Below are 72,089 nucleotides of genomic sequence, written 5' to 3'. Positions count from 1 at the left end.
AGTCGAGCAGGGACACTGTGTGGAATAGGTGGATAAATAACTGATTGCCATCTCTGTCCCAGTCATATTACATTTGCATAGTGAACTGGTGTATCATAAAGGTTTCACTAAGGGCATGGAGGGTCAGAGCTGGTTGTAGGGTCCCATTATTGGAGTGACAAGTGAGTATTTTGGAACCCTATTTAAAAAACAGACAACCATCCAGGGGCTCGTTAGACCCTTTGGAAAGCTTAGATTTTGAGTTTAAAAAAAGTAAAATGTGGCTACTGTCTCAGTATTTTGCTAACTAATAGTTTATTTAAAGGATGAGGACTGTAGATATGGTACATATTTTGGTCTTTCTGACAATTTGGGGCCCCCTGAAGATTGTTTGGGGCTGCAGTTGTCCCCTTTGCCCCCCAGTATCCCCAGACCTGTGGAAGATTTAGTATAAGCTCCTGGGGACAGGGACCTTATCTTCTAAAGTACTGTACACCCTTCTAGCACATTAGCCAGACAGCCTTCTAGCTCTCTCTTTATATTACCCTATATTCACTGAGGTTCAGTGCGTGGTCATCTAAAGATCTTCTCTCCTTAGTCTACCCTCACCCTGGACTTACGATGTTGGTGGCAGTGGCTCCAGTCTCTTTACCTGCTTACATCCTGGCCCTGGCGAGTGGAGGCAGGGCCGGTCCTAGGGGTGGGCAAGCAGGGCGGTCATCCTGGCTGCTGACTTTAAGGTGGCACCATTGTGCTGTTATGTTGGGCGTTTTTCTGAGCAATATGTTTCAGCTGTTCTGGATATTTATCTACGCTGACCCTCTACTTTGCCCAGAAAATACAATGTATCCATTGACTGGACTGGGGATACTGGAGCCCACTTCCACATCAAACACATCAGTTGTGCTGTACACTGCTCACTTCCATACTGACAGCTGGGAGACAACAGCCAGTTCACATGCAGCTGGCTGAGTGAAAGCCATGACTGCATGAGGGGTGCTTAGTGCACCATCTGGAATCACTTGTAGGGAGGAGAGAAGGGTTGTTTCCCAGTGGATGTGTGTTCACAACACTAAAGGACCCCCTTGTTGGCAGTTTCAGCAAAAAGACCAAAAGCTGATGGGCCATGGAGACTGAACATCCTGCTGACCCCCGAGATGTGATCTAAGGGGGAATTTGGGGAAGTTTGGACTGATGGTACCTGTTCTGTGAAGATACAAGTCTTCAATCCAGGATGGTCAATCCTGTACCTTTCACAAGCATTAATTTCTCTAAAAGGAAAGAACACAGGAAGCACCAACACAAGCCAGACAGACTGCAACCTCAATCCAGTGTACTAATAATACTTAGCACTGTATATTACTGTAATGTTACTTACAACATTAACTAATAAACCCTAACACCCCTGCGAGGTAGGGAAGTGCTATTGTCCCCATTGTACAGATGGGGAAACAGAGGCACAGAGAGGAAAAGTGACTTGCCCAAGGCCACCCAGCAAGGCCTTGGCAGAGCCAAGATAAGAATGTAGGTGTTCTTGGCTCCCAGCCCCATGCTTATTTCTCTAGACTATGCTGCCTCTCTGGAGATTAGGAACCCAGGAATCCCTTCTAAAAGTAATGTGTGGAATTGTTGACCATTCACAATTTTTATTGGCAGATAATTATTCCACAATTTAAGCCCCATACTGTGCAGTGCACCTCACACCTTTCCGAGTTCCACAGCACTCCCAGAACCCACTCCCCCAGCATTGGGGCTGCTGTTTAGGAGTATCACAGGGTGCTCTGTGCTTTTATTAAAAGGATGTTTAGACTGGCTTTAATTGGCATTGGTTCTGGAGTGCGTTGGTTGGTTCTATAGGGCCTTAAAATACAGAGCTGGAGAGGAAGACAGGGGAACTGGTGAAAGGGGAATCTGCTTCCCCTCCTGAAGTGGCCAACAGCTCTCTTAGTTTTCTGGCTCTGTAGAATTCCAGTGATAGCTACCAGTAGGAAATGCTTGTCTCCAGTTTGTTGGTTGGTAAATCATAGCCTCAGAGATGTTTTCTTCAGTGCAGCATTGCAGCAAGCAGTCAGCCCAAGGCTAAAGATGTGCCTCTCATCACTTCCTCCAACCTTTTGCCACTGTCCCGGAATCAGGCAGGCTGCAGCCACTGTGCTCTCCCACTGAGGGGACTGGGTTATGATCACTGTGCTGCCAAGCAGCCAAACCCAGAGTCCGAGTCTCTTCTAAAACTGGGATTAAATTAAGAGCGCCGGAGGGAGGATGGAGCGATGGGAACAGGGTGAAGCAAATGGAAAGATCTACCCAAATGAGCATCTGGGAAGGAAATATCCCCCTGGTCACTGAAGCAGGTTCCTTTTTACAAGGCTTCTTTCTCCCTCTGGGAACATCTGCTAAGCTTCATCTCCGTCAGCTGGATATAGCGTATGACATTGGTATCTGCAGGAAAAGAGGACACATGCACCCACTGTGATTACAACTTCCAGTGAGAAACTTACAAAAAGCTACATACGCTTCTGTTGCTGTTCGTCATGACTCCTTTTTATAAATACTGCACCTGAAGTTACCAGGCCAGTAGGAACTGCGCCCCCAAGAAAGGCCCTCTGGTCCAGTACCCTGTCACCTGTATGGAACAGAAATATGCTCTTTGCTCACTATCCCCGCTCTTAAAATCTTTGTCCAGACCTCGATGAACTCTTGCTCTGACTATTGTAACCTTCTCCTCTCCCACCTGCCTTCTCCCAGTCCATTCTATCCAATACCCTAAAGTCATCATCTCCTATTGCTTTCTGATAGAGTTCTTTCTATGGGCTTCCTGTCTCCCAATCCATCATATTCAGGTTCCTCATCTTCATTTACACAGCTCTATACATTCTTGCCCCACCTACATCTCTTCTCTTACTTCTTTCAACTCCCATGTTCAATTTATCTCCAGCTCCTGGTTGTCCACTTTCTGCCAGGCTGCCACTACGCCTAGAAAGTATCCCTCTTTTGGCTGACCAAGTTACCTCTCTCTTCTCCTTCAAACCCACTTCTGGAAATCCTTCCTAGCTTCTCCCCTGAAATAGTCCCCACACTTGCACTATTGTTCTTTCTGCTGCCGTGTCTGTTTTGGACAGTAAGTTCTTGGGGGCAAGGAATGTGTCCTGTTCTCCATTTGCAGAGTGCTGTGTGAGGCTACAGTGCGGTATAGGTGAGAAATTGAAAGCCTATTTCCTGGATAATTGTGCACTGCTACAGCATGTATAATGTGTGTGGTTTCTAATCCCTGACCCCAGCTGTGAGAGGATCTGCTTGCTCGGAAGCATGAGGACTGCTATCCTGTGCGATTACTTATCTCTAGATGGCTTCAATGCACACACTATTCCGGTTCATATGTATCTAATCCTTCCTTGAATCCCCTTGAAGTACTTGCCTCAGTGATGCCCTACAGCCCTGTAGCCAGATAGCCTTTGCTTAGTACAGTGGTCCTCAAACTTTTTACCTTGTGCCCCAGCCCCCCGTTAGCCCTGTCCGCACCTCCCAGAGCCAGGAGCAGGGGTAAGTGGGCTGAGGCTGGGGCAACAGCTAGGGGCAGGGATGGGGCCAGGAGCGGAGCATCGGCCAGGAACCGAGGCCAGCAGGCATGGAGCTGGCAGCCAGGGCGACCAGCGCGCAGCTCTGGGCACAGAGTCAGCAGCCAGGGCCAGCAGCAGGTGCTGGGGCCAGGAGCGGAGCTGAGTAGCGCTTCCTGCTTGCCCCCCGTGGAGGCTGGCCTGGGTCCCAGCTACGCCCCCTAAATGTTCCTCTGGCTTAGTGGAAGGAGAGGGAGGATGTTTTCACCTACACAGCAACCAAGGACAAAGTTGGCTGAGAAATAAGAATGCAAAAAGAGACAATTTTCATTGATATTGTCATTCAGAAATGGCTCCTTGCTGCCAGTCTCCCTTATAAGGCCAACCAAGGCCAGTTTAAGTAAATTCGAGGGCCTGTGAAATCAGTCAATTAGGCTACTGTGTGCCAGACCCAAGATTCAGTGTGCAACTTCCTCTCCCCTCAGCTCCTCATGACCTGCCCAGACCTGCTCTACTACACCAGCTGGGGGTGGAACGTGCAAAGGGAGAAAAGAGGAACAGGTAACATGTCCAACACTGGTGGGTGGGTTTGTTGTGTGCACTGAGGAAATTGTGGATGGCAGGTTTCCTGTAAAAATGGGGAGGGGAAAATGGTGATATGCCCCAGCCAGGCCTGTTGAGATAAGCAAGACACATCCAGATACCCCAAGGAGCTCCTATTGAGTATGAGGCAGCACCTGAGCACCACTGGGAGGTTCTCAAGCTCTCCCAGGTAGGATGCGTTCCCCCTTTCAAAAGTCATCTTCAGCTGCAAGGTCTGGCAGCTTTGATCAAGTGGTCATGGAGACTAAACTATTTCCTCACCCTATGCAGGTCAGGTCTAAGGTACATTCAGAGGGCAGCATGAGGAAGCTGTCTGCATTATATCTGTTCTGTGGATAAAGCACTTCCATGTCCTGGGCTGCTAATTCAGAATATTTCACACTCTCTTTAGGTCCTGAACTAAAACCCTGGAACCTAAAAGCCCTAGACACTGGGAAATTCCGATGAGGGTCTGGATCTGAATGTTGCAGATTTGACTCATCTTTCTAAAAAACAAAAGCAGTGTGCAACGTATGTGACCCCAAATAGACTGGGGAGGACAATACCAGCTCAAAACCCTCTTTGTCCCCTGCACCCTCATTCAAATATCCATATCCTATGCTACTCCAGGAGCTGATGGTTTACAACCTGTTTGAGCCTCCCTATTGCACACATCTTGCACCTTGAATGTCTGCCCAGTGAAGGTGATAAGTGATAATTGAATAAGCATGCTAGGAAACCACACCTGCCCAGGCTCGTAGGGACCAGCTGAATGCCTGACTGAGGGGAAGAGGCAGTGTTCAGTGCATGATTGGGCAATGAGAGGCCACATCTCCCTCCAGCTTGATGGGTAAGGGAGCCAGTGACTCATGGCACAAATTCACCCACATGGAAAATTTCTCAAATGCTTTCTCCTATACCTCAGGAGCCAGGGGCAGAACAGGATGTAGCAAGGTATGTGGCAGGAGACATTCTTACTGAAGGTTACCTAGAACTCTCCCAGGCAAGTCATGACATCGTCTCTCAAGCTCACACTTTTGTCAGAGAAAAATATACACAGCAGTTGGTTACAGAGCAAACAGAACCCTCTCTCTCTCTCTCTGCCTTTCCTTTGTTACTAACTAATAATTCTCTGCACATTTTACCTCCTCGTTTTGGAACACTTCAGTGCATTGTATAAACACTAATGAATTAAGCCTCGTGAGGGTGGGAATGATCACTTTACAGGTGGCAAAACCTTAGACGCAGAGAACTCAAGTGCCTTGGCCAAAGTCTTACAGCAAGTTATTAGCAGAGCTGGATATAGAACCCAGACTTCTTGATTCTCAGGACTGTGCTCATGCTAGTATATAAAGATACCCTCTAACGGAAAGTCTATTGCTTTCCTTGTGGTTTTGGATTAGTGACTAGATAGAGCCTAGTGGTTAATGGTCTGTGGTATCATGACTGTGACCTGTTTTGATTCCCAGTCCTCCTAGATCACACAGATAGAAGTACACAGAAGGCAGACTCTGTGGCTAGAGTGCTACTCTACTCTGTTGGAAAACTGGGTTTTATTCCCAATCTTTGTATTTCCCTGCTATGAAATAAATAGAAGGGGCTGGGCCTCCCACTCCCCTTCTTCTCACCCCGGCATCCTCATGGAATTGTTTGGTGCACGCGCACACACAAGGTAGGGAACACTGCCATAAATGATGAAACAGAACAGCCAGTTAAAGTGGTTTCCATTTTAATTCCAGTTTATGGTAATCATAACCTAGATCAGGTTTATTAACTATAGGAGTTTTATCTTGACAGAATCCTTCAGATGTGTATGAAGTTTTCTATGATCTCTGTGTCCAGATTTTGCATTTCTGATGTTGAAATTTCACAGTAATAAATACCAGTCTGCATGGCCTGAGGTAAATTTGGGTCTAACGTGAGTAACAGCCAACTCGTCATGAGGCGTGATTGTGAATAGTGGAGCTGACAAGACACAAGGCAACATATATTTGGCCTCACTCAGCTCTCAAGGAGAATACAGGGAGTGACACTGGTGATTCACTCTTCCCTCTGAGTCAGTCCTGCACCAGTGCACGAGCATGGTGCTAGGGGGGCACTGAGCTTCAAATGAGATATAAAACCAAGGTCCTGGCCACTTGTGGTCATTGAAGATCCATTGGTACTTTTCACATGAGGATGGTTGCTAAGCCCAATATCCTGGACAAGTTCCAATTCAAGTATCACACTCTGCCTCCCAAAATACCCTGTGCTGCTCCAATGGTACGCTCCATTTCCCCACCTATAGCGGTTGTCAGAAGGGCTGGGTAGCTGGCCAAGATTCAGCCCTTCCCAGGCAGACTCAGGAAACTAGTGAGAATCAGTAGGGGCAGGGGGGAAGCAGCAGGCTTATTGGATAATTCTGGTTATTGCAGAGTTGCTACCATCTGTAAAGCTTGGCTGATGCCCAGGGAACAAGGAATGCTGGGAATAGTTCCTATGAAGTCTTCCCTTCCTGTAATGCACCCTCACTCCCTAGGCTACAGCACATCGAACAGGCAGCCACCTGGTACTTTTCTTTGTTCCCTTCTAACCTGCATTCAGCAGAGCCACTTTGCTGCATGGAAAACATGCAGCCTCGCACTAGCCTCTGAGCGTGGATTGGAGCTCTCTTCCTTAGATCCTGCCCCAACTCACCAAAGGCATGCTCAGGGGACAAGGGTAGCAGAGCTGTAGTAGCCTGGCTTTAGCTCCAGTAAACATCCTGCTAGCATGGCAGAGGTCCTGAGGCAAGGCACTCTGCAGTGAGCACTGCTCCATAGCCCTACTGCCTGCTACTCATTGCTGTATGGACGGAGGAAATCTGGAGGCCCTGCTTCTTTGCTCCAGTCTGTGGAAGACCAGCAAGCCTGTTAGCTGGGTCCCCAGTCTAGCAATCAATGCTTGGGAGTGTTCAGTGTATCAGTCTCTGCTCCCATGCAGTTGTGCAAGGCGCTGGTGGGGTGAGGAAGGGAATCAGTTTGCTATACCCTTCCCCCCCCAGCTCACCTGTGCAATGCAGGGCACAATTTTTCCCTAAGCCAGGGAATGCAGGCAGCCAAGAGTGAGGATAAGACAAACTAGGCCAACCAATTAATTTCCTTGTTGGTGCACAGTTGTATCTTGCTTCCACACCAAAGGAATCCTCTCTCCACAACCATCACTGTAATGAAAGGATGTTTGTATGTACCACTGCCTACAGTTGGACTGAATCTGAAATACTCAGCTGGGTGGGCCCATTACTGCAACAGCTGAAGAAGAGTCTCTTTTAGCTCAAGTGACAAGAGCCTCTGGTTCTGGAAGCGTTTTGGTTCTGAGGTCTTTCCCCACTTTCTCTACAGAGTCCTGAGTGGCCCCACTGTGCTTGATGACTGGGTACTATATTCTTATCAAGCCGCTATGAATTCACCTGGCTTAAGTTGCAGATTTGCAGGGATTCATGCAGACAGGAAGGTGACCTCTCTTTTCACCACCATCACCCAGGTAAGGACAAGCCTGCAGAACCTAATGTGCCAGACCTTACATAACCCAGAGCATTTAGAAACCTAGGAACCCTAAGAGAATCCAAACGGGCATTTCTTTAGGATCTAACGTTGGTTGCAGTGACACAAACATGAGCCTCATAGAGTAACATTAAGCCTGTGATGATAGTAATAGCTTTGCTAATGAACTCTGAAGCAATGGATGGGCTCTTGATGACAGGGAGCACCACCCGAGGCATCCCACATGGGGCCACTCTCCGCCCTCCCACAAAACCTCCTGTTAGTGGAAATAGCCCTCCCAATCCTTCAAATCACAGCACTAAGTATGAAGTTACACACAGGAATTCAGTAAGCGTGTGTGTGTATAGAGGCAGGTGAGGGAAGAGGCAGAAGGGCCATGTGATCAGCAACTTCCATGAAAGATTGCTTTGAGCCCAAAGAAAAGGGAACAACCAACAGGCTGAACTGAAATCTTAAATGTGGAACAATACATAGCCTCTTGGTATGTCACTTTACCCACCACCAAAATGCAGCCACCTCTAGGGTGGAATGGCTCAGCTGTCTAATACTGTACAGTGACACTATATTACAGTTTAAGAGAGGATCTGAAGCACATTGTATACAACTGGAACAGGTGGGGAAATTCCAAGGGGTTAGCATATAAGTGCTCTACTTGGAATTTGGTCAAGACTTGGGGGTTAATGCCCTCAGACTAATGAAAGAGTCATCAAGATCTTCTATGAGCACAAGTGGCCAGGACCTCAACTTTATGTCTCTTCTGAAAAGCAGCCACCTCTTATTTTTGATGTAAGTGAAGGATTGTTCCACTCCTGTGCCCCTCTCCTCAATTGTAATGGTCCTCATGTGTTCGGAAAAATTCTGCAGCCTGTTTGTGTTCATATATTCTCTCACATACTTAAAAATGTTTCTGTGACAAAGGGAGGAAGTCTCTCCTGCCCCCACAGCTGGAAAGTCACCTCTAATCTCATTGTCCTTTTCCCCTGCTGTGTATCCTGCCAATTAAACTGGGTCTTATTTTGCTACAAATAATCTGGCTAGACCCTCTGGTCTCTTTCCGGCTTAGCTCTTGTTCTGTCCAAGTCCACAAACTTACATCTTCATTTGTTCCCCATCACCAGCTTAGACCTCATTCTCTGGTCCTACTCCTTCCCCCAAATAGCTTGGCCCATGGTCTGTCTTCCACCTCCCTCTGCCTGGCCTTTGCCTCCCACCAGGTAACGTGACTGAGTTACAGTATTCATATACTGCCTGCAAATAGACCCACCTCAAAAGAGTTGGGGCTGTGAGGGTGTGGAGGGGTGAATGCACACACCCCATCCCAGTAGTTCAAGTTCAGGGCTTGAGTGTGTCAGAAGGGACCAAAAGTAGGTGTCTTATTAATTAAAACTGGCAAGTCCACTGCCCCACTCCACACAGACACGCTTTCCGTGCTTCCCTGCAGCACCTAGCAGGTGACAGTGAGGGGATGTTCATCCACTCTTGCACATACTGCAGGATTGTTCCTGATTGCTGCACCCTCTGAAGCTCTGGGGCGTGAGCTGTAGTCGAGCAGGGACACTGTGTGGAATAGGTGGATAAATAACTGATTGCCATCTCTGTCCCAGTCATATTACATTTGCATAGTGAACTGGTGTATCATAAAGGTTTCACTAAGGGCATGGAGGGTCAGAGCTGGTTGTAGGGTCCCATTATTGGAGTGACAAGTGAGTATTTTGGAACCCTATTTAAAAAACAGACAACCATCCAGGGGCTCGTTAGACCCTTTGGAAAGCTTAGATTTTGAGTTTAAAAAAAGTAAAATGTGGCTACTGTCTCAGTATTTTGCTAACTAATAGTTTATTTAAAGGATGAGGACTGTAGATATGGTACATATTTTGGTCTTTCTGACAATTTGGGGCCCCCTGAAGATTGTTTGGGGCTGCAGTTGTCCCCTTTGCCCCCCAGTATCCCCAGACCTGTGGAAGATTTAGTATAAGCTCCTGGGGACAGGGACCTTATCTTCTAAAGTACTGTACACCCTTCTAGCACATTAGCCAGACAGCCTTCTAGCTCTCTCTTTATATTACCCTATATTCACTGAGGTTCAGTGCGTGGTCATCTAAAGATCTTCTCTCCTTAGTCTACCCTCACCCTGGACTTACGATGTTGGTGGCAGTGGCTCCAGTCTCTTTACCTGCTTACATCCTGGCCCTGGCGAGTGGAGGCAGGGCCGGTCCTAGGGGTGGGCAAGCAGGGCGGTCATCCTGGCTGCTGACTTTAAGGTGGCACCATTGTGCTGTTATGTTGGGCGTTTTTCTGAGCAATATGTTTCAGCTGTTCTGGATATTTATCTACGCTGACCCTCTACTTTGCCCAGAAAATACAATGTATCCATTGACTGGACTGGGGATACTGGAGCCCACTTCCACATCAAACACATCAGTTGTGCTGTACACTGCTCACTTCCATACTGACAGCTGGGAGACAACAGCCAGTTCACATGCAGCTGGCTGAGTGAAAGCCATGACTGCATGAGGGGTGCTTAGTGCACCATCTGGAATCACTTGTAGGGAGGAGAGAAGGGTTGTTTCCCAGTGGATGTGTGTTCACAACACTAAAGGACCCCCTTGTTGGCAGTTTCAGCAAAAAGACCAAAAGCTGATGGGCCATGGAGACTGAACATCCTGCTGACCCCCGAGATGTGATCTAAGGGGGAATTTGGGGAAGTTTGGACTGATGGTACCTGTTCTGTGAAGATACAAGTCTTCAATCCAGGATGGTCAATCCTGTACCTTTCACAAGCATTAATTTCTCTAAAAGGAAAGAACACAGGAAGCACCAACACAAGCCAGACAGACTGCAACCTCAATCCAGTGTACTAATAATACTTAGCACTGTATATTACTGTAATGTTACTTACAACATTAACTAATAAACCCTAACACCCCTGCGAGGTAGGGAAGTGCTATTGTCCCCATTGTACAGATGGGGAAACAGAGGCACAGAGAGGAAAAGTGACTTGCCCAAGGCCACCCAGCAAGGCCTTGGCAGAGCCAAGATAAGAATGTAGGTGTTCTTGGCTCCCAGCCCCATGCTTATTTCTCTAGACTATGCTGCCTCTCTGGAGATTAGGAACCCAGGAATCCCTTCTAAAAGTAATGTGTGGAATTGTTGACCATTCACAATTTTTATTGGCAGATAATTATTCCACAATTTAAGCCCCATACTGTGCAGTGCACCTCACACCTTTCCGAGTTCCACAGCACTCCCAGAACCCACTCCCCCAGCATTGGGGCTGCTGTTTAGGAGTATCACAGGGTGCTCTGTGCTTTTATTAAAAGGATGTTTAGACTGGCTTTAATTGGCATTGGTTCTGGAGTGCGTTGGTTGGTTCTATAGGGCCTTAAAATACAGAGCTGGAGAGGAAGACAGGGGAACTGGTGAAAGGGGAATCTGCTTCCCCTCCTGAAGTGGCCAACAGCTCTCTTAGTTTTCTGGCTCTGTAGAATTCCAGTGATAGCTACCAGTAGGAAATGCTTGTCTCCAGTTTGTTGGTTGGTAAATCATAGCCTCAGAGATGTTTTCTTCAGTGCAGCATTGCAGCAAGCAGTCAGCCCAAGGCTAAAGATGTGCCTCTCATCACTTCCTCCAACCTTTTGCCACTGTCCCGGAATCAGGCAGGCTGCAGCCACTGTGCTCTCCCACTGAGGGGACTGGGTTATGATCACTGTGCTGCCAAGCAGCCAAACCCAGAGTCCGAGTCTCTTCTAAAACTGGGATTAAATTAAGAGCGCCGGAGGGAGGATGGAGCGATGGGAACAGGGTGAAGCAAATGGAAAGATCTACCCAAATGAGCATCTGGGAAGGAAATATCCCCCTGGTCACTGAAGCAGGTTCCTTTTTACAAGGCTTCTTTCTCCCTCTGGGAACATCTGCTAAGCTTCATCTCCGTCAGCTGGATATAGCGTATGACATTGGTATCTGCAGGAAAAGAGGACACATGCACCCACTGTGATTACAACTTCCAGTGAGAAACTTACAAAAAGCTACATACGCTTCTGTTGCTGTTCGTCATGACTCCTTTTTATAAATACTGCACCTGAAGTTACCAGGCCAGTAGGAACTGCGCCCCCAAGAAAGGCCCTCTGGTCCAGTACCCTGTCACCTGTATGGAACAGAAATATGCTCTTTGCTCACTATCCCCGCTCTTAAAATCTTTGTCCAGACCTCGATGAACTCTTGCTCTGACTATTGTAACCTTCTCCTCTCCCACCTGCCTTCTCCCAGTCCATTCTATCCAATACCCTAAAGTCATCATCTCCTATTGCTTTCTGATAGAGTTCTTTCTATGGGCTTCCTGTCTCCCAATCCATCATATTCAGGTTCCTCATCTTCATTTACACAGCTCTATACATTCTTGCCCCACCTACATCTCTTCTCTTACTTCTTTCAACTCCCATGTTCAATTTATCTCCAGCTCCTGGTTGTCCACTTTCTGCCAGGCTGCCACTACGCCTAGAAAGTATCCCTCTTTTGGCTGACCAAGTTACCTCTCTCTTCTCCTTCAAACCCACTTCTGGAAATCCTTCCTAGCTTCTCCCCTGAAATAGTCCCCACACTTGCACTATTGTTCTTTCTGCTGCCGTGTCTGTTTTGGACAGTAAGTTCTTGGGGGCAAGGAATGTGTCCTGTTCTCCATTTGCAGAGTGCTGTGTGAGGCTACAGTGCGGTATAGGTGAGAAATTGAAAGCCTATTTCCTGGATAATTGTGCACTGCTACAGCATGTATAATGTGTGTGGTTTCTAATCCCTGACCCCAGCTGTGAGAGGATCTGCTTGCTCGGAAGCATGAGGACTGCTATCCTGTGCGATTACTTATCTCTAGATGGCTTCAATGCACACACTATTCCGGTTCATATGTATCTAATCCTTCCTTGAATCCCCTTGAAGTACTTGCCTCAGTGATGCCCTACAGCCCTGTAGCCAGATAGCCTTTGCTTAGTACAGTGGTCCTCAAACTTTTTACCTTGTGCCCCAGCCCCCCGTTAGCCCTGTCCGCACCTCCCAGAGCCAGGAGCAGGGGTAAGTGGGCTGAGGCTGGGGCAACAGCTAGGGGCAGGGATGGGGCCAGGAGCGGAGCATCGGCCAGGAACCGAGGCCAGCAGGCATGGAGCTGGCAGCCAGGGCGACCAGCGCGCAGCTCTGGGCACAGAGTCAGCAGCCAGGGCCAGCAGCAGGTGCTGGGGCCAGGAGCGGAGCTGAGTAGCGCTTCCTGCTTGCCCCCCGTGGAGGCTGGCCTGGGTCCCAGCTACGCCCCCTAAATGTTCCTCTGGCTTAGTGGAAGGAGAGGGAGGATGTTTTCACCTACACAGCAACCAAGGACAAAGTTGGCTGAGAAATAAGAATGCAAAAAGAGACAATTTTCATTGATATTGTCATTCAGAAATGGCTCCTTGCTGCCAGTCTCCCTTATAAGGCCAACCAAGGCCAGTTTAAGTAAATTCGAGGGCCTGTGAAATCAGTCAATTAGGCTACTGTGTGCCAGACCCAAGATTCAGTGTGCAACTTCCTCTCCCCTCAGCTCCTCATGACCTGCCCAGACCTGCTCTACTATACCAGCTGGGGGTGGAACGTGCAAAGGGAGAAAAGAGGAACAGGTAACATGTCCAACACTGGTGGGTGGGTTTGTTGTGTGCACTGAGGAAATTGTGGATGGCAGGTTTCCTGTAAAAATGGGGAGGGGAAAATGGTGATATGCCCCAGCCAGGCCTGTTGAGATAAGCAAGACACATCCAGATACCCCAAGGAGCTCCTATTGAGTATGAGGCAGCACCTGAGCACCACTGGGAGGTTCTCAAGCTCTCCCAGGTAGGATGCGTTCCCCCTTTCAAAAGTCATCTTCAGCTGCAAGGTCTGGCAGCTTTGATCAAGTGGTCATGGAGACTAAACTATTTCCTCACCCTATGCAGGTCAGGTCTAAGGTACATTCAGAGGGCAGCATGAGGAAGCTGTCTGCATTACATCTGTTCTGTGGATAAAGCACTTCCATGTCCTGGGCTGCTAATTCAGAATATTTCACACTCTCTTTAGGTCCTGAACTAAAACCCTGGAACCTAAAAGCCCTAGACACTGGGAAATTCCGATGAGGGTCTGGATCTGAATGTTGCAGATTTGACTCATCTTTCTAAAAAACAAAAGCAGTGTGCAACGTATGTGACCCCAAATAGACTGGGGAGGACAATACCAGCTCAAAACCCTCTTTGTCCCCTGCACCCTCATTCAAATATCCATATCCTATGCTACTCCAGGAGCTGATGGTTTACAACCTGTTTGAGCCTCCCTATTGCACACATCTTGCACCTTGAATGTCTGCCCAGTGAAGGTGATAAGTGATAATTGAATAAGCATGCTAGGAAACCACACCTGCCCAGGCTCGTAGGGACCAGCTGAATGCCTGACTGAGGGGAAGAGGCAGTGTTCAGTGCATGATTGGGCAATGAGAGGCCACATCTCCCTCCAGCTTGATGGGTAAGGGAGCCAGTGACTCATGGCACAAATTCACCCACATGGAAAATTTCTCAAATGCTTTCTCCTATACCTCAGGAGCCAGGGGCAGAACAGGATGTAGCAAGGTATGTGGCAGGAGACATTCTTACTGAAGGTTACCTAGAACTCTCCCAGGCAAGTCATGACATCGTCTCTCAAGCTCACACTTTTGTCAGAGAAAAATATACACAGCAGTTGGTTACAGAGCAAACAGAACCCTCTCTCTCTCTCTCTGCCTTTCCTTTGTTACTAACTAATAATTCTCTGCACATTTTACCTCCTCGTTTTGGAACACTTCAGTGCATTGTATAAACACTAATGAATTAAGCCTCGTGAGGGTGGGAATGATCACTTTACAGGTGGCAAAACCTTAGACGCAGAGAACTCAAGTGCCTTGGCCAAAGTCTTACAGCAAGTTATTAGCAGAGCTGGATATAGAACCCAGACTTCTTGATTCTCAGGACTGTGCTCATGCTAGTATATAAAGATACCCTCTAACGGAAAGTCTATTGCTTTCCTTGTGGTTTTGGATTAGTGACTAGATAGAGCCTAGTGGTTAATGGTCTGTGGTATCATGACTGTGACCTGTTTTGATTCCCAGTCCTCCTAGATCACACAGATAGAAGTACACAGAAGGCAGACTCTGTGGCTAGAGTGCTACTCTACTCTGTTGGAAAACTGGGTTTTATTCCCAATCTTTGTATTTCCCTGCTATGAAATAAATAGAAGGGGCTGGGTCCATGTAGCCTAATTGTTGGCATTCTGTGTGACCAGAAGGTCAACTCAAGTTCCTTCTTTACTCCCAATTTCTATATGCTGTGACTAGAAAGAGCGATGGATAGGAAAAGGTGGAACAACATATATGGTGAGGCCAAGGCTTCTCTGAAAACAAAGAGGCTCGTAAGTAAAACCGATATTTGGTTGCTTCAAAGTTCAAACCACTTTCAACTCTGCTATGTGCTTTTATCAGCTTCTGATCACAGAGTTTATGGAAAGCTGCAGATTACTTTAATTATGTAAAAATTGACTCCCCTTTCCAAATTGTCTCCTCTAATGAGGGGAGTTACACAATTCTATTTTATTCCTTTCAGCTCTGTTTGTGATTGAGGGGGGAGGGTAGAGAAAAGGCCAATCCCAGCTCTGCTAACTTTGATGGGGAATAAATAGCCTTAAGGGATTTGCTGTACTGACAAGCCTTTAGAACAGGGAAGCCCTGTGTGAGTGAATTCCTGCTTGCCATTTAAAAATTCCTTCTGTCAGACAGAGTAGTTTTCCAGTGATTGATCTCTAACTCACCCCTTATTAGAGAGAGATATTGCACAAAACAAGATCATACTAATACTCAAAGTGCTTTACAACCACTAATGAACTGACCCTTCAGAGGTAAGGAAGAGTGCTTATCTCCATTTCACAGGGGGGGAAACTCGGACAACAGACGTTAAGTGACTTATCCAAGATCATACAGTGAGACTGTGGCAGAGCCAGGATTAGCACTGAAGTCATCTGACTCCCATTACTGTGCTTTAACAACCCTATCCTCCTTCCTTTCTACGTACACTCTGAATTACTTCCCTTTCCCCTACTACATCCCCCAACTTTCAATAAACAGCCATAAATAAAACAGAAAAATGACCTGAAATGTCATAGCAATTGTAAATAATACTAGAGAGGGATCCAGGCTGCAGAGTGCAGGTCCAGAGCTGTCCTTCCCCTGAATTAAAGGCAGTTTGGGCCACCCCCTAAGTATCATTGTAGCCTGCTGTGGTGCTTGAGGCCATTGCTGTTGAATACTTAGGTATTTATCTTATAAAGAGATGAGCGCAACCAGACCATGTAATATTGCAGGGAATAAACAGCAGAAAAGCATGCAGTAAAACTAGGGGAAAACCGATTCAGATAATATAAGGACAGACTGGAAACTTTGACTGAAATTTGAAACTACTTTGAACCTTAAAAAGAGCAGGATAGCTTTTTATTTGACCCCCACCCCCTCTCTTTTTTTTTTTTTTTTTTTTGGATGAGTCTTTGCATTTCCTGGCTCTGGCTGGAACTGAAAGCAGGAGGTGAAAACTATAGATTAGATGGGGTAAACTGTGCCTTTAAGCACATTAACCGAGCAAGGGGAGCGTGCACAGCTGTACTGACCAAAGGCTTGAGGCATTCTGTCCATACATGGCAGATGGAAACAGAATGCCTCATGAAAGATTCCAGCACTCACTACACCTATTATTATTATTATTATTTTATTTTTTAAGTGTACACTCATGCTTGCCTTTTCCTCCATGTCCTGACTCCAGCTGGACACAACTCCTTTGGGGCATCAAGCACCGGCAGCTGTGTGAGCCAGCCTCCCTGCTCCACCTTCTGCTCAGGGAGCACTAGCTGCAGCATTCTGCCAGGACTCAGGGCCCAGACCAACTCCCTTTCCACCCTCGTACTGGAGAAATCACTCTGGGCTTATGTTTGTGTATGGCATCTATTTCCATTACGTTTTCCTTGGATCCTTATAACTTTTCCCTTATTTTCACAGAACTGCTTTTAAAAAAATACACTTCAGTGGGTTTAATCTCTATGCCTACGTGGAGACATGACATAAACTCTTCAAATATATATGTCAAAGGGCAGTCAAAGCTGGCACCAGGAAGTCATGAATAATAGAGCCCGAAGGACAAAGCTGCCCTGTGTTACTAAAGCCAACAGTCCTGGGCATGTGCTCAAGAGCCCATTACTTTTGTTTGGAAAATGTAAACACAATAGTTACACTACTGCCCACTGATTTGGAGTCTGTTTCTACAAGGGCCAAGAAATCTTACAGGCCGGTTTAAATATGCAACCATCGTGCTGGCAGAAAATGAAAGGTTGTTGTTACTGGGCAAATAGGTGGTGGGTTCCGGAACAGGGACCTAATTGATTCCATGGTAAAAGTTAAAGAACATGGACTGGTGATTGGGGGAGAGGAAGGTGCCTGTCTAGTGGGGCACAGAGAGAGACCTGCCTCCACTGAGATGATGGAAGGTATGGATGTAAGCAACTCCAAATGGTCTCCTAATTTTCCTTTGGAGAAGATGCAGGTGTGTTCTCCTGATGGTCATTTTCAGAGATACAGGAATCCCTGGGACTGAGGCAGGGAAGGCAGTGTGGAGATACACACATCTCCACACAGTTCCCTTCTTCTTCTTCTTCTTCAGTAAAAAGAGGTTGGAAATCTCCTTTACAATGGTAGCATCCCTGCAATACCACCATCTTCCAGGCTCTTCTGAAAAGCTAATACCTTCAGACAATGTCCCTGCAAAGCTGCTGTGCTACTAATGAATTCTTGAAAGGAAATAGAACTAGACACAGTAGGACATATTCATTCCTGGTGAAATTAATGCAGTTAAACCAGAGATGGATTTGGTTCCATGAAAGGAAGAGTAAAGGCTGTCAGTGTGAAAATCTTGTGGCTACCAGTACCTGTTGGCTGTCGAGACCTTGCTTCTTTCAAGTAGTCCAGTGCCTTGTTGAAGTCACCGAGGTGGTAGAATGCTACGCCTGATCGATAGAGAGCCTTGAAGTTCTCTCCTTCCTTCTTAAGCACTTTGAGGCAATACTCCTTGACTCGCTCATAATTCACCAGCTCAGCCTGGAGCAGACATGCTGCAGGACATGAGAACAGGGAGAGAGAAATGAACAGGGGCTGTTAGACTTTTATTCCTTCACCTCCCCACAGTCAGTGGGAGGAAGATAAAGGTTGAGCTAGAGGTATGGCTCCAAAAGGTATGCAGTCAAATAGTTTAAACACCAAATCCAGCTTCTCAAACTGAATACAAAAGTTTTATTTTTGGAATTTCAGTGAGGATAGGTTGTTTGTTTTTGCAAGGGGAGCAGGGGTTTAAACCCCTCCCCCTACAGAGTTGGAACCCCAAGTCCAATAGCTTTTATGCCAGTGGCTGAGAAACATGAAGCGAGGCTGACTATAAACAGAAAGGAACACAGTCTCCAAGCACAAAAAGGACAAAAAATGATTACCCCGCCTCATAAAAGTAAAAAAAATAAACTAGATTGAATTGTTTTACAGTTTCAATAATCCAAGGTTATCAAACATACAAGAAAGAACTCTATTTTATAAATATGATGTTTGACAGTGACCTTTAACTGCCTCTTATCCAGTGGATTAGAAGTCAGGCAGTAAAGCTAACGGCACGGAAATCTTTGAACTGATCCCTGTGGTGGCACCTTTCAACTGAAGATCTGAAAGCCCAAACAGTGGAGCTGATCCTGCAGCCTTTCATCGTGCCAAAAGTCCCACTGATTGCTTACTGAATAAATAAGGATTGTATGATTGGGCCCGTTAGCCAATTAAGCTTCATATTAATAAATATAAACTCCTACCAGGCATGGGAATGTTTAATACCCATCTTAACCAATGGGCAAAATGAGGCACAGAGATGATACAGGACATGCCAGGATCAGGGTGAATCAGTAGACAGCTGGGAATAGAACCAGGAACAGTCTCTGACTCTAGCCATCAACACCACTTGCCCTAAACTGGAGGCTTGCATTGTTGTGTGCCCTGCTGGCAGGCATCAGGCATGGACAATGAAGACTGGCTGCTCAGCTGGAAGAGATGGCCCCACCTCCTGTTCAACTCGAGATGGGGCTCTAGAGCTCCCTCTCCCCTCCCTGGCTGTGTTGAGCTCACTCTCTCTAGTGGAAGAAGCTTCAGCGCTCTTCTTTTCCCCAGCCAGCACAGGAGGATGAAAGAGGCTCCAGAGCTCCACCTTCCTGTGTTGTCCCTGGTGTCCCCTGTAGTGTGGGTAAGGGAAAGGAACGAGCACTGTTCAGCAAACAGAATTTCCATCCCATGGGAAATTCCAGTATTTCAACATTTGGGTTCCTCCTGAAACAGGATGAAAAACTGAACAGTTTAAAACTTCCTCAGGACAAAAAAAAATCCCCATAAATCTCTTAATGAAAAAATGCCAATATTTTAAAATGTTGATTTTTAATCAAACATTTTGTTGTGAATCTTCCCCACCAAAAATTTGGAAAACTAAGTCAAAACCAACATTTTTCCTGTGAACAATTGAGAGTTTTCAATTTCACTGAAACCTTATTGATCAAAAAACGTCCATCAGCATGACTCTATGAGGGAACTCCAGGGCTCACCCTTCCTGAACCATTCCGCTGTTGTCTGCCAATCTTGGGGGGAGGAGTCCGAAGGCTACCACTTCCCCAGCCACTGCTACTGCTTCTGTCCTTGGGGGAGTGAGAAAGGGAGCTCTGGGTCTCCCCCTTTCCTTCGGAGACTGCATTCATAGGTTTTAAATGTCCGCTCTGGCTGTCATTGATTCTACATGCAGAAAAAACCTGGCAGGAACATTGACCACCTGTGTATGTTAGTTTTGATTTAAACACCATATTCTGGTAGAGCCTCATGGCTCTAAGCAGAAACTCCTAATCATGTGTTCCTCACAGACAGTTGCTGTCAGTAGAGAAGAACATAGTGTATTTCAAAGCACCTACTCACTGACTATTTGAGTAGTAAATTCATTTCAAGCTCCATTAGAAACACAGCAAGAAAATCAATGTTGGACAAATAGGAAAGGACAAAACTGGATCCAGAAATGCCTTTGAGCTTTGAGAAATAAATGTGCCTTTTTTTTCTTTATTTTTTAAAGCTTCTTATAAAAATGGTTGTGTGAATTTAGTGCTGGCTTCACAGCCCTGGAGACTGGAGTCCTCTATTTATCCACTGAACAGATACAGCACTGGGAGTAGCTTCCCACATGCTGCCCATCCAACATGCCCTATCCTGTTCTGGAGGGACCAGCTCTTGGAGTGGAAGGGGAGTGGGGGTTTAGTCTCCCCGATTCTTTCACTCCTTGATCTCTCCAGTTATAGTAATAGAAGTGTTTCTGTAAAAATGACACACTTACTCGGAATATTTGAGATAATCTATAGCCAAACTTGCTCCATTGATGACTTTTTTTAAACTGGCAGTTCCACAAACTCAACCTGTGTTCTGAAAATCCAGCTGGGCTCCTTCTTGTGACATTAGCAATAAAGATTCTGCAAACATAATTTAGTTGCTGCTGGTTTTGCTGATGCACGAGACATAGTGGAGTTGGTTCTGTGGGGCTAACATAATGGACACTCGTTTGTCTCAGCAACGTGAGCAGATTTGACTGGGAAGTGCAGGAAATAGCTATGGTGAGTGAGAAGGGGCCATTCTGACAGTCACTTTTCTAACTATATTTCTCAAGGGAGTGTCCCTTACAAATAGTTAGCAGCACGTATTCTTATACTCACTTTGCTTCATTGAGAACTATCTCCTTTCTCCATAGTATAAGAGATTAGAGATGACTGTGGATATGATTACTTTATAATGTCAATCTTGAAGCTGTTAATAATACATCTTTTTAAAACTTTCTTCCTATGTCGGTCAGGGAAGAATTGTTTTTAAAAAGTTGTTATTCCTAAATAGACTTGTCTGTCTATGGCTGGCAGTGTTTGTTTACGGTATCAAACATTTCATCACCCTGGCTCTCTGTGGAATAGGTCTCCAATGAGGCCTTTCAGGTACAGGCTGTTCTGGAGGAGACCAAATGAGACTGTGGTTTATACAGACCTTCCTTCCTCTCCCTTGATATCAAACTGGTGCTGCCCTACACAACAACCTTTACAATAAGTCTTAAATGCTTGGAAGAATGTGCCATTCTTGAAGAAGCACTTTTCTTTCCAACTTGGCATGTAGGAATCTTTTCCAGTGGCAGTGATGTCTAACGGTTAGCATATTCTGCCTGAGTTCTAGTCTCAGCTCTGCTAGTGACTATGTGAACTTGGGAAACATAACCTCTTTGCTTCTGTTTTACTCATCTATAAAATTACACTCCTCACAGCAGAGATGCTGGAGCTATTGTTATAGTGGGAGTGCCAAAAGCCACTATGTTATTGTCTATAGGCACCGACTCTGTGGGTGCTCTGGGGCTGAAGCACCCACAGGAAAAAAATGGGGGCTGCTGAGCACCCACCGGCAGCCCCCCCATCAGTGCCACCACCTCCCCACAGTGCCTCCCACCCGCCGATCAGCGCCTCCCTCTCCCTCCCAACGCTGTTTCGTGGCATGCAGGAGGCTGGGGGGGAGGAGCGAGGATACAGTGCACTCAGGGGAGGGGATGGAACGGGGCAGGGGTGGAGCAGGGGCAGGAAGAAGCAGGGCGGGGGTGTGGCACTGAGGGAAGGGGTGGCGTGGGGCAGGGACTGGGGCAGAGCCAGGGGTTGAACACCCCTGGCACAATGAAAAGTTGGCACCTGTGGTCTATAAAGTGCTTTGAGATCATGCAGTGAAATGTACTACAGGAGGGCGAGGTATTCTCACTAGCAAAAGCTCTGAGGGAGGTCCCTGCCCACCTAACTTTGCAACTGAATGTTACTGTCTAAGTAGAGATGTGTGGAACGTGGCCACTTTGGTTCAATTGTCTAATTCTGCACAGTGTAGGATTAAACACCCCAAATCTACAGCTTGCACCATTGTTGGCCCCTGTTGGCAATGGTAGGAAGTTTAAAGGAAACATGGCTAGAGTAGTTAAGGCCCTGGAGTCTCATTTTGAGGAACCCCAAAAATTCAAAGCAAAGCGCATCTGAAACTGCCCTGTTTCATGTTTTTCAACAGAAATCTCCCCAGCAGCCAGTTTACTAAAACAACCCTGCTTAACCTAAAATTTTGTGAATTTTGGGGTAAATCTGGGTTGAGTTAGGGGTTTGTAATGAAATCTAAAATAAGGGTATTTGGGTTTTGGTAAAGATGTTTAAGGTCTTGACTATGCTGGGATTTTTGCCACTGGTGTAGCTGCACCAGAGAAAACCTCTAGTATAGACACAATTTATACCAATGTCTAAAATTGCACTGCAGACCAGGCCTAAGATCTATCCAAATTACTATGGAAACCAGATTCGTATATCCCTATCCCTCTGGACCAGTGCACCTGGCATGTTCCTCAGGTGTCGTGCATTGAGTTTGTTATGATCAGAGATTCCACTCGCTGCTCTCCCAATAGGATTAAAAAATGCTTTGCCAGAGAGAATGTCTTGAGTTACACATTTATATTTCACACATTTCAGGGGTGTTTGGGTCTGTGGTTTCAGAACAGTCCATTATTATAGGCAGGGCTGGTAACACACCGCCTATTATTAATGTTGCCAGGCACTTCCATTATAAGATTTTTGTTTTCAGTTGCTTATAACTTTGCCAAACTTTAACAGTTTCAGATGAATTTTTCCATACTGGGTGTTCGCCTCAGGCTGATTTTTTCTCCCCCCAGCCATAATGGTTCATCTATTCCAGAGAACAAGCCCAGGGAAAATAACAGTTTTGCCCTCATTAAAACATTTTGATGACTTTTTTTTTTTTTTTTGAAAAGCACTAGTACCCCCATGCTTTGGGGTAGGATCTGATATTTGTCAAGGGGGAAGGGGTTGTTTCAAGGATGTGCCTTTGCCATCCCTGTGAAAATCCCAAATTTGGACCAATTCTAAACCTTTGAAAATGCATGCTTCATACACACTGAGTACAAACGTCTTAGATTTTAGTTGCTACAGTCCTTGAAAATTCTGTCCATGCTGGACATGCTCCAGCCTGAGGTTAAGCATGACTTTCCCTGCAATTGCTCCTCTGGACTATTGCTCATGCTCGGTCCAGGCACCAGAATTGAGAGCAGGGAGACTGTCTCCTGTGCTCTCAGTGACATCCTCCTGACCCAGGATTTATGGAGTAGGAAGTTACCTGAGTCAAATGGAGATGGGTCAAGAACTGGCTCTTGGTGGCGTGGTGGGGAGTAAGTTGGGACAAGGAACTTGGGGTGAGGGAGATGGGGAGCAGAAACTGGAAAAGAGACTGGCAGGGAGCAGAGGAAAACTGGGACTGAAAGTTATGGTGGATGAATAGCCTGTGCCTGGGTGAGCAAGGAGTCTAGGACTAGGAGCTGGGAAGAGAAATAGGTTGTGGGGGACTGGGAGCCAGTAGGTATTCATGGGGATGGACCAAGACTGGATGAGGCGCTGGGGGAGACAGGGACGGACTGGGACTGAGAACCAGGGGGATGATGTGAAGGATGTGACAGGGGAGGGGAAACGAATCTGAGGAGGAGCTGGGCTGCAGGTAGAGAACTGGGACTGGCTGGGCAAAGAAACTAGGCCACAGAGCCTGGAGAGGGCCATTGAGATTGGATGAGGAGCCCAGGAAGGGAGATGAGGCTTTGGAGCTAGTGGGGATGTAGGTGGGGTTCCTGTGGAAGAACTAGTATGTGACCATGTAATGAAAGTGTATATCACAATGCATATGCACAAGGGGGTTGAGTTAAGCTTGCACAGAAACTTTAATTTTGGTATCTCCTAACTTCCGAGTGTCTAATTTTGTAACCTCAATAGTGTTCTTTTAATGTACGGTTTGTGTCTGTTTTTATATCTATAGAGAGAGGGGGAAAAAAGACAGAGAGACACACACACATGCAGGCCAGCTGAGAATCCAAACTAACCTCAAGTTCAGGGTATTTGGAATCAGGGTTTTGTTCCAGGCCCATCGGTAGTATGCAGAGAGTCCCGTTTACGTGTAAACCTCACTTTTTAACCTCTGCTAAATTCTTTGACAAGAATCCAAACTGGTAGGGAAAAAAAGAGCCACAAGGAATGAAAAGGAACTTGAGAAACCTTTATAATGTGGGGGCAGAACAGAGGCTATATCAGATCCTTCTCTTCCCCTACACATCAAGTGGGCTGTGCCTTTCAAAGATGTTAGCCAGAGTTCCCAACATACCCCCAAAAAGTGAAAATTAGAGGTATTCTTTGTTAGAGAAATGCCACATGCTGTAACCGCTAGATATGAGTGAATCATTAGGATCTGAAGAGTTTCCAGACCAACTCTCTCCCATGAAATATTCCCCTTTCCCCTCCATATCCCAAGCCTGCAAACAAAGGGGATTTTCTGGCTAATTATAGCCATCTTGATAACATCTAGCAATAATCTGATTAGCTGACAACTAGTTCCTGGACTGCCTTAATGGGATGAGCAGGGAAAATTAAAGTGACAGTACAACTTTCTAGTAAGTAGCAGCTCTCATTTACTCCTCCTCTACACCTACCAAGGCTGTGTAAATATGCATGCTTGTTATTACATGTAGGAGACTGTGTAGGAAATTAGAATCCAGATTGTATGACATACTGGCACCGTCTCTGCAGGGGCTGATTAATGCTAAATGAGGTGTGGATATACCAACACTTTGGGGGTCCCAGGTAGCTGCTTCTTCCAAGCATCCATGCATTTCCTTTCAGCCTAGTTCTCTACTCCCAGACAGATTCTGACTGTTCCTCTCAGTTCAACCTTCCCGGACAGACTCTCTTGCCTAGCCTTCTAGGATGGGCTGTTTCTCTGCTGCTCCTGAGTCCTGGATATTCCTGCCATGTGATGCAAAGGGTCTTTGTGCTGTTGTCTGTAAGAGTCTGGTTGGCACAGGTGAGCAATCCTTATTGGTAAGATTCACGTTTTCAGAAACGTCACCCTCTCCCTATCACCACAATTATTAATGGTGCATATGTCTCCCTGCTAGGAATTAGCTGTAAAGTGGTGCGTAACAGGAAGTCCTGCTTCAGGATATAGTTTGAGATACAGGAAATGGAGCTCATCATTTGAATGTGTAAACACTTAACTTACGACAGCTATGAAAGTTTCTTGCCTTTCCCACGCATTCAAATGCTGCACTGGATCTTCCGTATCTCAGACTTTCAAGGGGGCAGCGGCCTGTTTGAATGCCAATTATTCTTTTTTAAAAGTTATCTTTTTAGACAGTAATTTGTTTTTGTGGCGATTTATGCTTCTTTTTCATTAGCCGCAGTGACTAGCATCACAGTTATATGAAGTTGCAGTTTTCCTTTAGAACGAGATTAAAATTTGTATTGCAAAGATAACCCTAGTGGAATTACAATCTAAGTTTTCAACTGGTTCTCATGGCTTCCAGTTGGCTTCGTAGGCTTTGGAGCACAGCAATGAGTATACTGGGCTACAGCTTCCTATAGTTACTGGCCCTCCAAATGAAACCAACAGAGGCCAACCAAAGTAGCCTAACAGAATTTCCACTAGGGCACAGCCAAAGGAATGGTCAAATGATGACAGGCAGATGAGACAGATTTTGTGGCAAAAATCCCTCTCTAAATGTGCAAAAATAAATCCTCGTTCCAACAAAATAAAAATAAAAAGGTGATGGTAGAGAGAGGCCCCAAACTAGAGCCTCTAATTCAGGCCACTTTGAATGGAAAGGGGATTCAAGAGCTCTGTGTTCTAAGTGATTTGCATCCAGTAACACAGTGAGTCAATAGCAGAACCAAGAGCAGAGCCTGGTTCCCTGCAATAACCAGTAGGTCATGTTTCTTCCATAAACATTTTTCTCCCCTGCGACCAGTCTGAGAGACAGGAGTCTCTCTTTTTTCTCTCTCTCTCTTTTGGTCACGGTCGCTATGGTTGTTCTGACAGGTTAAATGCTCTGGAGGTTTCCCTCTTTCTGACTCCACTTACAATTATCCCTGTAATCCCTGACCTAGCTTTATCTTTTAAAGTCAATACTCATCTAGCCCAGCTGCCTGTGTTTTGCCTTCTGAATCTATTCTAGAGTCCCTTTGTTATTGTTTATCTCTGTTGAGCTTTTTCCACCCACGAATCTTTCTCTCCCCAGAGGCCCAGTTCCATGTCACGTCCTCCTTCCCTGTTGCTTTATCCTCCTGTCAGTGCCATTCAAATGCTTCTTTTCCCCACTAGTTCTACCACAGCCAACCATGGGGCTCCAGTCTCTTGTGTCATTTCTGTAGGGCAACAGCAGATAAAGTCTGAAGAGGGATCAGCAAATTCATCAGATGTACCATGACTCTGGAGAGCAGGAAGGAGTTTTAGGCAGAGGGTATGGCCATAGGGCTAGTGCTTAGAGTGCAACAAAAGGCTTGCTGCAGAGGCCAAAGTTCTCCGAATTTCTAGTTTATTTGGGCCAGCAAAACAGATCCTTGGTAGCAAGGTCCTGGACACCTATCTATTGGGCAAATAGTTTCTACAAGTGTGTAGAAGTTATTGGGGATCCTTTCTATTGAAAGGTGCTGCATTGCTGGAATAGCTATATGGCCAAAGTGAGGGCCTGAATGAAAGATGGCCATCTTAAACACACTCAAGACCAGATAGAGGGGATGCTGGTAGGAAGGGAGAAGCACCTGGAGGGAGTGACAGCAGTAGAGTGAAAAGAATCTAAAGCTGGCTTGAAGACTATGACCCTTCTCCTCAGATGAAGTCATCTTCTTCCTGAAGGTCGAGACAGCAGACTGGACTTCTACATAGAGTGCTTCCGCCGACGTGCACGGGCTGAAATTGTGGAAAAGCAGCATCACTTGTCCCATAACCTCAACCGTGTGGAACACAATGCCATCCACAGCCTCAGAAACAACTCTGACATCATAATCAAAAAGGCTGACAAAGGAGGTGCTGTTGTCATCATGAATAGGTCGGAATATGAACAAGAGGCTGCTCGGCAGCTCTCCAACACCACTTTCTACAAGCCATTACCCTCTGATCCCACTGAGAGTTACCAAAAGAAACTACAGCATTTGCTCAAGAAACTCCCTGAAAAAGCACAAGATCAAATCCGCACAGACACACCCCTGGAACCCCGACCTGGGATATTCTATCTGCTACCCAAAATCCATAAACCTGGAAATCCTGGGCGCCCCATCATCTCAGGCATTGGCACCCTGACAGCAGGATTGTCTGGCTATGTAGACTCCCTCCTCAGGCCCTACGCTACCAGCACTCCCAGCTACCTTCGAGACACCACTGACTTCCTGAGGAAACTACAATCCATCGGTGATCTTCCTGATAACACCATCCTGGCCACTATGGGTGTAGAAGCCCTCTACACCAACATTCCACACAAAGATGGACTACAAGCCGTCAAGAACATCCCCGATAATGTCACGGCTAACTTGGTGGCTGAACTTTGTGACTTTGTCCTTACCCATAACTATTTTACATTTGGGGACAATGTATACCTTCAGAGCAGCGGCACTGCTATGGGTACCCGCATGGCCCCACAGTATGCCAACATTTTTATGGCTGACTTAGAACAACGCTTCCTCAGCTCTCGTCCCCTAACACCCCCACTCTACTTGCGCTATATTGATGACATCTTCATCATCTGGACCCATGGAAAAGAAGCCCTTGAGGAATTCCACCATGATTTCAACAATTTCCATCCCACCATCAACCTCAGCCTGGTCCAGTCCACACAAGAGATCCACTTCCTGGACACTACAGTGCTAATAAACGATGGTCACATAAACACCACCCTATATCGGAAACCTACTGACCGCTATTCCTACCTACATGCCTCCAGCTTTCACCCTGACCACACCACACGATCCATCGTCTACAGCCAAGCTCTGCGATACAACCGCATTTGCTCCAACCCCTCAGACAGAGGCAAACACCTACAAGATCTCTATCAAGCATTCTTACAACTACAATACCCACCTGCGGAAGTGAAGAAACAGATTGATAGAGCCAGAAGAGTTCCCAGAAGTCACCTACTACAGGACAGGCCTAACAAAGAAAATAACAGAACGCCACTAGTTGTCACCTTCAGCCCCCAACTAAAACCCCTCCAATGCATTATTAAGGATCTACAACCTATCCTGAAGGATGACCCAACACCCTCACAAATCTTGGGAGACAGGCCAGTCCTTGCCTACAGACAGCCTCCCAACCTGAAGCAAATACTCACCAGCAACCACATACCACACAACAGAACCACTAGCCCAGGAACCTATCCTTGCAACAAAGCCCGTTGCCAACTGTGCCCGCATATCTATTCAGGGGACACCATCACAGGACCTAATAACATCAGCCACACTATATCAGAGGCTCGTTCACCTGCACATCCACCAATGTGATATATGCCATCATGTGCCAGCAATGCCTCTCTGCCATGTACATTGGTCGAACTGGACAGTCTCTACGTAAAAGAATAAATGGACACAAATCAGATGTCAAGAATTATAACATTCATAAACCAGTCGGAGAACACTTCAATCTCTCTGGTCACGCGATTACAGACATGAAAGTTGCTATATTACAACAAAAAAACTTCAAATCCAGACTCCAGCGAGAAACTGTTGAATTGGAATTCATTTGCAAATTTGATACAATTAACTTAGGCTTGAATAGAGGTTGGGAGTGGCTAAGTCATTATGCAAGGTAACCTATTTCCCCTTGTTTTTTCCTACCCCCCCGCCCCCAGACGTTCTTGTTAAACCCTGGATTTGTGCTGGAAATGGCCCACCTTGATTATCATACACACTGTAAGGAGAGTGGTCACTTTAGATAAGCTATTACCAGCAGGAGAGTGGGTTTGTGTGTGTGGGGGGGGAGGGGGGGTGTGAGAAAACCTGGATTTGTGCTGGAAATGGCCCAACTTGATTATCATACACATTGTAAGGAGAGTGATCACTTTAGATAAGCTATTATCAGCAGGAGAGTGGGGTGGGAGGAGGTATTTTTTCATGCTTTGTGTGTATATAAAAAGATCTTCTACACTTTCCATAGTATGCATCCGATGAAGTGAGCTGTAGCTCACAAAAGCTTATGCTCAAATAAATTGGTTAGCCTCTAGGGTGCCACAAGTACTCCTTTTCTTTTTGTCATTGACATAGTAATCCATGCCATTATTGTCTCCACAATGGATTTCTGCCAATGGGTTCAATTTGGAGCTGCCCTTGATGATCACTCAGATGCTAAAAGCTAGTGCATTATCCTGCCTAATAAACCAAGTAAGCTAACGTGGGCACACAACACCTAGGCTCCATGGCCTGCCCTGGCTTTCGTTCACCTCCTGGTACAGCTGAAGGTGTTCATGATTATCTAGAAGGTTCTGTAGAGATTGGGAGCCAGTTATCTTCAAGACCTCCTCTCATCCATGCCTCATCATGGCATTTACTATTGATTGGAACTGGAATGCCATCTAGCCTCAGGTTTGAGCACTGTGTGTTCAGCATCCTTGTCCTGATCAGGAGTGCAGTAATACTTTCACCTGACAATCTGTTACTTTTCTGGAATGTACCTTTGTAATTGCAACCAGTCCCTCCTCCAGTTCAGCTGTAATTTCTCTCCTGTCCTTTGCTACCAGATACAGAGTTACTTCTATATTATTGACATACCTCGATGGATGCCAGCACAGCAATAGATTGCTGACCTGTCCTAAAGAGCATTAGATCCTATCCTCTCCTGACTCCAGGACCTTCAACTTTAGGGACAGTGTATATGAAGGACAGAAAATGTAAAGTCTGTCACTCTGGCTGACTTATTCATTTGCTCTCACCCAGGGTCCAGGACTTGAACTACATTCCACCCTGTTTAAAACGTAACTCGGTGTTAAGCAGGAAACAAACAGGGAGAGGTGGTGCTCTTATTCAAACGCTGAGCCATTCAAATTCTGTACCAGTGATCATTTTAGTACGCTGACTTCCCACATTAAGACCAAGTCTGCACTGCAGACTTCTGTCACCACAGCTATGGTAGTCAGGGATGTGAAGAGGTGTGATTCTTGACCAACATATCTGTACCAGCTGAAGCCCCTAGTATTGATGCAGTTATATTGGTAAAGTTTTTATCTCAAGCAGCAAGTTTATCTGCAGAAGCTAGGAACATAGGAACTGCCGTATTGGATCAGACCACCAGTTCATCCAGTATAATAGCCTGTCTCTGACAGTGACCAGTTATGGCATTCAAAGGAAGGTACAAGAAACCCAATAATTAACCATTATGGAATCACCTGGCCATGGACACCTGCCCTCAGCCTGAGTTTTTGTGCATCCAACATAATCCCAAGCAAGTTAGAGTTTGGCCCTGAAACATGAAAGTTTAATATCTCTTGTACAATTCTGATCCTGTCTAATGTAGCTGTGAAAGTTATTAGTCATAAGTGTCTAATCCTTTTCTAAATCCTATTAGGTTATTTCCCTTAAAGATACCTTGTGACAATGAGTTCCACAGTTTAATCCTTTTTTTTCCCTAAAAACAAAATGTAAGTATAGTAGTAAAAGGAAACACTTTAACATAATGCAAAATTTATTAACCACAGGAACTGGGATGGCTCTCTCCTTGCTTCCAGTTATGCCAGAGCAGTTAGGTATGGGTATGTGGTAATGTATACATAAAAGAATTCTGATATTTCTTCTCTGTGATTCCTGCATGGCTTTGGATATTATGCTGCTCTTGTTTTCTTGGAGCATGTACAAACTCCCAAGGCTTGAGCCCTTAATCGCTGCAAATAATTTAAGAGGATAGTTGCCAGGGATTTGAATTACAGTTGTGTTAAAAAAAATCTGTGTCTGAAGTAGGAGTTGAAGTGTAACTCTCTGGTACACCCTTTGACACAAGAAGCATAACCTGGGACACAGAGCAGGTTCTGATTTAATTTTTTTTTTTTTTGAAGTTCCAAAAGAGTGTGGCCAGAGTATCTTTTCAGGGCTAGGGCCAGGTCAAGGCAATGCAAGGCCCTCCATGGCTTCACTCCTGCAGACCCAGCCCTGTAGTAGTGGAGGGGGAGCTGTCTCCCCTCAGAGTCAGGGGCAGTAGCATGGACCCCCTTCCTCCCTGCAGGAGAAGAAGTGGGGTGCCCCCATCATAAGTAGCTGGAATGGTTATCCCCCTAGAGAGACCAGTGTAGCAGCAAGGGAAGCCTTCCCAGGATGTATTGCTTGGGTAGATAGGCAGGGCCCAGTGCACTCTTCTCCTGTAGTCACATGGTATTGCAGGGCGCCATAGGTCTTAACACCCCATTGAGATGCATGGAGCAGTTCACCTCACAGGGCTGTTGCTTCAGGCTGTTTGTGGACTGCAGCAGAAATCACTGCATTGGGCACACTTCATCTCAGAGGATTGAAAATTGTAGGCTAGATTGTGACTTTGGGTACAGCCCAGAACAAGGGGGGGACCAGTGTAGGAGTAGCCCCAGGAAGCATTGTGACTCTGGGATAAACCTCCATGTGAGTGAAGTGTTTCCTGCTTCTCACTTGCTTCTCAGAGCAGGAGGCCTATACCACTCCAGCTCAGCAACTCTGGTCAGTGAATATGAGGGATGGATCCAAGGCAAGGCTGCACCTATTCTCTGCCCCTCCTGCCTATCTTTGCTGGGAGGCCGGTGAGTAGCCTGCTGCCTGGACCCAACAGCTGAGCATTTCAGACCGGCAAAGACCTTGAGTGAACCAGGGGGCAGGTATGAAGTCGCAGCCCCAACAGGTTACACAGTCTCAGGACTGCAGCAAATGGGTGGAGAACTCCCTCCACTACCTGATTAGGTTACATTGTATAGGATCAAAGTCCTTGCTTTAGGGAGCAAGGGGAACATGGCAAGACAGACACTTAACTTGATTTCACGCAAGCAGGGAGTTATCTGTTGGCTTAGATCACACACAGGTGGCCAAAGTGGAATAGTAAAGCAGGACTGAGAGCTGATGGTTCAGTCAATCCCTCAGAGATGCAATGCACTCTAAGGCCTCAAGAGTTAAACTCTGAGGAAAACATGCGGACTACTTCCTAGCTTGTGAATGAATCATGACCAACTGGTGCCACTCCTGATGGAAAGAGCCACGCCTCACTGAGTGAAGGAATCTTCCCTTCCTCCTTTAAACACACAACAGTCTGACCAACACTGACGAACCCGCCATCGATACTTCAGTCCTAGCCACACAGTGCCCAGTATCAAACCTCCCATGCCTGAGCAAGCTGACAGAGAAGCTAGCAAAAGGCCACAAGCCCCTCTAACTGAAGCTAACAGTCTAAATCCAGCTGAGTCTGGATTCAGGCCAGGACATGGAACTGAAACCACCTTAGTGGCACTGATGAATGATCTCCTGTCAGTGGACAGAGAGAGGACACACCTTCATTCTCATCCTCCAGGACCTCTCTGCAGCATTCAATGCTGTTGACTATCAGATTCTGCTATCTCACCCAAGAGAAGTGGCAGAGATCCAGGGTAATGCGTGAAAAAAGTTTTGAGTCCTTCCTGGTGGGACACACCCAAGAAGCAGTGATGGGAAAAGACATCTCCACCACTAGACCACTCACTTGTGGAGTCCTGCAACGATCACTTCTCTCTCCAGTCCTTTTCATATCGACATGTAAGCACTAGGTGAAATGGTCAGATGACATAGACTCAAGTGCCAACAATATGCAGATGACACACAACTCTACCTATCCTTCACCGCACAGGACCACACCACTACCACCAAGTTGGCCCAGTGCATGGATGATATCTGCTCATAGATGAACAGCTAGCTGAAGCTGAATCTTAGCAAGACAGCAGTGATGCTGGTGGATACAGGAAAGTATTTTGAAGAGCTTGCAACCACATGCAGTTTTCATTGGTTGAAGATACGCACCCATAATTGGTCAACTCAGTCCATAGTCTAGCAGCACTCTGATTTCTCGCTGATGCTAAGCTCTTGCATAGCAGTATCTGCGAGTAATGCTTTCTACCAGCTCTGCTTGATTAGAAGACTCCATCCCATCCTGGTGGATGGGGACCTGGCTTCAATTATTCATGCTTTCGTCACCTTTCGGCCAGACTACGGCAATGAGATACACCTAGGCATGAAACCTTCAGCACTTAGGAAACTCCAACTAGTTCAGAACACTGCCGCACACCTGAGCAACACCGGCTACTGCAAACATATCAAACTTGTCCTCTGCTCCCTACACTGGCTTCCCATAGAATTTCAAATCAAGTTCAAGGTCTTGCTCCTTATCTTCAAAGTGCTCCATGGACTGGCCAAGGCTATCCAAAAGATTGTGTGACGCTCCATAAAGCCTGCGATCGACAATTCTGTTCGTCTGGTACAATGGAACTCTCAACAGTAAGAGTAAAGCTCCTCTATGCAGGAGACAGAGCTTTCTCCAGGGGTGATCTGAGTCTATGGAATGAATTCCACCAGGAACAAAGGACCACCACAAACCTCATCACTTTCCGCTGTAAGTGCAAGGCGCGTTACTTTGGCACTGCCTTCTTTAATATAAACACATAGCAACAGGTATATTTAAAATATAAAGACACACCCTACTGCAAGACATCACTGCACAGGTTTCTCCCTCTGGGGAGAGGAGGCAAGAACAAACAACATGTGACAGTCATGATGCTTAATGCACTACTGGAAGGTGCTCAGATACTAAAGAGATAAGTGTTTATAAAAACCTATACAGAATAGAATAGTGAAGGATGGTTCTTTGATTGCTGACCCAACCGCTTTTCTCAATAGCACTTAGGGAACTAAATCAATGGACATGAATAGTGGAGTTCTGCAGCTTGTAGTTCAGAGGCAAGAGGGGTTGCTGTTGTCAGTGATGCAGAACTTTCCAAGTGAAAGCCTGCTACCAACTGGATGTGGGCAAATGCATCCTGGCATTATGCAATCGGATGGCACAGGAAAGGGGGAAGGGATTTGTGAGCAGTGGTTAATAAAGCATGAGCCTTAGCAGGACAGAGTTGTAACACATCCAACCCTAATATGCCTGGCAAAGGGAAACATAAGCACGTTTGCTGATTTTCAAAGCTGTTTTGTTTTACACAAAAGGTTCCTGCTTCTTCATCTGTGCCTGCAGGGAAGTAAGTCACAGAATGCTGAATCTGTGATGTCACAATGACCTCCATGGCAACAGACTGAGCAGTCACAAAGACAGGATTTTGACTGCACTTTAACATGGAAAAAAGGAAAAGCTGGGTGAGAACTTCCTAATGGGCATCCTCGATCTTCACTGCAAAGAAGAGCCTGGATGCCTATGCAAACAGGTGGAAACAATGAGGAGGAGCCAGCACCAGATCAACAACTAGATCCCTAGTGGTCCACAGATGTTGATATATAACAGATCTCCATCTAGCAGTAGTGAATCGCTTTGGGATGGGAAGTTGGTCTGCACAAACTGAGTTAATCACGATTATTATTTAATCCTAGATGCCACAATAGTCTTCAGGGCCCCATTGTGCTGCATGCTGTACAATTACATACTAAAACATGAGTCCCTAACCTCAGGAATTCACAATCTATGAAGACAAGTGACATACAAGAGGTGAGCGATGTCAGATGTACAATTTGTATAGATATTTGCTTTTTAAAAATTATAAACAGAGGAAATACATGTAAATTGACTGATTTCCTGTCAGCAGTCACAGCAGAGGTGGGTCTTGAGGAGAAATGTGATGAGAGAGAAGGTGGTTTGTATTATGGATCAGTTTGAGGGAGCATTGTGTGAGGAAGGGCACTGTGGAGGAGCAAGAGACAGTGACATTGCTGTGAGGATCTGACAAAGGAGCGGATGTGGCTACCATTGTTGGCAGAGTGGAGGAATAGGGGACAGTATGATAAAAGATATAAGCAAAAGGGAAGAGAGCTGTGAAGGGCCTTCAAGGTGAGAAAAAAGCTTGAACTTGTGAAAGAGAGCCAGTGGAGGAATTCAAAGAGCAGGTATCAGGGCTGGGCTGTGGGTGGCCTGAGTGCTTGGATCAGTTAACAAGTTGCAGTCAAGAGATGACTAGCAGAGTCGGGGTCAAGCCAGGTTTGATGCATGAACGGGGTAAAGACCAGACCTTTAGAAATGCGATGGAAGAAGTGGGACGCTATGGATGTGGCCCAGATGCATGAGGGTGGAGAAGCTGAAGATTTTATATCAAGATTTTAATCAGCCTCAGGGTGATGGTGTTTTAAAAGTTATGGAGAGTGCAGTGGAGAGAATAGAGAGGATTTTGAAGGAAAGATCAGGAGGTCAGCTTTAGCCATACTAAGCTTAAGTTTACTGTGAAACATCCAGGATGAGATGCTTGAGGGACAGGCTGAGAAGCAAGAATGAACAGAAGGAGACAAGTTGAGCAGCTAGGAATAACTCTCACACTATGGAAAGGTTTGAAAACCCTTGTGAGACTCTGGAATAGTCACTTAAGTGAGTTGAAACTAAACACAAATGCATAGGTAGCTGTTTTCCTTCTCTGTGATTGTTCTTCACTTGGGAAGTTATGAAATATCACCAAAGAGAACAAAGAAAACGACTAGCCAAGTAAACTTTTGGTATAGATGGTCTTCATGTTATAGGCTTGCTTCATTATCAAGTTCCTCTCTTTATTAGATTTATTCTTTTCTAAACTCCATGCCACTGTTTAGAATAGTGGTTCCCACACTACGGGGAGTGCAGAAGAACGTTCAGGGAGACTCGGACCAGCCCCCACAGGGGGCAGGAAGGGAGCGCCACCCAGCCCCGCTCTGCTCCCAGCTCCACTCTGGCTCCTGCCCCAGCCCCACCCCCACCTCCAGCCGAGGCCCTGGCTTTGGCTCCTGGCCCAGCTCCCAGCCCCACCCCCAGGGGGACGCGGACAGATTACATTACAGGTGAGGAAGGGTATAACCTAAAAAGTTTGGGGACCACTGGTTTAGAGTATGATAGCTCTGTTCAATGTATTATTAGCACCAGCTGGCATGTTTTAGGGTAGATCAACTCATGTGTGAACAAAGACTATTCGTAGAGGGAGGCTTTACTATATTTGGTGCACATTGTGTCAGGACATTCAGGAGAAGTTTGGCACTCAGAGAGATGTGATCTAAGCACAAGGCTAGGAGTCAGGATTTCCTGAGTTCTAACTGCACTTCAGTACTGCCTTGCTGGGTATCCTTGGGTAAGTCACTGAACCTCCCTGTGCCTCAGTTTCTCATCTCTACATCTGGGGATAATACTTCCTGCCTCACACAGAGCTTATGAGGAATAATTAGCTTGTGAATGTTAAGTGCTCTGAAGACGGGAAGTGCTCAATGTTATTCCAGGGACAGCTCAGCTACTTTACAGAGGGATCTTTCAGCACTATCAAAACCTTAACGTCCACATTTAAAAACAAACAAGAACACAGTGTGTGGTTTAAAACCATTGTAACTTTTTTTATCGTTGGTTATTGCTGATGCTACCTCCTTTCCACATTATTATTCAGTTGCACATAGAAAAAGAAACTGGTAGGGTGGCAAAATTTGACTTCTCCCTTTTAATTATACCTCATCTCACGCATCCTTTGCTCTTCCTCTCCTCCTATTGTTCTCCCTCATTAGGGCTGCATTTTAAGTGCCAGGCTTATTGGACTTGGGTGTAGAATCTTAATACAGTCCAGTCTGGTGTGATTCCAACCCCTGGACCCACCCTACATAGGCTATTTATTAGGATACGAGGAAGTGTAAGAGTATTTGTTGTGACTCACTAGGGAACAATTGCTGGAGGAAATTCCTGAACAGAATTTCAGAGGAGGAGATGGTGACATTGACAGGTAAAGCTATTGTGAATCCCTTTCATTAAATATATCAATGCACATCTCAAAGCAGGTGAGCAATCAATACATCTTGAGCAGAAAAGTTGATCACTGCCCCGTGGTTTTGGTTGGACCTTCTGATTCTTGCCATCCCCTGTTTGACTTTATTTTGAAAGCTTCATGCTGCTGCCTTACCACTTAATCTGCCTGCTCATTCCTCAGTCACCAGCTAGCTGGGTTAACTCCTCCAGAGAGGAATCGGACAGGATGTCCTGTGCATGCAGAGAAAATGCAGCACATTGCAGGCAGTCGGGCTGCTGTACAATGAATAGGTGACACATCAGCATTAATAGGCTTCTCTCAAATATAAAGACAACTGGGGATGGGGGCATCACTTCTGCTTGTAAAAGAATCTCAATTTTCAAATGGATTTTTTGAATCCATTTGAAAAGGAATACACACACTCTACTATGCACAGGTGCCTTCTCCCTTCCTACGCTATCAGTGACAGGTACTCTATTAGAAAGTTAGCAAGGGGCCAGAGAGCAGCTTACCTCTACCCAGATTTGGAGGAACTTTCATCCCATCCTTTTCATGCATATGTAACTCCATCTGCCTGAACAGGGGTCTCCCCCACCAGTCCCCCAAACAAAATGGCAGAAGTATTTTACAGTAGTAGTTCATATTGCCTCTCCTAAGATTGATATTACAGTGTTTGAGACCATCATCTAAATACGTCCAACACGCACACAAGCAGCATCCAATCCCTGCCTGTCTGCACCTGCACTACCTTGGGCTGTGATCATATCATGCCCTATAAATCAGAGGTTCTCAGATTCTCTTATCACGTGAACCAAAAGAGTTAACATCAGACAACTAGCCAAGTCTACTTTGATCATCAGCTAGGACATTGGTGATCTACAGACCACAGTGATAATCAAAACAGGGTTGGGTCTGCTCACCATTCAGAAGGGACTCCTTCCAAAGAAAACCCAGGAAGTGATAGTGGTGTTTGAGCTACTAGCTCCTTGCAATCCAACAGCCAAATTCTGCCACCCCTATTCGTGCTGAATAGTAACTTCCTCTGTGATTAGTTCTGTTTATTTCAGTGGGACTCCTTCCAGAGCAACACACTACTCATGATGAATACAGGTGGCAGAATCCAGTGCTAGGTCATCAACGAGCCAATACCCCAGCGTAGTGCTAGGGGGTTGCTATACTGCCAGAGGTGGCATCTTTTGGATGGGATGAAAAGGGAGGATCAGATGCATTCACAGTTATAAAAGACTACATGGCACTTTTTGCAAGAGTAGGGATGCTACTGGCTAAATTGTATCTTGGATCATTACATTCTGTAATACTTTGCAGTTATATAGTGCCTTCCAGTTGAGGATCCTAAAGTGCTTTACCAACATTTTAATTAAGATATAAACCCTTATAATAAATTTCATTCATGTAATTAATTAAGCCTCCCAATATCTCTGAGAGATGGCAAGTAGTATTATCTTCATTTTACAGATGGGAAACTGAGGTTCAAGGAAGTGAAGTGATTTGTTAAAGATGAAACAGCCAGCTAGTATCAGAGCCAGACATAAACTCCAGATCTCCCGACTCCCAGTACCATGCCTAATCTAAATGGCTATCACTCATCTCAACTGAAGAAGTTCTCTTCTCCCTGCCATGGCTGGATCGCAGTGTTTCTCAAATGTGGCCACCTCAGCCGCATGAGGCCACCGGAGGCTTTTCTTGTGGCCACAGCCTCCTGGACAGTGATGGGGGGAGGGGGTGGGAAGCAGTGGCTCCTCCCCCAGGGCTGCCAGCAGGGGTTGGGCCCAGCCCTCCTCTTGAGCCACAAATGCCAGAGGAGCAGGCAGCTGGTGTGAGTTCCCCACCTTCCCAGGGGTGGCAGGGCTCAGGCTTCTGGCTTCAGCCCTGGGTGACGGGCGCCAGACTCTGGCCACAGGGCTTCAGGCTCCATCCCCCAGCTGGGGGGTTTTGGGCTTCTGCCCCAGGCTCATCCCCCACATCACCCCTCCATCTACAGCTTTATTCTGGCTTGCCAGGGCTGTGTAAGTCTGCTGTGAAAAGTGATATTTGTATGTTTGTTAATATCACTTTTCACTGCCTCCCAGTTAGCTAGTAAATCTGCTGTAAAAAGTGATACATACAAATAATAGTTTTCACAGCAGCTGCCTTACTAACTAGCAAGTCTAAAAAAAAAAATCTGCCAAAAAAGCAAAAGAAACAAAAAATACAAGAATGTGCAAAGCACCTTATTTTGTTTCTATTCTGTTTAAGTCCAGTAAAGAATAGAGAAAACTGTACATTTTTATTATTGAGTCTGCAAAAAAAAATCCTACATAAATAAATTACAATGATTTGGACATGTGTATGTGCACATTTGTTTTTTTTTTTTCCTAAAGTTAATTAAATATTTTCGGAAAAATTGTCAGAGCGGCCACCGGCAAGGCCACCAAAAAACTTCTTGTGAGAACTCCTGGTCTAGGATGTCTGCTACCTTAAGCAAACACTTGTCAGTTTCCCTATCACTGTTTCACACTCACTCCTAACAAACATTAAAATTATGCTACTCTTAGCATTTTGCTGTGTTCAGAAGGACTGTCAGGGTTCCCTCCCCACTCTGAACTCTAGGGTACAGATGTGGGGACCCACATGAAAGATCCCCTAAGCTTATTTCTACCAGCTTAGGTTAAAACTTCCCCAAAGCACAAATTCTTTGCCCTTGGAGGGTACGCTGCCACCACCAAGTGATTTAATCAAGAATCAGAGAAAGGACCACTTGGAGTTCTTGAGGCTTGAGAATAATATCCTAACCAACTGGTTACAAAGTGATCACCAACCCAAACCCTTGGGTCTTAGGACAATAGAGACATGAATCAGGTTCTTAAAAGAAGGATTTTATTTAAAAAAAAAAAAAGGTAAAAGAATCACTTCTGTAAAATCAGGATGGAAAATAACCTTACAGGGTAACAAAAGATTCACAAACACAGAGGAACTCCCTCTAGGCTTAGTTCAAAGTTACAAAAAACAGGAATAAACCTCCCTCTTGCAAAGGGAAAATTCACAAGCTAAAACAAAAGATAATCTAACACGCTTTGCCTGGCTTTACATACTATTTTTGTCATATTAGAGACTGGTTCAGGATTGGTTTATAGGAGAAGGATTTTTCTGACCTGCTGTTTCTCTGCTTCCCAAGAGAACCCACTCAAAACAAAGCCTTCCCGCCCACAAGATTTGAAAGTATGTTCTTTCCCCATTGGTCCTTTTGGTCAGGTGCCAACCAGGTTATTTGAGCTTCTTAACCCCTTACAGATAAGGAGGAATTCTAGGCTACCCTTAGCTGTATGGTTATAACAAGGACTAAGACCCGTTCACCCATTCCGAGCAGAAATAGCCCTTTCCACAATTGAAAACTGTTATACAGTGTTGCTGGCACAGAATGGCTATTGCATTCTATCTCAGAGGTGGTTCAATTTATGGTGTGTGTGTGATCCCTGTTTGTATGTGGTTCATAAAGTACTTAAGAGCCTTCTAGATGAAAGGTATAGTATAAATGGAAGGGACAGTTAGTAATGTATTAATGACATTTGGCGAGTTCAAATTTGCTGCATGCATTCCTCGTACATTTATTTTATTTTATAAAATAACCTTTTACTCAGGAAAGCTCACCTCTAGTGCAGCATCAGGATTTCCCTGAGGTTTCTGTTCTTTACTCTATTTTCATTTGGGCTGATTGAGGCAAAAAAGAGGTCAAGTGACTTGCTCAAGGTCGCAGACAGTCAACGAGTTATAATGAAATGTTTTCTTAAAGCTATGTTTGCCTTGTAATCATATGTTTATTCTACAGGGCTTTACGTTGTTAGATTTTTTTTTTTTTTTTACCCTAGCAATTTCAAGGAACTTAAACTATGCTGCCGCTCTTGTTTTTGGTGAAATTGATCAGCAATATTCAGGGTAAAAGGAGGGTTTTTTGGCAGGCCTCTATAAAACATTGCAACACTAGACTTCACAAATGTGATGAGTCCTTTTAAGGCCATCATACTGTTGTATCTTAAAGACCATAGTATTGCTAGTAGCTTAGTGCAAGAGATATTAGCAGTATTGCCAACTCCACGCATTCAAAAATCATGAGGTTTCCCCCGCCCCAAATCATGAGATTGCCCTAAAAATCTTTGATTTTTAAAACTCCAAATTTATTATTTTTATATTTGTCATCTGGTTTTTGAGCCTTTAAGATTAATGTTTTCCAGCTTCTCTCCCCCCCACCCCCGAAACAATGAGACTTAGAGACTTAAAAAAAAAAAATTGGATTGCATGACTCCAGGTGCTTGGACTTAAGAAAACCTCCAAATACCATAAGACTCACAATAAAACTGAAAGAGTTGGCAGTACTGTATTACGGTGAATACTTACCCTAGCCTATGTGCTTCCCTGACTGGTACAGTCTCCCAAAAAAGTACGATATACAATGCAATGCATCCCTGAAATGGGAGAATGTAGTGGGCACACAAAAAATGACATTGCAAAAGCAAAGAAGGACTTGCAAAATGCTAAGCTTAGTGGAGAGATTGGAAGCACTAAAAAACCTGATAATAAGGAAACTCAGATGATAATCCTGAATTATACCAACAAAACTGTCTCACTCAGAATTGGTGCATACTCCTCTTAAGTGCATACTGCTAGCAAAGCCCAAACACTATGCAGATATTTATTTATTCTAAATTTTTTTAAAAAAATAGAATTCTAGTGCTCAGAAGCAGAATATCCTGTACCACCTCCTTGCTTCCCCCACAAATATACTGATTTCTGCCCTAATGGTATGTGCTATGTTGATGTCTCCTTGCTAGAGCGCTCTGAGTAAATAATTCAGTGGCTTCTGTTGAACCTCAGTTTACATGATTAAGTCCTACTGCTACACCTCTTGCTGTTCTCAACAGAGATTCTTTTAGTAACACATCCTAATCATTATGGCAGTTCTGGACCGGTTCCCCTTTACCTCACTCCTTTTCCTTTCGGACACCAGTTCAAAGAGAATCCTGCTAGAATTTGACTTCTAGAACTCGACTTGTAGCTGCGACACTGCAGTTTTCTGAGAGGAGACTCTCCACTTTAATACGTTGCGTATTTTTTCCAATGTTTACATTTTAAGACATTACATTGGGCAAACATGAAATCATATACTTTGGAGCCAAATTCTACTCTCTGTTACATATGTGCAATCCCACTGAAAACACGAGTATAATAATTGTCCCAAGTGTAAGAGTAGAATTTGTCCTGCTTCGGTGTCTTCACAAGGGAAACACTGCAGATGATTCTAGGTTTAATTATGCTCTTCTCATATGTTTAAACAGTTTAAAGTTAAGTAAAATTTGTTTAAATCTAGGTTAAACCGTAAGCACACGTTCTTCCATTGTCTATTTGCCACTGTTTATGAGATTTAATACAATCAGCAATGGTTTAAAAACAAAACAAAAAAAAACCCAACCCAAACCAGAAACAATAAATAAATGAAGTGGGACTATTATTATGAGCAGAAAAGGGATTGTAAACATTTCCACCAAGAGCAATTTGTATACTCAGCAGAAATATTAACAAAAAGCTAACAACATCCATCCCCTCCAAACCTATTTACCTTCTAGATACATGCCTAATTTATATCTCAGGACTGAGAGAGAAGATATTTCTTGTTAGAATGTTTTAAGACTAGGAACACATTAAACTGTATTAAGCTATTAATAGTATTATGGGTTCTTTATATAACACTGTCAATCTAAACAAGCCTTACAAACATAGAGTAGGATGTTTGATTTGAACAAACATTCACGGACGCAGATTTTTTTTCTTTTCTTTTTTAGAGACAAAATTACACTTAGGTAATTACAGTATTACAGTGACACCTTTTCTTTCCCCATATGCCATTTAAATAATAATTGAAGGAACCATAATATATCCAATTAGAAAATGTGTTCTAAAATGGGCCTAAATTCTGCCGTCAGTTACATTCAAACAACCCCATTAATTTCAGTGTATGTGCAGGGGTGTAAGTGAGAGTAGAAAATTGATCTACTTTATTCCGCATTTTTTTCAGCACTGCACAACACAACAACAAGAAGCAAAGCTAACCAGCTGTGCCTCGACAAGTCAAGTGCAAAGTGAAGGTAATGGCTGACATGCTAATATCCTGGCTGTGGCCAAATTTTTGCCAGAGTAACGAGGAAACATAATTTTGGAAAAGAGTGGAATTTAGGGGGAAAGAGGGGAGAATCTAAAATTGTTTTTTATTTATTCTCTCCCATGTATACACAAACAAGATTTTTTGGTTTTGGAGGTTCCTAGTAAGTATAAAAAAATACTATTTTTGATATTAAAATAGCTTCCGATCTTGCAGTCCTTACCCAGGCAAAGCTCCTGTTGAAGTCAACACAAGTTCTGTCTGAGTAAGGACTGCAGGATCAAACTATAAAGCAGTGTAACCCCTCCATAAGAGTATTCATTCAAAGCAGATGGGAGGAAGCCAAGTCAAATGCATTGATGCATCTACTGGCTAGTGTGGCAACTAGTATCTAGCAACTAGCTAGAACTCTATTAGCTATAAAAGTTAAAAGAAAATGTAGATTTTTGTATATATCTAGTATCATTTGTGGTTATCAAAATGATTTCCAGATGTTTCCTTTCTTACACCAGAGGTTGTAGGACAACCCTCCCCCCCTCTAATATTGTAAATTACAGGCAAGCTATCTAAAAGGATTGAAGGCAATCTCAGGCTGAAAAGAGAATGCTGTATAATCTTAGAGAATTCATGAATTTTACTTTTTATGTATCTGAGCACTCGATACAAACATAATTCTGTTACCTCTCTATTATATTTTTAAACAGCCGTACAAACATTACAGTGCTTGTGTGCACATGTGTTTAGTAGTAGTAAGAATGGAGATGAACCCTAAAAAGAGATGATTTTGATATGTGTTCTCTATATTTGGCAAGGAGGACTAGCAGAATGCTGCACCACTCCCAAATAGAACAGCAGAAATACTTCTCTCAAACATATGAAAATAATATTTCATACACACAAAAAGGAATCACTGAGGGTATAATATATAGGGGCTGTGTGATTCCTGGTTAATAATAAGAAAAGGTGAGGAAGGGAGGGAGAAGGGACAAGACTATAAAGCAGACCCATAGTTCCCCCTAAGAAATACCCAGGACCCTTTGTTTTTAGTTTTTATTCTGTTTAGTATTTCCTGGACACTTCAGTGTTTATTACAAAAATTTTAAAATGGGTGAAAATCACTACAAAAAAATTAACTGTACTGTTTTCTGGGTAAATATAGGGGTTAATATGGGAGATGGGAGGGCAGAAAAAAAGCACCAACTAAAGAAAAGGAAGAGTATTTAATGTAAAAGTAGTGCAAGCAAAGTACATTAACAGTGCCTACACAATATACAGGCACAGGCATGTGTGGGCATCTTCTACAACACTGCCTTACTTTAAACAGCCTCCCATATACACTTAGACTCATTTATTAACAGAAACGCTCTTCCTGATGTAATGTCTTGGATTTTCTTAACAGAATCAGTATTTTCACTTACTGGAGGGGTCCAAAATTCGGGTAAAATGGGTAAAACCCGAACAACAGCATTTGTAAACCCCGAGAATTTTTCAGCAAAAATGGGCAAAACCTGCACAGGAAGAAGGGCCTTAGAGCTCCCTGACCCCCCGAGTCAATACTGCTGCTCTGCTGTAGTGCTCCTGCTGTGAGGGGCATGAAAGACCTGGGGGGTGGGGAGGGGGGAAGAAGATAGAAATCTTGTCATTGCGCCCTTGCTTTGCAAGCGGCGCTGGAAAGTCGGGCACGGGGCACGATCAGCCGCCCCCCGCACAAAGTTATTTCTGGGCTGGGGGCCGGGGTGCGAGGATCCCCGGGGCGAGCCCCCGGACACAGAGCAGAGGGGGAACCCAAGCCCCTGGCGGCGCGCCCCGCCCCCGCTGACCTGCCAGGCTGGTGTAACAATCAATCTCGATGCTCTCCGCGCTCTGGCTCTGCTCCGCGCTGAGCGCGGCGCCCGGGCTGGCGGCGCAGCCGGCGGAGGAGCCGGGCTCCGGCGGCGGCAGCCCCTTCAGCTCCAGCAGCGCCCGGTGGTACTTGCCGATGGCCTCGCGGAATTTCTTGTCCTTGTAGCACTGCGCCCCTTGGCTCTTGAACGCCAGGGCTCGCTGGAGCAGCTCGCCGGGCTCCGCACCAGCCTGGGCTCCCGCGGCGCAGCGCTCTGCAGCGGGGCTCCGCCGCTCCATCCCCGCCGCCCCCGCCGCCGCCGGGCGGGAAATGGGCTTCAAGCCTCGGAGCAGCCGAACGCCCCAGCGCCGCGCTGCGCCGCGCCGCCTCCCGCTCCCATCCTCCCGCTGCCGGGCGCTGCTCCCCCGCCCGCGCCCTGCGGCCCGGCTGCTGCTGCCGCCTCCCCCGCGCTCGGGGAGAGCGAGCCCCGGCTAACCCGGAAGGAGCCCGCACCGCCGAGCCAGGCAGGAGCCCAGCCAAGAAGGACGGGGGTGGGGGGGTCCGGAGCAGCCGGCGGGAGGCTGCAGCGCCGCTCCCCATTTAAAAAAAAAATCAGACAAAAAGCCACCTTGTTGCTTTCTGCAGCCAGGCACTTGTGCTCTTCAAGGCGCAAGCTCCAATTCCCTGGCCCTGGGTGCGAGTGAGAGGAGAGCCGGGGGAGGGGGATCGCTACTTTTATTGGAGGGTCTGTCATAAATACAAAGGGAAGGGTAAACACCTTTAAAATCCCTCCTGGCCAGAGGAAAAACCCTTTCCCCTGTAAAGGGTTAAGAAGCTAGGATAACCTCTGTAGCCCCTGACCAAAATGACCAATGAGGAGACAAGGGAAGGAACCTCGGGGGTTTCTCCAGGCCAAGTGCACGGCACCCACTAGGTCCTCCCGGTATTCCGCCATTTCTCTCCCCTCCAAAGCTGCCTGTGTGCCCCCTCCCCGCCCTTCCTATTTTCCCTCCCCATTTACACTCTCTCCTCGCCGTCCCCAGAGACCCCGTTTTTCCCTCCCCATCTCCACTCCCCCTCACTGCTTCCCTGCTTCCCGCCCCCCCCCCATTCTCTTGTGATTTCTTGCTTTGCACTGCACACACCCGCTCCCCCCACTCCAAGTCTCAGTCTGCTTTGCCCCATCACCAAGTCCACTGTCTCCTATTATGCTTAGACCATTTCAGGACATTTTGGAATTGATTGGATGTGGCATGTCAAAATTATTGCATTAGATAAATAGAGAAATGCCATTGTGCTGAGTGTTAGACCTCCTTTTGCTTGGTCAGATATGATATTTGCATGATGTATCAGGTAGAAATGAGACTGGGTGTGTGTGTGAATGTATTGCTAACCCTAAGCATCCAAAAATCACAGTACTTCCCTTGAAACATCTTCAAGAGGCCTGACTTGCAGAGGCAGGTGTTGAGCACTTTCTGTTGTCTCAGATTAGGCATTCCATATTGATTTTAAAAATACTCTGTGATTTAGAAATCAGAGGTGGAGGGCCTGTTTTTATGTAATTTGGAAACTGGAGATGGATAGTGTGTGTCTTAATCAAAGAAGTTAGAGGTGAAATGTGTGTGTGAAAAACACAAATTAAGGATGGAAAATTCCTATTGGGTCACATTTAGCCATCCAGTGGCAATACTGTCCAATGTCAATTCAAATTACTCGAGCAATCTCCTTTTAGATACATTTGATTGTAGTTTGATTTAACACAATCCAGTGTATGCCACTGAATTTAGAATATTTACTTTGCCTGGGGAAAGGAGAAGATAGTCCTAGCATGTCAACCACACTTTGCAATAGGTGTTGAACACCTCGGACACAGTCTGCACCAGCAAGACAGCTATTTCCAACAATGCTCGAAGGAAGAAAGGCTATGTATGACACACTTTGTCAAACACAGCAGGATTTACTAGTATAGGAAAAGCTAGATGGAAAAGAACATAAGAGTGGCCATACTGGGTCAGACCAAAGGTCCATCTAGACCAGTATCCTGTCTTTCAACAGTGGCCAGTGCCAGGTGCACCAGAGGGAATGAACAGAACAGGCAATTATCAAGAGATCCATCCCCTCTCACCCATTCCCAGCTTCTGGCAAACAGAGGCTAGAGACACCATCCCTGCCCATCCTGGCTAACAGCCATTGATGGACCTATCCTCCATGAACTTATCTACTGGTAGTTCTTTTTTGAACCCTGTTATAGTCTTCACAACATCCTCTGGCAAAGAGTTCCACAGACTGACTGTGCGTTGTGTGAAAAAATACTTCCTTTTGTTTGTTTTAAACCTGCTGCCTATTAATTTCATTGGGTGACCCCTAGTTCTTGTGTTATGAGAAGGAGTAAATAACACTTCCTTCTTTACTTTCTCCACACCAGTCATGATTTTATAAACCTCAATCATATCACTCCTTAGTCATCCTTTTCCAAGCTGAAAAGTCCCAGTCTTATTAATCTCTCCTAATATGGAAGCCATTCCATACCCCTAATCATTTTTGTTGCCCTTTTCTGAACCTTTTCCAATTCCAATATATCTTTTATGAGATGGGGCAACCACATCTGCACACAGTATTTAAGATATGGATTTATATAGGGGCAATATGGTATTTTCTGTCTTATTATCTATCCCTTTCTTAATGATTCCCAACATTCTGTTTGCTTTTTTGACTGCTGCTGCACACTGAGTGGATGTTTTCAGAGAACCATCCACAATGACTCCAAGCTCTCTTTCTTGAGTGGTAACAGCTAATTTAGACCCCATCATTTTATATGTATATTTGGAATTATGTTTTCCAGTGTGCATTACTTTGATTTATCAACACTGAATTTCATCTCCCGTTTTGTTGCCCAGTCACCCAGTTTTGAGAGAGCCTTTTGCAGCTCTTCACAGTCTGCCTGGGACTTAACTATCTTGAGAAGTTCTGAATCATCTGCAAATTTTGCCACCTAAATGTTTACTGCTTTTTCCAGATCATGTATGAATATGTTGAATAGGACTGTTCCCAGTACAGACCCAGGGGGACACCATTATTTACCCCTCTCTATTCTGAAACTTGACCATTTATTTCTCTTCCCTTTGTTTCCTATCTTTTAATCAGTTACCAATCCATGACAGGACCCTCCCTCTTATCCAATGACAGCTTACTTTGCTCAAGAGCCTTTGGTGAGGGACCTTGTCAAAGGCTTTCTGAAAATCTAAGTACACTATATCCACTGGATCCCCCTTGTCCAAATGCTTGTTGACCCCCTCAAAGAATTCTAGTAGATTGGTGAGGCATGATTTCCCTTTACAAGAAACATGTTGACTCTTCCTCAACAAATTATGCTCATCTATGTGTCGGACAATTTTGTTCTCTACTATAGTTTCAACAAATTTGCCAGTAAAGCCAGGAAAGGAGGATAAAGTGGAAGGGAAGACCCTAGAAACGTTTAAAATATATCAATTCAAGACACTAGCATGTCAGCATTCATAACATTATCAATGTTTGTATCCCAGGAGGGTAGATCAGTTATGCTCAACAGTTATTCTGTATCACAACCAAAATAACGACCATACATCCTCTAAGCCCCCCAGTTTGTTGGGTCTTTTATAAGCCACTCTCCCCAGAGGCACTAGCTTGGACATACTACTGCTCTGTCCATAGAGCTATTAATGCTTTCCAGAATTGTGATACCATGTTTCTTGACATTAAAGTAGCCTATAGGCATCAGCTCTTTGCTGATCCTGTGAATCTGAATGATTTAGGTGTTTCTCCTGATAAAAGAGAAATAGTTGAAAATGGAATAGTAACTTGAAAAGTAATTAGCATGTGTGTCCTCCCAGAACCCATTAGTAAACAGATGCATCCCCAGATCACATACCAAAGAAAACAGGGTCTGACATCTTTGACAAGAATCAATATTTTTAATCCCAACCTTGTGCAGAGGCAGAGACATTGTCTTTCTATGTGGTTGTACAGCATCTAGCACAATGGTGTCCCAATTTCTATTGGGGCCTTTGGGTGTTAATGTAAATTCTAAATAAGATGAGCCAGTGGCAAATTTCTAATGAGTAGAACTGGTAGAAATTTCTGGCACAAAAAATGTTATTGTCAAAAATTACCTTTGTTTGAAAACAAAACTTTTCAAGAAAAACTGTCAACTTTTATTTTGACATTTTTCCAACTTTTGCAAAAAAACCCACAGCATTTAAATTGATATCTTAAATTTAAATAATCATTTATTGAAAACCAGTAAATAATTTCAATGGTGATTGTGAAAACCATTCTGATAAAAATTTTAGTGGAAAATATCGTGGAAAATTTCATGAAAAATGGAAAATCTGAAACCCATAAAAAGGAAACCACTTCCAAGTGTCCATTTTTTTAATTGACTTGGTTTCAGGATTTTTGACCAGCTGTACTAATGAGGATTTTTAAGGCAGATTCAATACCACTGACCAGAGGATATTAGAGGATATTTTTACTTTGAAACCTGTGCCTAATGAATGGCCCTAAATGATTCTAACTTGGCCTCATGGAAGACTGAAGAAAGGTATAGATGTCTGAGGTTTGTCTCATAAAGGACCCCGTTTCCTTAAGAAATGTTAATAAAGAGGTGGCTGCTGTCAAGGCTGGTCCAAAAGAAGCTAGTAGCATGGCCACAGATATTGCCATAACCAGGGCTTCTGCAAATTATTGATATACTAAGATCCGTAAAAGATCTGAAGGATGTCTCTTCCACAGCCATGACCCCTACAAGAAAATATGGGTTATTTTAGAATATTGCCTCAGCATGCAATAGAGATTTACATTTTTGAGTTCTACCAGATTGGTCCAAATTCTCCTAATATCATAAATTGCTGATCAGTACAATATGGAGTCACTATATATGGCAAGAGAAGTGTCTGAATGATTTTCCATTCTATGGGCACCTTAAGCTGGATATGGAGTGCAATACCGTACGCCCCAATGTGAAAGCTTCCTAATATGCCTCTGGGCTAGAGACACTAAATCTGCTATTAGATATGTATAGGGCAATTTAGCAAAGGACAATTTGGCTCTTGACTCTCTCCCTCAAGAAATGAGCTAAATATTCTGTTGATTTTTAGTAAAATATTTAGGGAAGATAAAACATGTGAAATGGATAAGGCTCTTTGTTTTCAGTTTTTATGGATTTTTACTGAAAAATTCCTTAGTTTTACAAAAGCTATATTTTGTTTTTCACTGATTTGCACCTGAATTTTGGACTAGTCAAATACTTGAAAATACTGATTATGTTAAGAAAATCCAATACATTATATTAATTAGTTTAAATGTTAATAAGAGGCAGTTTGTTAAAGTAAAGCAATGTAGTGGAATATACACACACATGCATCCACCTGCATATGTGTACTTACTATTAAGGTACAATTTGTTAGATAAACCACAGCAGTAAATTGTTTTTACTTTCAATACTCTTACATTTCTCTATTTGTTGCTTTTTTCTGTCCTCCCACCCCCCAGTATTAACCCTGATATTTACCCAGAAAACTGCGAAGTTAATTTTTTGCATAGATTTTCACCTGTTTTCAAATTTTTGCAATAAACACTGATAAGTTCCCAGGAAACTGGAAATAAAATAAAAACTGAAGACAAAGGGTCTTGGGAAATGTTGGCTGTAGAAACACTATGGCAGAACATTAATGTTAAAGACAGTGTATATGGCTTCTATTGAAAAATGTGAGAGCCTGTCACCTTCTCAAATCAGAAAAGATTTATTTATGGGTGCTGACTTGGTATCCAGATCTGTAGGTGTTTCAGCTGTATGAGGGTCCAGCAGAAATTCCAGGGATCAAAATTAGATTTCTCACAAGCTTATAAGACTAGCCACAGCTGTGATTTTATCCAGTTTATTTCAAAACTTGACAGAAGTCAAAAGCATCACCAAGATATTGGGCTGATACTCTGAGCTAAGAAACAAAGTACCATTCACATCAATTAACATTAATTCCTATCTTTAATGCCACCACAGTGCCCTGGTGCAGTCTAATGTTGGCTGTTGAGTCTGTCTCTTCGTTTGTGAGTAATTTTTCTATCTGTCTCTGTATCAGCCTAGGTGTGCCTTCCTGCTTGTCTGGTTGCCCCTGGGTGTGCCTGTCTTTCCTCCTTCAGATTGAATTTTCCTTAGCACATGACAAAAAGTGTACATTTGCATTGCTCACTTACTAAGCTATGTATGTGGAGCTCTGGATCACATGCACGGTAATGTTATTTTGGGATCTCCTTTTATTGTATCTTAATGTTCTACTCTCACAATTTACCTGAACAAATTAACTTCTTTTTAACAAAGAGTCATAACATTTTGAACTGTTGACAGTTGGGAAGTATGCTGCTAGGTAAAACTCTTGAAATAATTTGAAAGATATTGAAGAAATATTAGTGATGTATCTTCAGTCATCCTTCTGTCTATGATTGTATCTCCCTCTCTTTCTAGACTGTATGATTATTAATATAGTCAGAAATAGCATAGATGTTAAATTTCAGAACATGCTTCAAAAGTATTTGAAAGGGCTTCTGAGGAGGGTTGCGGATATGGGCCTTTGAATGTGTTTGGTGCTGTGATTTCCAGCTGGAGGTGGATTTTTCTGAGTGTATGTACATTTTTTTAAATGGAAATTTTTATGAATGCAGCATATATCCTGTGTTCTCAATCCTGCATTTGTGGTGCACTCAGAATTCATTAAAACAACAAGGAGTCCAGTGGCACCGTAAATACTAACAGGTTTATTTGGGCATAAGCTTTTGTGGGTAAAACTTTGTCCTCACCCACAACCATTTCAGATTTGGGGACAACTTATACCTTCAAGTCAGCGGTACTGCTATGGGTACCCGCATGGCCCCGCAATATGCCAACATTTTTATGGCTGACTTAGAACAACGCTTCCTCAGCTCTCGACCCCTAGCGCCCCTCCTCTACTTGCGCTACATTGATGACATCTTCATCATATGGACCCATGGGAAGGAGGCCCTTGAAGAATTCCACCTGGATTTCAACAGTTTCCACCCCACCATCAACCTCAGCCTAGACCAGTTCACACAAGAGATCCACTTCCTGGACACTACAGTGCAAATAAGTGATGGTCACATAAACACCACCCTATACCGGAAACCTACTGACCGCTATACTTACTTACATGCCTCCAGCTTACATCCAGGACACATCACACGATCCATTGTCTACAGTCAAGCCCTAAGATACAGCCGAATTTGCTCCAATCTGTGAGACACAGACAAACACATACAAGATCTTTATCAAGCATTCTTAAAACTACAGTACTCCCTGGAGAAGTGAGGAAACAGACTGACAGAGTGAGATGGGTACCCAGAAGTCACCTACTACAGGACAGGCCCAACAAGGAAAATAACAGAACACCACTGGCCATCACATACAGCCCCCAGCTAAAACCTCTCCAGCACATCATCAATGATCTACACCTATCCTGGAAAATGATCCCTCACTCTCACAGACCTTGGGAGGCAGGCCAGTCCTCGCTTACAGACAGCCCCCTAAACCTGAAGCAAATACTCACCAGCAACTACACACAACACAACAGAAACACTAACCCAGGAACCAATCCCTGTAACAAACCTCATTGCCTACTCTGTCCCCATATCTACTCCAGTGACACCATCAGAGGACCCAACCACATCAGCCACACCATCAGGGACTCATTCATCTGCACATCTGCTAATATGATATATGCCATCATGTGCCAGCAGTGCCGCTCTGCCATGTACATTGGCCAAACTGGACAGTCTGTACGTAAAAGAATAAATGGACACAAATCGGACATCAGGAATGCCAGTAGGAGAACACTTCAATCTTCCTGGACATTCTATAACAGATTTAGAAGTAGCCATACATACTTGAACAAAAAAACTTCAGAAACAGACTTCAAAGAGAAACTGCAGAACTAAAATTCATTTGCAAATTTAATACCATTAATTTGGGCTTGAATAGGGACTGGGTGTGGCTGGCTCACTACAAAAGCAAATTTGCCTCTCCCGGAATTGACACCTCCTCCTTAGTTATTGGGAGTGAACTACATCCACCCTGATTGTACTGGCCTTGTCAACACTGATTCTCCACTTGTGAGATAACTCCCTTCTCTTCATGTGTCAGTATAATAATGCCTGCATTTTTAATTTTCACTCCATGCATCTGAAGAAGTGGGTTTTACCCACAAAAGCTTATGCCCAAATAAATCTGTTAGTCTTTAAGGTGCCACTGGACTCCTTGTTGTTTTTGTGGATACAGACTAACACGGCTACCCCCTGATACTCAAAATTCATTGATTTCGAGGGGAGTTTTGGGTGCATGTGGAAGCGTATGACTGCGCACTTTATGAATAATCATAGAGGCAAACCAGAAGTCGTGCCTCTCTCCAAGTGGGCCAAGAGTGATTGTAATTGAAGTGATGCCAAGCCCTCTAAACTGGGAGAACGGCATCCCTGCCCAGCTTACGCATAAGGATAGAAGATCCCCAAGTTGCATCTGAATTCCAGCATACTCAGCTGCTGCTGCAGCTACAATCTGTCACCAGTCTATTAAGTCATTCATTACTTATTTCCGAATCTTTCATCTAGGTCTGCACCTCACATTACCTTACCCTCTCCCCACAAAAAGGAAAAGGAAGAGGTGGCATTTGTGATCAAGGCACGAGACAGGCTTGAGGAACTAAAAGCAGAGAAGCCTCTCTGAAATCCCTGGTCTGCATCTTACTTGTGTGTGGTTGTAATTGGGGAAGGAGAGGGAACAAAGGTGAAATCAGAAGCAGGAAAGCATTACCACATTTAATACAAAATCATTTTATTTTTCAAGATAATTTTTTTCAACGGGTGGTTTCTGATAACATGCAAGATTTATTTGACTGCGGACCAATGAGCAAACAAACTTCAGCCTATGATGTGCTTGCAAATTGTTCACTTTGAACATTCATTATTTGTGTTTATGGTTGGTTATTAGGTCATGTATTTGTATGACAGCCATTCCACAAATGTTTGTGTGACCAAAATCTTATTCACAGAAATGTTTGCCAATCAAGAATAATAAGAGATGCATGGACAAACAAAACAGCTGTTCAGAATTCAAATGAATGCTCCCAAATACTGGTTTTACAATATTTGATCAATTTCTTTCTTTCTTTCTCAAAAATGATGGCAAAGTGCTAAACACTGTACTTAACTGTGAAGACTAACGGAGCAACAACAGGCTAACACAGAGGCAGTTGATTAAGCTTACAGGTTTTCTCTTTGGCACTTTTAATTAAAATCAGTGCTTGCTTCAGCAGAAAGAGTCAGTCAAACCGGAGGAGGAATGGAGTGCTGACAGATGAAGTTTGACAAATGCTTGTACTCTCTTCTTTAAGACCTGTTGTTGACACTGTCACCGCAGCCTGCAGATGGACTATCTGTCTAACCAACTCTGTATTCTGGGTAGGATCTTGCACTTTATCCAGACTGAGCATGAAGAGGGGACCGTGATAATTGCTCTGCAGTGTGTGAAAAGAGTAAGTTAAGAAAATCACCCTTCCTACCAGACACATTCAAGACTTGCAAAATCGGCACTTTTGTTTCTTTCAGATCCTGTGTTGTTGTTATCACCACCATCTCTGTGTAAATGGTCGGGAACCTGAATTAGTGGACAAAATTAAAATGATCCCAAGATTGAGCAATCTTTATCAGTAACCACAGGTCTTGCATTGTTGACAGTCAGTACAAAACTAATGCCAGTGAGGTATGTGAAATCAATTTGTATACACTAGTAGTACCCCTTGGCACTTACCTTGTGATTTACATCTTCACAGCATTATAACCAATTAATCCTCATAACTCCACTGTGGAATAGGTAGGTAAGTACCATTATCCCCAGGAACAAGTACCAAATCTATTTTTTTCTCAGTAGTACTGACCTCAGATCTTTTTATTCAGCTGTAATCTTGGTTATTGGTGGGGGTGGGCCCAAGTCATCCAAACAGCTGTGAACTCGGGGAAAGTTTTGTTGCTCAGCCCTATCTCTGTTTATGAAATGAAAAATGAAGCGTGGGAACAAATTTGAGAGCTTGTGCTTCTAACTACTTGATTTGGGCCACAGTCAGGTAGTGAAAGGCACAGCTATTCAGATATGAACACACAGTTGATCTGCAGCTGCAAAATAGGAGCACTGATTTTTACAGAGAAAATCATACCTGCCAATAGAAAAGGAGTACTTGTGGCACCTTAGAGACTAACCAATTTATTTGAGCATAAGCTTTCGTGAGCTACAGCTCACTTCATCGGATGCATACTGTGGAAACTGCAGAAGACATTATATACACAGAGACCATGAAACAATACCTCCTCCCACCCCACTCTCCTGCTGGTAATAGCCCATCCAAAGTGACCACTCTCTTTACAATGTGTATGATAATCAAGGTGGGTCATTTCCAGCACAAATCCAGGTTTTCTCACCCTCCCCCCCTTTTTTTCCAAAAACCACACACACAAACTCACTCTCCTGCTGGTAGTAGCTTATCCAAAGTGACCACTCTCCTTACAATGTGTATGAAAATCAAGGTGGGCCATTTCCAGCACAAATCCAGGTTTTCTCACACACCCCCCAGCCCACACACAAACTCACTCTCCTGCTGGTAATAGCTCATCCAAACTGACCACTCTCCTTACAATGTGTATGATAATCAAGGTGGGCCATTTCCAGCATAAATCCAAGTTTAACCAGAATGTCTGGGGGGGGGGGGGGGGGGAGGAAAAAACAAGGGGAAATAGGCTACCTTGCATAATGACTTAGCCACTCCCAGTCTCTATTTAAGCCTAAATTAATAGTATCCAATTTGCAAATGAATTCCAATTCAGCAGTTTCTCGCTGGAGTCTGGATTTGAAGTTTTTATGTTTTAAGATAGCGACCTTCATGTCTGTAATTGCGTGACCGGAGAGATTGAAGTGTTCTCCGACTGGTTTATGAATGTTATAATTCTTGACATCTGATTTGTGTCCATTTATTCTTTTACGTAGAGACTGTCCAGTTTGACCAGTGTACATGGCAGAGGGGCATTGCTGGCACATGATGGCATATATCACATTGGTGGATGTGCAGGTGAACGAGCCTCTGATAGTGTGGCTGATGTTATTAGGCCCTGTGATGGTGTCCCCTGAATAGATATGTGGGCACAGTTGGCAACGGGCTTTGTTGCAAGGATAGGTTCCTGGGCTAGTGGTTCTGTTGTGTGGTATGTGGTTGTTGGTGAGTATTTGCTTCAGGTTGGGGGGCTGTCTGTAGGCAAGGACTGGCCTGTCTCCCAAGATTTGTGAGAGTGTTGGGTCATCCTTCAGAATAGGTTGTAGATCCTTAATAATGCGTTGGAGGGGTTTTAGTTGGGGGCTGAAGGTGACGGCTAGTGGCGTTCTGTTATTTTCTTTGTTAGGCCTGTCCTGTAGTAGGTGACTTCTGGGAACTCTTCTGGCTCTATCAGTCTGTTTCTTCACTTCCGCAGGTGGGTATTGTAGTTGTAAGAATGCTTGATAGAGATCTTGTAGGTGTTTGTCTCTGTCTGAGGGGTTGGAGCAAATGCGGTTGTATCGCAGAGCTTGGCTGTAGATGATGGATCGTGTGGTGTGGTCAGGGTGAAAGCTGGAGGCATGTAGGTAGGAATAGCGGTCAGTAGGTTTCCGGTATAGGGTGGTGTTTATGTGACCCATGGAAAAGAAGCCCTTGAGGAATTCCACCATGATTTCAACAATTTCCATCCCACCATCAACCTCAGACTGGTCCAGTCCACACAAGAGATCCACTTCCTGGACACTACAGTGCTAATAAACAATGGTCACATAAACACCACCCTATACCGGAAACCCTGACCACACCACATGATCCATCGTCTACAGCCCAGCAGGAGAGTGAGTTTGTGGGGGGGTGGGGGGGGGGAAACCTGGGTTTGTGCTGGAAATGGCCCACCTTGATTTTCATACACATTGTAAGGAGAGTGATCACTTCAGATAAGCTATTACCAGCAGGAGAGTGGGGTGGGTGGAGGTATTGTTTCATGGTCTCTATGTATATAATGTCTTCTGCAGTTTCCACAGTATGCATCCGATGAAGTGAGCTGTAGCTCATGAAAGCTTATGCTCAAATAAATTGGTTAGTCTCTAAGGTGCCACAAGTACTCCTTTTCTTTTTGCGAATACAGACTAACACAGCTGTTACTCTCATACCTGCCAATGAAGATCTCTGAGGCAAGGCAAAAGCCTCTGTGAAGTTACTGGTTCATCACCTCTAGCTTGCTGGCCTCATATGACAGCCAAGAGTTATGTGAGTTCTTTAGCTCATGACATCTGTCTTGCTAGGCTGATGTCAAGGGGCAGGTCTCTGTGAAATCACTAGTTTAGTACTAACTTTAGCATGCTTGGCTGATACCACGATACAGGACTAACAGAGGGTTACTAATGCAACAGCCATATCTTGCTGGGCTGATGTCAAGAGGCAGGCCTCTATTGTGATTTTGTCAGATCTCACAAGCTACTGCAAATGGGTTAGGGATTGGATGAGAGACCTCCTGGGAAAAGACAAGCTATTTCAGGAAGTATTGCTGGTGATTCAGAATATGGCACTCTTTCCTTAAAGCCAGTACTAAACCAACGCTTCAGCAGGATGAGAGGGAGGCTGTGCAGCTAGAGGTGCCATCTCTTGGAAGAGAGATCAGACTGAGACTATGTCTACACTAGAGACCTTACAGCGACAGACCTGTACCACTGTAGCTGTACCACTATAAGATCTCTTGTGTACCCACTCTACGCCAATGGGAGGCAGCTCTCCCATCAACATAATTAAACCACCCCTAATGAGTGGTGGTAGCTATGTCAGCAGGAGAAGTTCTGCTACTGACTTAGAACTGTGCATATTGCCACTTATGCTGGTGAAACTTATGTCCCTCAGGGGGGTGTTTTTTCACACCCCTGAGCAACATGAGTGTTGCCAACATAAGTGGTAGTGTAACATGGCCTCATGTTGTTAACACTTCTGACCATTAAGGAACCCATGCCATCGTTTTGCAATATTAGAGGTGTAAGCCCCAGTGTCCTGGTCATATTTGAATTTAGGTGTAGTCCTCTTGCATTTCCAGTCGGATATGGTATTTATCCTCACTTATCATCCTAAAATACAGTACACCGCTAAACAGATGCCATATTTCACCCTAGAGATGGCTCCATGTAGAGTGAAGTAATTCCTATAGGTAGCTTGAACAAGCAGTAAAGTTTGTAAATGCTTTGAAATCCATTTGATGAAAGGTGTGGTATAAATTTAAGATCTTTATGATCATGCATAGGTATTAGGAGAATTCTAAATGCAAATTTTTTGTTGATAAGAGAAAAAATAATAGGGACAGTGAGCCCTGGAAACAGTACCAGCTCAGAAGGAAGAACACTGCCTACTGTATTGCCAACATACCTCTTCCTGCACCACACTGGGTTTCCTGAGGCCCTCCAATCCAAGGTTTGACCAGACCCAACCTTATGAGGTCTGGTGAGCTCCCTGCTCAAGGTGGTGTGATTGCAAGCTTGCCATCTGAGCATTATCCTTATAGCAAAAGCTTTGGAATGCACAAACAACACTCTCAGCTTTGTTCTTTTGTTGCAAAAATGGTTCTGTTCCCAATTGGAGCAGCTTTTCAGCTCAGGCCTCCCCTCCCAGGGCACTGCAGTAATGTATGTTGGCCAACCCAGCCTGATAAGAATATAATGTTATGTATGCTAGGAGGCTAAGTGAACCTTAGGTAAAGAAACAACATTGCTGCATTCTGCAGAGAGAAAAGAAATTCTAATGCACTTGCCCTTGGTTTGTAAAAGCCTACCTACATTTGAAGGTCCTAATGTTGATAGTGGGATGCTGTACGTAAGTGGAGTGCAAACTGTGGATTATTACTGATATCTAACCAAGCCATTCTGTAGATTGTATTATGGAAAATTAGTTTTGTTCAATGATCCAAACAACACACTGCACTACAATTTTGTTTATAAAATGTATTTCTTTCTCTGTACACTATTAAGCATGGCCTATATTACAGCAATGCCCTGAGGAAAATGTGAATAACAGCCATCATAGCTTTAGTTCTCTGAGTGCAGCATAAAGCTGAAAGTGCAGGAGAATCCATCGTTAGAGCTGCCAAGAGAATTTCTGAGCCCTGGGAAGGAAGGAATTAATTTCTGAGCCCTGGGTCCTATAACTTCACAGCTCAGGAAAGGAAGATTTCCTGTCAACTGGAAGCCTTTGATTACAGTTCTGGCCTTTGAGCCTTATCTGAGGCCTCTCTATTTCCCCCTGCCGCTGCCTCAGGATTTTTTTCCATGATTTCCTCAGACAGCCAGAGCTCCCCAGCCTTCCTTGATGCTCTTATAACATTCATGACTTTCTGCTGGCCTGTTTCAATATTTCCCTGTGCCATCCTTCAGTGAATGTTATGCTCCCCAAAGTCCCTCTTGCAAATTGCATTCACTTCTGACCCTTCTCCAATGCTCTCTAACTCTCTTGTGCCATTAGATACTCACTGATCCTCTACTGACCTCTTCTATGCATCACTAGTCATTTTGGGAGGACACTGAAGTGTTCGTTTTTCTGCCAGAAGCTGGGAATGGGCGACAGGGGATGGATCACTTGATGATTACCTGTTCTGTTCATTCCCTCTGCAGCACCTGGCATTGGCCACTGTTGGAAGACAGGATACTGGGCTGGATGGACCTTTGGTCTGACCCAGTATGTCCGTTCTTATGTGGTGGCATGGAAATAACACGCCCAAAGACAGTGCAGTCCAGATAAGTGGATGATCCATCAAAATCTTCATTCTGCTTGCAAAGTCTCTGATCAAAGTAAACAGTGTAAGTGCTGCATATATACAGACATTATACCAGGTTTCAGAGTAACAGCCGTGTTAGTCTGTATTCGCAAAAAGAAAAGGAGTACTTGTGGCACCTTAGAGACTAACCAATTTATTTGAGCATGAGCTTTCGTGAGCTACAGCTCACTTCATCAGATACATACCGTGGAAATTGCAGCAGACTTTATATATACACAGAGAATATGAAACAATACCTCCTCCCACCCCACTGTCCTGCTGGTAATAGCTTATCTAAAGTAATCGTCAGGTTAGGCCATTTCCAGCACAAATCCAGGTTTTCTCACCCTCCACCCCCCCACACAAATTCACTCTCCTGCTGGTGATAGCCCATCCAAAGTGACAACTCTTTACACAATGTGCATGATAATGAAGTTAGGCCATTTCCTGCACAAATCCAGGTTCTCTCACTCCCTCACCCCCCTCCAAAAACCCACCCCCATACACACACAGACTCACTCTCCTGCTGGTAATAGCTCGTCCAAACTGACCACTCTCCAAGTTTAAATCCAAGTTAAACCAGAACATCTGGGGGGGGGAGGGGAGGAAAAAACAAGAGGAAATAGGCTACCTTGCATAATGACTTAGCCACTCCCAGTCTCTATTTAAGCCTAAATTAATAGTATCCAATTTGCAAATGAATTCCAATTCAGCAGTTTCTCGCTGGAGTCTGGATTTGAAGTTTTTTTGTTTTAAGATAGCGACCTTCATGTCTGTGATTGCGTGACCAGAGAGATTGAAGTGTTCTCCGACTGGTTTATGAATGTTATAATTCTTGACATCTGATTTGTGTCCATTTATTCTTTTACGTAGAGACTGTTCACCTGCACATCCACCAATGTGATTTATGCCATCATGTGCCAGCAATGCCCCTCTGCCATGTACATTGGTCAAACTGGACAGTCTCTACGTAAAAGAATAAATGGACACAAATCAGATGTCAAGAATTATAACATTCATAAACCAGTCGGAGAACACTTCAATCTCTCTGGTCACGCAATCACAGACATGAAGGTTGCTATCTTAAAACAAAAAAACTTCAAATCCAGACTCCAGCGAGAAACTGCTGAATTGGAATTCATTTGCAAATTGGATACTATTAATTTAGGCTTAAATAGAGACTGGGAGTGGCTAAGTCATTATGCAAGGTAGCCTATTTCCTCTTGTTTTTTCCTCCCCCCCCCCCCCAGATGTTCTGGTTTAACTTGGATTTAAACTTGGAGAGTGGTCAGTTTGGACGAGCTATTACCAGCAGGAGAGTGAGTCTGTGTGTGTATGGGGGTGGGTTTTTGGAGGGGGGTGAGGGAGTGAGAGAACCTGGATTTGTGCAGGAAATGGCCTAACTTCATTATCATGCACATTGTGTAAAGAGTTGTCACTTTGGATGGGCTATCACCAGCAGGAGAGTGAATTTGTGTGGGGGGGTGGAGGGTGAGAAAACCTGGATTTGTGCTGGAAATGGCCTAACCTGACGATTACTTTAGATAAGCTATTACCAGCAGGACAGTGGGGTGGGAGGAGGTATTGTTTCATATTCTCTGTGTATATATAAAGTCTGCTGCAGTTTCCACGGTATGTATCTGATGAAGTGAGCTGTAGCTCACGAAAGCTCATGCTCAAATAAATTGGTTAGTCTCTAAGGTGCCACAAGTACTCCTTTTCTTTTTACAGACATTATAGTCATCAGCTAGACCACACATGTGCAGCAACGGGGATAGAACCCAAGAACTTCAGTTCCTAAAGTTCAGGTTTCTACCACTGGTACTTAATGGGGATTTCCATTAGTTATCATTGGTAATAAGTAAGGCAACGATTTAGTCATGGGTATTTTTGATAGAAGTATGGACAGGTCATGGGCAATAAACAAAAAATCACGGCCCATGACCTGTCCATGACTTGTACTAAATATACCTCTGAGTAAATCTTAGCTGGGGGGCTGCTGCTCTGGGGGACACCTGGGGGGGGGCAACTGCTCTGGGGTGCCCTTGGGAGGCTGTTGCTCTCGGGGGAGCCAGAGGCCAGCAGCATCCATGGTCTGCCAAGCTATGTCTGCTCCTGCTGCCCCCAGGACCACTTCTCAGACCATTCCCGGGGCCAGCTGCAGTGGCCACTGCTCGGGCGGTCCCCTGGGCCAGCTGCCCGGGGCTGCCCGAGCAGCAGCCAGTGTGGCTGGCCCTGAATATACCAGGTAAGCAAGGAAGTTTATAATGCTGTATTTGCAAATATCTGAAAACCCAGAATGCAGGGAAGCTGCAGTGATGTGGCCGCTTGAGCCCTAGGAGACTGAAGTAGGAAAAACAAAAAAAATACAGAACATATCTCAAAAGAGTTTTGGAAACCTATTATTACATGCATTTAATGCTACAGCTTTCTATGTCATTTACTGCAACTCTGATCTTCCTGTCTTGATACATGCAATTAAACCAGCAATTTAGCTGCTTCCTACTTCATTATTTCATATTTAAAACTATTGATATACAGAGCATTTAAAATAAATAGTTTTGGTTTAGTTATGTTTTACATTGAATCAGGAGATTGTAAATGATTTTCTGTTCCATTCCATTTTTTCTTTAAATACTAAATAGTAGCCAAGGACAAGAGAGAGAAATTTTCTGCGGAGGTTTGAAAAGATGTAGAGAGTCAGTCATGGTGAGAACTAGAGGAACCATATTCCAGATGGCACGAGACACAGAGAAGCCTCTCACACCAGCAGTGGTGAGATGGTATGAAGAAACAAAGATGAAGAGGAGTAAGTATGAAGTGAGGCAAAAGGAACAAGGTGCTGGAGGTGGGCTGGAGCAAGTCCATGGAGAATTTTAAAACCAAGATGGTAATTTTGAATTGCATCATAAAATGAATGGGGAATCAGTGAAGTTGTTTGAAATGGGGGGCAAAGTAACCACGCTTCTTTGAAGGTGTGAGGGGATGGTGGACTGAAATCTTCTGCACATGTTGGTGTCTGGAGGAGGTACAAGAAAAGGCCATGGAGCTCCAGTGTCAAGGCAAGAGGAGATGAAGACATGGAGGAGGATTTCAGCAGCAGGGAAGTTCAAGCATATGCAAGCAAAAGGTGCAGGAACCTCTTACTCTCAACTGGGAATACGCCTACAATTTTTGTTATCCAGAGGGGCTTTCTCTGGAGAGGCCAAACGAATCCTATAGCAAGAAAAGTGACACACCATCTTCTAACTATCCCTGTGATAGGAACAGCAGTCTCAGCTTTAACTTGTGGCCTTCCCCTGACAGATCTGTACTCCCTCTCACCACTTTCAATGCATGGAATTATAGTTTCCTAGATTGGGAAAGGATGAGACCTAGGGAAAAGGAGGATCTCTCAACCAAGACTGTACTCAGAGGCCTTGGGTCCATTCAAATAATTAATATAGATGTTACATCATTGTGAATAATCAGATATGCTGAGGAGGTCACAGTGAAGAAGAGGCGTTTGAAGAGAGCATTTGTTTCCTAAATTGGGACAAAGGACTATGGGGACTGGGCAGGTCCTAGTCTGCTTTTATGGGAAAGTCTATCATGCATGAATGAGTATAATGGTGAAACGATGGAAAGTTAATCTTTTTATGTGGCTTCTGTTCCAGAAAAATAAAAAGAGAAATGAATTGTAATAACAGTCCTCTGGTTCTACCATATCTGCACCTAATCACACCTACAGGATGAAAAACCATTTAGACAGATGACTAAGGGCAAGATACTGCTCCCCCTGAAGCTAACAAGGCACCCATTTTTAAAAGCTCTGCATGCAAAATGCTTGATGGGTGAATGTGTATGCAAATCTCTGATGTGTGCAAGCTCACTGGCCTTACTTTGTGGGAACTGTTGTAATAATTCATAAAAGAGAGGGAGTATGGTGTAATAATTGGGCCTACAAATTTTCTGTAATTGTGAGCGCAAGTCTTAAAAGTATGTAAAAGTTATTTTCTTTATCTTTAATAGAAGGTTAAAAGGATCTTTAATAGTGTGTTTGCCATGGTACTAAGCAGGCTAAGGTCTCTGTGCACCAAACCCCAAACTTAGTTTAACACTGTTTAATGATGGACAGTAATTATGTTAACACCGTTAGCCTATATTCCATCTAAAATAATGCAACAGAACCACCTGTAAATCTGCTAAGTCTATTGGTTTTTTTTGTAGATAACAGATCTTTGGGCTTTCTTACATGTCTGCAGGGAAATTGAAGCAATCTGCTGGTTTTTCCCATGCCAGGCTTAGGCGTTTTATGTGTGGGGAATTCATTTGAAATCAGAGAGTGATCTAGGAAATAGCCCTGTCAGTAACGTGTATCCAAGTCATCTGCTCCCTTTGCTTTTCTCATAATTTAGATTAACCAAATCTAGATTCACTGGATGATCACACAGAGAAATGTAAACAAATATTCTCCCCCTCCCCCCTTTTATTAAATATCCACATTTTTCAGACTTGTCATTTAATCCCCTTCAAGTTGAAAGATGCTATCAGAATTTCTTGGGCCTACACCTCACTATTCAGATTCCCTGAGGTCAGAGAGAAAAGCTTTTGTAAAAATAAAACAAAAACTAAATGGATCTTTTGGATTCCTCCCTTTCCCTTGTACAACCATAATCTATTATTACTATTTTGGCTTTGAACACAAGTACAATGCTGTTGAGAACTGCTTGACATTCTATATTTCCTATTCATAGATTTTAAAGCCAGAAGGGACCATCCTGATCATCTAGTCTGACCTCCTATATAACATAGAACCTCACCCACTAATTTCTGCATCAAGCCTGTAATTTCTTTTTGAGCTATAGCATATCTTTTAGAAAGTCATCCAGGTTTGATTTATAGACTTCAAGTGACAGAAAATCCACCACATCCCTAGGTAACTTGTTCCAATGCTTAATTATCCTCACTGTTAAAATTGTGTCTGATTTCCGGTCTGAATATGTCTAGCTTCAGCTTCCTATCATTGGATCTCATTCTACCTCCTTCTGTTAGACTAAAATATCCACATACTATCAGAAATCTCCTCTTCTTGTAGGTACTTGTAGATTACAAGCAGGTCACCTCTTTAACATAGTCTTGGATAAATTAAAGAGACTGAGCTTCTTTAGTCTCTCACCATCAGGCATGTTTTCCAGACCTCAAATCAATTTTTTAGCTCTTTCCTGAACTACCTCTAATTTGTCAACACCCTTTTTGCAATGGGGATATTGCATCAGTGGGCAGAGTATTCCAGTAATGTGTCGCTACTGCTATATAGAGAGGAAATACACCTCCCTACCCCTACTGATACGTCCAAGGATTACGTTCACCCTTGTAGGGTGTTGCTGCACAGCAGCTGGGAGCATGCTCCCTGGCATGGGCAGACAGACGCACGCTAACTCTGCTTGAGCTAGCACACAAAAAATAGCAGAGTGGCTGCAGGGGCACAGGCAGCGGCTCAGGTTAGCCACCTGAAAACAAACGCCCCCACCCGACCTCCTGGGTAGGTACACAGATGGCTACCTGAGCCACTGTCCATGCTGCCCTGGCCATGCTGCTATTTTTAGTGTGCTCAATCAAGGAAATTAATGCATGTCTGTCTGCCTGTGCTAGGAAGTGCACTCCCAACTGTGGTGTAGACATACCCTTGGCTACAGCATTGCACTGGAAGCCCATGTTGAACTGGGTTATCTGCTGTGACCCTAAAGTCCTTTTCAGAGTCACTGCTTTCCAAGATCCAGTCCCCCATCTTGTAAGTGTGACGTACATCCTTTGTTCCTAACTGTAGGACCTTGCATTTAGCTGTATTAAAATGCCTGTTTTTCAAATGATCCAGCACTTCAGATTGCTCTCTATAATTGACCTGTTTCCTCATTCTTATTTACCACTCAATCAATTCTTGTGTCATCTACAAACGTTACCAGCAATGACTTTATATTTTCTTCCAGTTCATTGATAAAGATACAAAGTAGCATTGGACCAATGACACGTCTCTGTGAAACCCCACTAGAAACAACACCATTGAAGGATTATTCCCCATTTACAGTTATTTTTTGTTATTAGTCAGTTAACCAGTTTTTAATCCATTTTCTATAGGCTGCATTGAATTTGTATAGTTCTATTTTTTATCAGAATGTCATGAAGGACAAAGTCAAATTCTTTACATAAGTCTAAGTATATTATGTCAACACAGTTACCTTTCTCAACCAAACTTGTAACCTCACCAGAAAATGATATGAAGTTTGTTTGACAAGACCTTCATTCCATAAACCCATGTTGATTGGCATTGAGTATGCTACCAACTTTTAATTCTTTACTGATTGCATCCCATGATTTACCCGGGATCAACGCCAGGCTAACTGGACTATAGTTTCCCAGGTCACCCTGTTTACCTTTTTTACATATTGGCACAACATTAGGTATTTCCCAGTCTTCTGGAACTCTCCCAGTGTAATAAGATTTCTTACAAATCAACATTACTGGTTCAGAGAGGTCTTCAGCCAATTATTGTAATACTCTTGGATGCAAGTTATCCAGTCCTACTGAGTAAATATGTTTGTTTAACATTAATAGTTGCTGTTTAACATCTTCCCTAGTTACTGATGGAATAGAAAGTGTCTCATTATCACTGTAAGATATGACTACATCATCCTGCTTCTTTCTGAATACAGAACAGAAATATTTATTAAATACTTATGCCTCTCTCTAACACTTTGTAGGTTAACTAAGTGAAGCACTGGGAGTAATACAAGCATACCTCCACAATGCATTTTAAAATTTGGACGTTTACATTCATTTCTCTGTGTGTGTGTGTGTGTGAAATCTATCAAACTCTAGGATCGCCACAACTGCAGGTACCTCCCCATATTTGGGTTTGTTACAGCATAACTGTAAAATGGGAAGGCACCTGCTTGTGATGGCTTGCACCTTAATTATGCACATATATGCAAATTTCAATCTCGTTTTCTATTACAGAATATTTTCAGGTTTATAAGCATCTCACATTGTGCTTTGACATTCTGCTATTGTTCATTTAAGATTATTGCTCTTGCATCGACCACACATCTGGTTATGTTACTCTGAAAACTCTAGTGCTGAAATATGTAGATTTGTAAGAACTGTTAGCTATGCTTGCACTTATTAGCAAGAACATTTGGGTTATGCTCTGGGACACAGGGAATTAGGCCAACCCGCTGGGAGTTGTGGGATATGTGGGGACTGCCTTCTTATTGTTTGCTTGCTAATCTGTTTAATGTTTTGTTTGCTTTATTGATCATACTTTTTTCTTTGCCCTTCGTGTTTTTTTCGACAGGAGTTCATATGTATCCTAATTTACGAAATGCTTAAGGTGCTGCATAAACTACACTCTCTTTAGTGAAATCATTCTTAGAAACAGGGTGATACACATTGCGCACATATGCTGATGACAGCTGAAGGCACTATGAAAAAAACAAACAAACCCCACTAGTTGACTACTTAAAACCCTGTTGCCAGTGACCCCACAACATGATCAATACTGTAACAGTAGCCACTACTGTTAATGGATACTGACCCTGTTATATGACTGGGGTATTAACCTTTGTAATTCAGAAACAGGTCAAGTGACTGGAGCCCAGGATTAAAGCTCAATCTCTTACCAACACTGGCATGTATTGCAACCTTTATAAATACCACCCCCACCAACAGACCCAGGTCCCTGGTACACATCAGCTAGAACCATCTAGTGGAATAGGGGTAGGCTTGACATTTAGCCACTGCTATTACAGAAGGGTGGGGAGTCGGGACAGGTTTAATTTCATTGTAAAACATAAGGGCATATGGCAAATTCATATTACGTATTAAAAATGTAATGGGGAAGGAAGGGGAGGGGAATGATCAGATCTGAATGGGTTGATATCCCTTCTTCTAAGCATTTACCACACAGAGGAGGGGACATTTAAATTGTGGGTAAAACTGTGTTGAAACAAACCAGCAGAGCTCCATCAGGGCACAGGAGTTGATGGAAACACACCACTAATTAATTATAATAGAAATACCCTCTTCCCCTAAGAAAACTGTGTAATATATGTTCTTCTTCAGGCTGAAAGAGAGCAGTGCCCTTTCACACCACAAGAACCATTTCATATAGCAGCTGACTTATGTATACTGTTGGCATTATGACTGGGTAGCCCATGACCTCTTTGTAGCTCTGTGAATGGGTTTACTCCTGTTTTGAGAGATGAAATCTGGACATAGCCTTAGCTCCCTATAAATCCAATGTTTATAAACTATCTAGTCACCTGCCTGAGAACTCAGGGTTACCTAAGAAGGAAGATGGCTCCAAACAGGCACCGGGTAGTGGACCGCGGAAGTTGTTATACAGAAGAATATTAAGGGAGAGCGAGCCAGCAGTTAGTGTCAATGACACCACGTGCAGTCTCCTCAATCAGGTATGAAACCCAACTGGGCTGAACAAAAATATTTACAATTTGGAAACTTAATGCCTTCCTTTGACCTGGGTGTCTGAAACCTTTTAGGTGAAAAGCAAGGCCTCAGGGAAACTAATAAATTCATGTTTTTTTCCAACAGATGGACTGAAAAAATTAGATTTTAGACTAAATGGGTGTAAAAGATGGGGGTGGGGAGGATATTCAGTTTAACAAATGGTACATAGCCAAAAAGGGAGAAAGGTAAATGAGTCCATCTTTCCATGGCCACCTTTATAGTTGTCCAAATTGGGACAGTATTCAATTTGAAATCTGTAGGTAAATCTCAGGAGACCATTACACCAGGTTATTTGTTCTGATGTAAGGGCCATTTGGAAGGAGAGAGACCCAGAGCAAAACAAAACCACAAGCCATAACTTCAGATCGAGGGTACGTTCACTGCAGCGGGGAGCATGCTTCCTAGCACAAGCAAACAGATGTGCACTAGTTCTGCTCATGCTAGCTTGTTAAAAATAGCTGTGTAGCTGGGGGTAGCAAGGTCAGCAGCTTGGGCTAGCTGCCTAAGTACAACCCTGCCCGAACCCCCTGGGGGTATGAGGTTGGGAGGCTTGCTACCCCCCAGTGACACTGCTTTAGCATGTGACTGTCTACCTGCGACAAGAGGAAGCGCCCTGCCAGCTGCAGTGCAGGCGTACCCTCAGTGTAACTTATGCTACCCTGAAACATGATTTGAAATGGTCATTTATTTTCGTCAGAGCTGGTAGAGATGTGGTAGGGTTAGTCACAAAAGCTAGTAAGCCACATGTTCATAATGTTCTTCTCCTACCTTTCATGACGCCCATATTGAGCAATTTGCTGCAGCTGTAGCTAGCTTGGGAGGGAAAGGTGAAAGCAGGCATTCCAGCCTTGGCCCTTGACTGAGGTGAAAAGTCTGAGAGGGTGCCCAACTGACCACAGCTCCTATAAATGGATTGACATAGAGAAATCAAACCCATTTAGCAGTAAAGTTTTCCTTAAATCTATATCTTTCTATTCCTTGGATTAGGAAAGGCCATTCAGCATGAGTAACAGGTTTCAGAGTAGCAGCCGTGTTAGTCTGTATCCATAAAAAGAAAAGGAGGACTTGTGGCATCTTAGAGACTAACAAATTTATTACAGCATAAGCTTTCGTGAGCTACAGCTCACTTCATCGGATGCATACAGTTGAAAATATAGTGGGGAGATTTTATATACAAAGAGAACATGAAACAATGGGTGTTACCATACAGACTGCTCACCTCAGTCCCTGAAAAAATCATGGAGCAGGTCCTCAAGGAATCAATTCTGAAGCACTTAGAGGAGAGGAAAGTGATCAGGAACAGTCAGCATGGATTCACCAAGGGCAAGTCATGCCTAACTAACCTAATTGCCTTCTATGACGAGATAACTGGCTCTTGGATGAGGGGAAAGCAGTGGACGTGTTATTCCTTGACTTTAGCAAAGCTTTTGACACGGTCTCCCACAGTATTCTTGCCAGCAAGTTAAAGAAGTATGGGCTGGATGAATGGACTATAAGGTGGATAGAAAGCTGGCTCGATTGTCAGGCTCAACGGGTAGTGATCAATGGCTCCATGTCTAGTTGGCAGCCGGTATCAAGTGGAGTGCCCCAAGGGTCGGTCCTTGGGCCGGTTTTGTTCAATATCTTCATAAATGATCTGGAGGATGGTGTGGATTGCACCCTCAGCAAGTTTGCAGATGACACTAAACTGGGAGGAGAGGTAGATACGCTGGAGGGTAGGGATAGGATACAGAGGGACCTAGACAAATTAGAGGATTGGGGCAAAAGAAATCTGATGAGGTTCAACAAGGACAAGTGCAGAGTCCTGCACTTAGGACGGAAGAATCCCATGCACCGCTACAGACTAGGGACCGAATGGCTCGGCAGCAGTTCTGCAGAAAAGGACCTAGAGGTTACAGTAGATGAGAAGCTGGATATGAGTCAACAGTGTGCTGTTGTTGCCAAAAAGGCCAATGGCATTTTGGGATGTATAAGTAGGGGCATTGCCAGCAGATTGAGGGACGTGATCGTTCCCCTCTATTCGACATTGGTGAGGCCTCATCTGGAGTACTGTGTCCAGTTTTGGGCCCCACACTACAAGAAGGATGTGGAAAAATAGGAAAACGTCCAGCAGAGGGTAACAAAAATGATTAGGAGACTGGAACACATGACATTTGAGGAGAGGCTGAGGGAACTGGGATTGTTTAGTCTGCGGAAGAGAAGAATGAGTGGGGATTTGATAGCTGCTTTCAACTACCTGAAAGGGGGTTCCAAAGAGGATGGATCTAGACTGTTCTCAGTGGTAGCAGATGACAGAACGAGGAGTAATGGTCTCAAGTTGCAGTGGGGGAGGTTTAGGTTGGATATTAGGAAAAACTTTTTCACTAGGAGGGTGGTGAATCACTGGAATGCGTTACCTAGGGAGGTGGTGGAATCTCCTTCCTTAGAAGTTTTTAAGGTCAGGCTTGACAAAGCCCTGGCTGGGATGATTTAATTGGGGATTGGTCCTGCTTTGAGCAGGGGGTTGGACTAGATGACCTCCTGAGGTCCCTTCCAACCCTGATATTCTATGATTCTGAGAGTGATCAGGAAAGGTGAGCTATTACCAGCAAGAGAGCGGGTGGGGGGAAGAGAGAGAAACCTTTTGTAGTGATAATCAAGGTGGGCCATTTCTAGCATTTTACAAGAACACTAGGAGGGGAAATAAACAAGGGGAAATAGTTTTACTTTGTGTAATGACCCATCCACTCCCAGTCTTTATTCAAGCCTAAATTAATTGTATCCAGTTTGCAAATTAATTCCAATTCAGCAGTCTCTCCTTGGAGTCTGTTTTTGAAGTTTTGAAGCATGAGTGAATACCTTGGCTGCCGCTATGGAGATGAAACAAGTGCCAGCAGTGTATTTTTGGGAATGGTAAATTAGATTGTATAACCTTGTGAGGTTCCTTGAAGCTCTCTGTAATGAGTCATCACTGAGCCTGATGAGTCACCCATGAGCCTGAGTGACATGCAGCCCCCAGGTTATCAACTAGGGCTCAGCAAGTCTAACCAGGTCACCTCAAGGCCAGGGATATAAGCTCCCAAAGAGAGCAGCAACTCCTGCCTGCTCATGTTGCTACCTCGCTGGAAGTATCCCCTGCCATTTGGTGGTTCTGACAGACTTCCTGCCCCAGCCCTGTTTCAACCCTGTTCTTGGGTCCTGCTCTGACCCCTGGCTCCAGTCCCTGGTCTGACCACTAGGCCTCACTGCTGCTGCTCCAAGCACTGGGCCTGACCATCCACTTCTCAGTTTCTGACACTGTCTTTCTCATTACAAACTGTGGGTCTAGTATGTGAGGGAATATTCTGCTTATCAATTAGGTCATGCCATACATAGCATGCAAATGACACACACTTAGCTATGTATTTCTGTATTAGGCCTTATTCCATTTTTGGGCAGGAATAACCTGACAGTCCTTCAGCAGTGCTCTCATTCATGCAGGATCGAATTCCACTGTGCTGATCGCCCTGCTTGTCACTTTGTACCTTGTGCTTATACCCACAACACTTTGTACCTCTACAGTATGGCATCAAGGTTATTAATGTGTCTTTATTATGTATGGGTGGAGTTTATTTGGGAATAGCATTGTGGAATGTATAGCTTGTCTATATTCCTTTCTGAATTCTCCTATTAGCATTATTTATTATTTGGATTATGATAGCACCTAAAAGTCCCAAATAGGGCCAAATTGTGCTAGGTACTGTACAAACAAAAGAGAGATCTCTTGTTGCAACTGATTCTTAAGACTATATCTATACTGCAGCTGAAAGATATCATTCCCAACTTGGGTAGACATACCTGCCCTTGCTCTGCTTGAGCTAGTGTGCTAAAATGATAGTGGGACCAGGGAGGCACAAGCAGCAGCTTCAGACTAGCCACCTGACTATGTACCTAGGATCTCCGATGGAGTTATACTCATGCAGCTAGGCTGAGCTGGCACCTGTGCCATCATGGCCACACCGATATTTTAGAGCATTAGCGTGAGCACAGCTAGCGTGCATATGACTTCCCGATCTGGGAATTACACCTTCCAGCTGCAGTGTAGTCGTACCCTACAAGGTTTGATGTGTATACAACAGAGCTGGGCCTGAACCAACCCCTTGCCCCCGCCACCCCAAAGCTTAGCAGTGCATCTAACTCCAGTAGATAGTGTGGAACTTGTTATTT

General features: G+C 44.3%; 1 protein-coding gene across 1 annotated transcript; it reads right to left on the bottom strand.

Annotated features, from left to right (window-relative positions):
- Positions 1 to 11,516: 11,516 nt before the first annotated feature.
- TTC9 (tetratricopeptide repeat domain 9) lies at positions 11,517 to 44,809 on the bottom strand. Its single transcript, XM_077820253.1, has 3 exons — positions 44,509 to 44,809; positions 17,615 to 17,797; positions 11,517 to 11,596 (listed from the first exon to the last, which is right to left on the bottom strand). The coding sequence occupies exons 1-3, from the start codon at positions 44,807 to 44,809 to the stop codon at positions 11,517 to 11,519; spliced, it is 564 nt and encodes a 187-aa protein (XP_077676379.1).
- Positions 44,810 to 72,089: the final 27,280 nt, after the last annotated feature.

The sequence above is a fragment of the Eretmochelys imbricata genome, chromosome 6 (genome assembly GCF_965152235.1).
Source record: "Eretmochelys imbricata isolate rEreImb1 chromosome 6, rEreImb1.hap1, whole genome shotgun sequence".
Classification (NCBI taxonomy): Eukaryota; Metazoa; Chordata; order Testudines; family Cheloniidae; genus Eretmochelys; species Eretmochelys imbricata.
Note: the sequence above shows the minus strand (reverse complement) of the source record. Positions and strands in the feature narration are given on the sequence as shown.

Excerpts from the sequence above, each read along its gene's own strand:
- TTC9 (XM_077820253.1), bottom strand. The coding sequence starts at position 44,809 with ATGGAGCGGCGGAGCCCCGCTGCAGAGCGCTGCGCCGCGGGAGCCCAG. Across the intron at positions 17,798-44,508 it reads TTGTTACACCAGCCTGGCAG|CATGTCTGCTCCAGGCTGAG; the intron begins GTCAGCGGGGGC and ends CATGTCCTGCAG. Across the intron at positions 11,597-17,614 it reads AAGGTCTCGACAGCCAACAG|ATACCAATGTCATACGCTAT; the intron begins GTACTGGTAGCC and ends CTTTTCCTGCAG.